The sequence below is a fragment of the Papaver somniferum genome, chromosome 1 (genome assembly GCF_003573695.1).
Source record: "Papaver somniferum cultivar HN1 chromosome 1, ASM357369v1, whole genome shotgun sequence".
Classification (NCBI taxonomy): Eukaryota; Viridiplantae; Streptophyta; class Magnoliopsida; order Ranunculales; family Papaveraceae; genus Papaver; species Papaver somniferum.
In genome coordinates this window covers 70,218,043-70,290,131 of record NC_039358.1, presented here as the reverse complement: position 1 = coordinate 70,290,131, position 72,089 = coordinate 70,218,043, and the positions used below count along the sequence as shown (strand labels likewise).

The 72,089-nt window shown below is 36.2% G+C and overlaps 1 long non-coding RNA gene across 8 annotated transcripts; it reads right to left on the bottom strand.

The window, feature by feature from the left end:
* Nucleotides 1-39,549: 39,549 nt before the first annotated feature.
* LOC113290218 lies at nucleotides 39,550-47,816 on the bottom strand. 8 transcript variants are annotated; one of them, XR_003331508.1, is made up of 10 exons: nucleotides 47,746-47,816; nucleotides 46,707-46,914; nucleotides 45,907-46,061; nucleotides 45,123-45,334; nucleotides 44,744-44,830; nucleotides 42,668-42,779; nucleotides 41,410-41,697; nucleotides 40,674-40,889; nucleotides 40,089-40,507; nucleotides 39,550-39,965 (listed from the first exon to the last, which is right to left on the bottom strand). It is a non-coding gene; the product is annotated as an uncharacterized LOC113290218 (long non-coding RNA). The 8 variants fall into 8 exon arrangements; XR_003331507.1 differs by having other exon boundaries at nucleotides 47,684-47,805; XR_003331506.1 differs by having other exon boundaries at nucleotides 40,089-40,239; nucleotides 40,421-40,507; nucleotides 46,707-47,802.
* Nucleotides 47,817-72,089: the final 24,273 nt, after the last annotated feature.

Genomic DNA, 72,089 nt, shown 5'->3' with positions numbered 1-72,089 from the left:
TGATTTGTTTAATCATTTTCTTAATTTGAACAATCTCAACAACAATCTTCAACTTTCGATCTTCACTTCCCTGTTTCTAGCGCCATTATGTAGTTGCAGGAAATCCTACACTACACCCCTCACAAGATTTTATTAATATTCAACTCATTTTAGATTAACAATCTTAATTTTATTGATCAATCTTTGAACAATCTTACAAGAAAAGATAAAAGAATCAAGAATAACCACTGCTCTAGATTTTCTTTCTCCTGTTTACTTGCTTCTCACTCCGAAAAAGATCTCTCTTCTTTCCTTTACAACTGAACGACTATTTATAGGGAAGTACATAGTGGATGACAACTAATATGCCATTTATTTTCGAATATGGCTTGCGACATTCTCACAACCTTACAAATGTTAATCTCGCAAACTCTCTAATTTTCGCAGGACCATCACATTTTTCTCATGATTTTAGATGACGTCGTTTATTATGTCATTTCTGAAATTGTTCTGTGACACTGTTGTGTTGTGTTGTGTTGTTGATAATTTCGCTGAGACATTATTGCTGCGAGATTCTGATTCTACAAAAAACATGATACATAAGTCAGCATCACATGTGACAAAAACAGAATACACTAACCATTACAACAAAGCTGGAAAATAATGAAAACATGCCACAAAAAAAAGAAAAGGTTTTATATCCCATCTGATCTGATTTGAATTACCACTTGGAACATAAAAACAGGAGAAAAACCGATTAAGTAAAGTTGTAACTTAACATTCTTTAAGATGCAAACCATAACTTTGAAAACCCACCAAATTACTTTCCCAAAACCAAAGTAGTTTTGCTCATTTCGCTCAAAAAAGTTGGTTCGCAAATGGTGGTTCATTTTGCCGCATAATATCATAGTTTTACTTAGTTCACTAAAATAAATTGATGTGCAAATTATGGAATGATAAACATAATAGATCTCAAACATTAATGTGATAAAGCAATGGTTTGAATAAGTTAACGAAAGAGTACCTTGAGAACCTTAATCAGTACCTTTGGTGGTTATTCACACCAGAAACCCACCACACCACCAAATAAATTCAGAAACATCATAAATCATATGTCAAAAAAATAATGGGCACGGAGTAACATGGAAGATGCAAATATCAATGCTTGCTCAATAAGTCTTTGAGGCAGAAGTTCATCCATAGATAGTTGCGCCCTTCTCTGTCCACTCCGGTTACCATATACATTGCCTGCAAAGATCAGTGAGGTTGATTAGATTGCTCAATTTCTAGTGAGGAAAACATGGGATTTACATAAATTTTTGTCATATCTGCACCAATCTTTTTAAAAAGATTTACATAGATTTCTTATGTAAGAGAGCAATTGTAATATTATATTATAGCATAAAGACACTTACCATAGACACAGGGGAGACAAAAAGATAGATGAGAAGCTTCTATCTGTAATGTTCTTAAAGCCATTTTCCCTTCTAATTGACTTGCTGATAACTGCCATTTTCGCTTGTTAAAGCCAATATCCTGCAATTCCACTGCAGATTCTATATTAATTGGAAATCAATATGAACAGTAAAAAGAGATAATCAAATTATTATAAACGCAAGGTAGTTATCTCCTAATAAGACTTTACTCTAAAATATATACAGACAAACTAAAACCTAGAAAAAACAGGTTACAAATAAAGAACTGCCATGTTTAATTCCCCTTAACAAAGTAATGGTAGACATCAATGGTTTTTTTTTGCAAGTACTTCATAGGAACCAAAAACTAAAATTCTTAGGTATTTAAGAACTTGTCATCTGTAGTCATGCTTGTTGAACACCTACATGACATTGAATACAACACCTTATAAATCCAAAGTGAACTTGGTGTTCTTAATAACATTTGGTTAATTCTTAATAACATGTCTTTGTAATTTACAAAATGTATAGCTTATCTTTCTCAAAATCAATTATCTTTCATTTCAACAATCCTTGTTGAGGTTGCAATTATCATATCCTCGTATTCTCCATGATCCTTGATTTCCTGTGTGATTTGATTGGCTAAATAACCACGTAGGATTTTTTTTTCTTGATTGCCTCTTTCATCTTGTATCACAAAATTTTGACTTTAGGTTTCACACCCATTTCTAGCATTTTAGTTATTTTTTTAGATCCGGAAACATTTTTCCTCTTACATCTGCAACAATATGACTTTTGTTATTTCTTTTAAGCCATATCAAAATAAACAATACATGCCAATTATGGTGCAATTACCCGTTAGATATTTTTAAGGTGTTATCTCAAATTTCCTAAAACGGGTCTCTATTCACCATCTAAAGTGGAAATTGTGAAAGTGTGTCATAGTTACATCTTCCTCAGTTTTAATTATATCTAAACCACTAATGTATGATCTCGATGACTCAAAATATTGCTTCACATGAAAAACTCTAGCTCATCTTCTGCAGCTTGTTTTTCTTTTTCTATATGTTTCTTCTACCATATGCAAGTAATTTCTATCTACAGCAAACCTTTCGGTTTCGCTCTACTTTTGTCAACATAATCTCAAATCTCAAAAAGAAAAAAACAAATAATCAAAATCTTACAACGAATTGAAGCTCGAAATAAATCTGGTCGACCAATCTCTGAAAATTCCTGCTGATAAATCTGGGTTCTAAATCTGAACAAACCTATTTTTCAAAATTAGGCAATAATGTAAAACAATATTGATTCTAATTGACGATGAAAATTATGGTTTGAAAAAGGGATAATGGGGAACATACCTCTAAATCTTTGTTGATTATTTGTTTAATGGATGAAATCGTTTCTCATGATAGTGGAATCGTGATCGAGCCGATCTTGTTTCTATGCAGAATCGTGAAAGAGATTTAGGGGAGCAAGTAATCCGCGATCGATAAACACGGAATAAAGTTTCTTTCTTTGGACCATATTGATATTGATAACATTACCGCGAGTCTTTCCAGCCGTCCAAGTCAAACACGATCTTAAAGATCCCGACCGCCGGATGACAATTTTCAGCAAATCCTGTCCACTGAGTGACTCTTTGATCAAGGAGACAAAGAGCACCTTTTTTCATTACAGTGACTAGGTATCATCGGGCCTTACGTACCCGGATCAACCTCTCCTTATAGCCTTAAGTATACATACATGGTACACACGTTAATATTTTGGCAACCGTCCAGAAAACCCTTGAGTATATTTGTGTAATATTATGTATTATTGTGAATGTTTCTTTTTCACCTTAGCAATCAAGATTTGTCGCTGGAGGTATGAACCTTATAGCTTGATTTTAATCATCGAAACTTAACTTTTTTCGCATAGTCAAACGGTAAAAAGTTACTCAATAAATTCCTAAAACAGTTATTTATCAAATCCTAGACATTGTGTTCGTCTCGGGATAAAATAATCTATAGATTTATTTATTTGTGTTGGCTGTGAATAATCTCCTTACGTTTAGTCTGTATAATATTCTTGTCCCCTGAAATTGCCACAATTAAAAAAAGTATTATGGATATGTGATAGGTATTGGTACTGCGCTACCATCTATTCTCTATCCCATAGTTAATTCTCCACATATTAACGCTTGAATTTACATTGCTAAATATCCCAACATCTTGAGAAAACTGTACCTTATTATTGTGAACATTACTTTTCCACCTTAGTAAGTACGATTTGATGTTGGAAGTACTGTCCATGTAGGAAAAACTTAACCTGTAACTTGATCTTGCTCATAGAAATTGAACAAATATTTCACAACCCATAAGATAAGCTGTTACTTAGAGATGAATACCTTGCTACATCTAATATGGAGATATCAACTTGACTACTGATCGAATTTATATAGTGGTAAATAGAGTTGTCGTTCACTCGAACTTGATGAGATTGATTTTAAGAATTAATAAATTAAAATAAAAGAAAAATATATACAAAAAAATGTCACGGGATGAAGAATTTATTGGGATTCAGGATTTCACTATTTTTCATGTTCATGGGATTCAAAAATTAATTGTAGACATTTATAGCTCAACACAAAGGAAATACCAACTTTATTCTTTGCCAAAGTAGATTGCATAAAATGTTACGCGTAGGACATAAGCATGGCGCATCAAAATTACCTAGAACTAAGCATGCTCCATCAAACAAAGTCACGAGTAATTAATAGAAATCATAATTCATTAAAAATCAAATCAAATAGTAAATAAACAATCTATTAACTTACCCCAATGGTGAAATCCAGCTTCCTCCGTTGTCCCAATGTTGGGTTTTAGCTCCTCATATTGTAGACACGCTCAAAGGATAATTTATTGCTCAAAAAGGTGTTTACAAATGATGAAAATGGGAGAAAATGATTAAAACCGGGTTTGTAACAAATATAATTGTTACAACCCAAATTGTTATAGAGAACGATAAATGATAATTGTGACTGTCACTGTAGCACTACGACCCTCCAGTGTTGTGTCGTTGTCACTGTAGATGAACGACAGTTCTTTAGGGTCTTATGTTCTTCGTTCTCTCCTTCAATGGAAGAAACAGAGACAAGCTCTGCAACTCTATTTCTCACCCTTTTTCGTCCCCTAACTCTCCATGAGTCTTCTCTGAATCCCAGCCAACCTTTTTATACTCGACAACGACAAAATATCTTCTCATAACTGCTCCAAATCTTCTCTCTGTCAAGCCATAAACTCGGGAATATTTTCTTCCCTGATTTATCTTCCCATGCACCTGATTGCGGCTAACTCACTCCAAACACGCAGAAAACCTTCTTGCACGCTCCATAGAGTGTCCCAAGTCCTCCAAACTCGAGAAATGCTCATCTCAAACTTACGGCCAGTCATGCTATCCCGTGAATATCTTTTGTTCTCTGTTTTAACCAAATCCATGTATTCAAACGAGCCTTTTTCGAAACTAAAGGACTTACCAGTCCTGTTTGAGTTTAACAGGCCCAAATCATGTTAAATATTCAATCGAGTCTCACCAGGAATTCCCCAAACTGAATCCAGAAAATCTCGTAGTTTCATAACAACTTTCCCGTGAACGCAACTCTGTTTCCTTCTCACCGATTATATGGTCCAACTGGATTGATTTCGAATATCACACCACGTCTGTTAATCTCAAATAAACAAACCCAAAGAGTTTCGGCCCTTGAATCTCTCTAGAACATGATCAAAACTCGAACCCTAAATCTGGCCGTGTGCTGCAATATTTTCCCGCCAAAAGCAAATTCAAATGAAGAAGAAAAGGCCGCCCCCTAACCAGAGTAGGGTGCGAATAGTAGCTGCCTTGAGGGGTGATCTGGGGGTGCCCCTTATCCAAACTGAGGGTGCCTTTAGTACTTTTATTTGGGGGTCCAAATATCAGTTTTTGAGAAACTTTTTCCACACAAGTGTATTTCTCCAAAAACACCTACACAAACATAAAAACACCATAATAAGTACAAAATGGAGTACCAACAATACAGAAAATTAAGGACAATGTAGACACAAAAATGTGTCTATCAAATACCCCCAAACTTATTATTTGCTAGTCCTAGAGCAAAACTAATCTTGAAAATAAAATCCTAACTCACTAGGTGGCCCTAGTGACCGAGTTGTAATCTCGGGAGGGTTTACCAGAGGTGTACCCACAAAACCATGACTTCTAATTGGTCACAAGTATCCAAAGAGCTATGAGGACATACATATTCTCAACCTATCTCCAAGTAACTAGAATGCCATAGAAATTAAAGGTGCCAGCTCTAAAGCTGACTGAAGAAAAGGGGAGACACATCCGCAACACTGCTAGATAAAGAGATATCCGCTACACAGCTAGATAAACATTGTAAGATGCATCTGCTTTACAGCTAGATAAGATTAGGAGAGAGATAAAGATGAGAGGGACATCTGCTACACAGCTGGACTAATTACGTGTGATGAGTTGAACCAGTGCTAGAAAGATCTTGTGCCAGATGGAAAGCGGACTAACAAAGCAACCAATATGCATCTCTCTTCGACTCTCTCATAGTACTCACTAGAAACAACGTCTTCTTTGGCTTCAACTGTTGATGATAAACTCTCGAACCTCGTAGAACCTTGACAATTTAACTTTTCTCCTTAATTTCATGGTTGAAACTTCCTTATAGATTTATACTTCCCTATGGCCTTATTGAACAAAACGTAACGATGATTTTTTCATTTTTCAATTTTTTTTCTTTCATTTTTTTTTTGACACAAAAATAACAAGAAAAAAATTTAACTGGCCATGAGAGAAGGACTTTAGAACTTGGGTATTCGCAACTTGTGATGTCTTGGTATCATGAACTTCAACAACTCATATCATTTGCTCTTATAACTTTTTGTAACTAAGTCTTCATCTTTGATTTTTGAACTATTCTTTTCTATTATTGCTTCTAAACCTTAAACGTCTTCAACTTTCTTCATATATTTTGATGTCACCCCGCTTGTTGATGATGATAAGTTTCTACTGAGAGAGAGTCGTAATCCAGTAACTAAGACTACATTGTGAGGTTGCTTTGTCTTTCTGGCATTTCCTTCTGACCTACTTGCCTTTCCATCATGGATGATTAGGTCCATCACGGTTACCCTATAAAAGGAACAAGTTCTCTCCTGAATTTCAAAGATCTCAATGTCTTTTTCTCTAATGTCTCAATAGAATGTTATCCCTAGCAATTCCAATTTCTATCTTTTCGGCGAGAAACAGTATGTAAACTTAGCTAACCGGATACTATGTGACGCTAGAAGTTTCTCCCTTACCCCCAAACTTAAATCTAACATTGTCCTCAATGTTCTAAATATAAAATTAAAAACATGAACAAGGAGAAACTATTACCACTTGAGGGAAAAGAAATAAGGAAGAATATTACCGTGTCGCATGAAAATGGGTTACCTCCCAAGAAGTGCTAAGCTTAAAGTCTTCAGCCAGACATCGGAAGGAATTAGTCACCCCATAGCATCATATAGAAGTAGCCGGAATAACTGTGGGTCATCTGGATCAAAAAGTGCTAACCACAAGAAGAGGAAACTGCAACATACCAAGATGATACCGAACATACCCTTGTTTAAGACAACTACAACTAGTTGTGGTTCAGGTTCAGGCTCTATGAAAGGGTCTAGATAAAATATTTTCATGGACTGCATTTCCTCATAGCTAAGATCCGATTCAGGTATTAGAGTCTGGAAAAACTCATGTAAGAACTTAGAAGCGCACAACAATAACCTGAATAACTGGGGATCCTCTAAGTCAATTAGATTTGACTCACATATCTGACCACAATGAAAGAGGTGGTCTTCCTTAAGCAAATGTGTCGATCCTATTCTCCTAAAGTAATTAGGTTTAGTCTCAAAACTTAATAACTGACACATATGAAAATCATAAGTTCCCACAATTGGAAGAAAAGTTTTTGGTGGGAAAACAAAGTCAATCTTGGTATCATAGCCTGGGTTAACCACATCAACCAGAGGATGGGTTTCTAACAACTGAGCTTCTTTTTGGACATTATTAGGTTCAGGAAAACGTGTATGGAGATAATCTTGTAAGATGGTTGAGGCACAAATGTCAATTCCTACACGAGGGAACTTTCTAAGAGTTAAAGGTAAAGCACAGGAAGAATGATAATCACCCCCAAACTTAGAGTTTTGGATGTCTCTAGATAGACTAACTACAATTTCCCTAATTTCTAGATCATCAGAATCCTGAAAATGGTCAATTGCTTATTTTAGGTTATACTCAGGTGATGCATCCTCACTCATATTTAAAATCTCTACGAGTTCATCTTCTTCGTCTAAGACTATTGTTTTTTAAATCGCTAGACTCTAAAACATTATTCTCAGAATAAACTCATTCCTATAAATCATTATCGGCTTTGTAAATAGGAAATACTACATCGTCTAAAACGAGGGTATCTCTAGTCAAATCCTCGTCCTTTTGAATAGGTGAATAATTATTAAAATTATTTGGATTTGAACTAGAAATAATATTATTATTGTAAAGCTCAATTGGAGTAACCATTTCCTGATCACTATTCCTACATAAGTATGATTCTCCATCAACAACATCCTCATCATAATAACATGAAAGATATCGAACCTCATCTAAAATAGTGTCTCCAATTCTATCCTCGTCACTTGATTAGGTGAATAGTAACTATCCTCATTTCAAGGGTAAAACTGGGAACATTGTGTTGGAAATTCATATAATTTCGAGTAATTATTTCGTTCGTCTCAGCTATCCGCTTGAGGTGGTCTTCTAAAGAAGGTTCACTCATTATTATAGTTCTTTCGTCTATAATTGTACTATTCATCTCAGCTAACTTCCTGAGGGACTCTTCTAAAGGAGGAATAAGAACAGAGGGATCATAAAAAGGACTACTTTTTAATAGTTTGATTGTATCCTCTAGAGACGACGAACTAGTACTATAATCTTCTTGCTCGTAAGACTGATGCATGTGTGGATAGTAATTGGGCTCACCAGGGTATGACCCATATCCTTCCAAAGGTTGGTGTTCCCGACCACTATTCACACTATGGTAGGAGTAATTTCCATATTGTTCAGTTGGATAATCATATTCATTGTGATGGCTATTATAATACCATTTTGACATCTTAACTGCAAGAGAATTCTACACAAGCACAAACAAGGATGACTTGACCACAACAAACCTATTTTATCTAGCAAACAAAAAGCATGATGGATCCACTTAGATTTTTTTTATACCAGCTTCTATTCTTTCGAAAGGGAATCGTTATAATTTAAGCAAACCCCTCTGGGATCAATCCGAGTCAAAGTAAGTTAAATAGAGGCGAGGGAAGCTCAGTGGAGCTTTGATACCCAAGGCCTCACCGGCATTACAAGGCGGCGCAGTCACGCATTCAACTCACAGAAACCATCATGAACTTCGAAGTATGCTTAAAAGAGTAACCAATATTTTTCGAACGACTTTCTTACTAAGCTCGTTACCTTATAGGTCTCGTTCTATTCCAAATTTTAAAGCTTAGGTTCGCGTTAAGTATCGTTTTCCTAAGGCGGGCAAGAAGAGAACGGTGATGAAATCCGAACTCTTATCTTATATGGCCAGTCCTTTCCCTTTACTAGGAAATTAAAGCATCCGTTTTCAATTCCTCAGCATATATGCAAACGAAGGAAGACAGTAAATCGCTGACAGGGGATTCGCGAGTGTTTCGACAACTTACCTCCCGTTCCATACGGGGGATGAACCGCTGAAGTCGACTCGGGCCACGACTCATATGTCATGTACGAACTCGAGGGGCCGAGGCGATATCGTAATCACCGTCCTTCTCTGCAAACAGTTTTATATTTAAAAATAACCTTCCGTAGGGTTTAAAAAATAATGTCCCAAAGTTTAAAGTCCAAAGTCCAAAAATAAAGTCCAAAAGAAAAGGAAAGTCTAAAAAAAAAATCTAAAAAAAAATGTCTCTCTTTTTTTTTCTCTATTTTTTTTATAAAATAAAAAAAAAAATCTTCTTCTTTCGCTCCTTTCGCTTTGCCTTTTACTCCCAGTCTTTAAGTATTCACCAAAAGCTTTGGCAAAATTTTATTTCGCTCCGAATTTCAAATTCTGTAAGGAAAAGACAAAAACCCAAAAACGTAAAGAAAAACAAATAAAAACCTAAAAACAAATCTATACACAAGTCCACGTCGGCGGCGCCAAAAATTGATCGAATTTTTATAGTGGTAAATAGAGTTGTCGTTCACTCGGACTTGATGAGATTGGTTTTAAGAATTAATAAATTAAAAGAAAAGAAAAATATATACAAAAAAATGTCACGGGATGAAGAATTTATTGGGACTCAGGATTTCACTGTTTTTCATGTTCATGGGGTTCGGAAATTAATTGTAGACATTTATAACTCAACACAAAGGAAATACCAACTCTATTCTTTGCCAAAGTAGATTTCATAAAATGTTACGCGTAGGTCATAAGCATGGCACATCAAAATTACCTAGAACTAAGCATGCTCCATCAAACAAAGTCACGAGTAATTAATAGAAATCATAATTCATTAAAAATCAAAGAAAATAGTAAATAAACAATCAATTAAGTTACCCCAATGGTGAAATTCAGCTTCCTCTGTTGTCCCAATGTTGGGTTTTATCTCCTCATATTGTAGACACGCTCAAAGGATAATTTATTGCTCAAAAAGGTGTTTGAAAAAGATGAAAATGGGAGAAAATGATTAAAACCGGGTTTGTAACAAATATAATTGTTACAAACCAAACTGTTACAGAGAACGATAAATGATAATTGTGACTGTCACTGTAGCACTACGACCCTCCAGTGTTGTGTCGTTGTCATTGTAGATGAACGACGGTTCTTTAGGGTCTTATGTTCTTTGTTCTCTCCTTCAATGGCAGCAGCAGAGAGAAGCTCTGCAACTCTATTTCTCACCCTTTTTCGTCCCCTAACTCTCCATGAGTCTTCTTTGAATCCCAACCAACCTTTTTATACTCGACAGCGACAAAATATCTTCTCATAACTGCTCCAAATCTTCTCTCTGTCAAGCCATAAACTCGGGAATATTTTCTTCCCTGATTTATCTTCCCATGCACCTGATTGCGGCTAACTCACTCCAAACACGCAGAAAACCTTCTTGCACGCTCCATAAAGTGTCCCAAGTCCTCCAAACTCGAGCAATGCTCATCTCAAACTTACGGCAAGTCATGCTATCCCGTGAATATCTTGTGTTCTCTGTTTTAACCAAATCCATGTATTCAACCGAGCCTTTTCGAAACTGAAGGACTTACCAGTCCTATTTTAGTTTAACATGCCCAAATCATGCTAAATATTCAATCGAGTCTCGCCAGGAATTCCCCAAACCGAATCCAGAAAATCTCGTAGTTTCATAACAACTTTCCCGTGAACGCAACTCTGTTTCCTTCCACCGAGTATATGGTCCAACTGGATTGATTTCGAATATCACACCACGTCTGTTAATCTCAAATAAACAAACCCAAAGAGTTTCGGCCCTTGAATCTCTCTAGAACATGATCAAAACTCGAACCCTAAATCTGGCCGTGTGCTGCAATATTTTCCCGCCAAAAGCAAATTCAAATGAAGAAGAAAGGGCCGCCCCCTAACCAGAGTAGGGTGCAAATAGTAGCTGTCTTGAGGGGTGATCTGGGGGTGCCCCTTATCCAAACTGAGGGTGCCTTTAGTACTTTTCTCTGGGGGTCCAAATTGCACTTTTTGAGCAACTTTTTCCATACAAGTGTATTTCTCCAAAAACACCTACACAAACATAAAAGCACCATAATAAGTACAAAATGGAGTACCAACAATACAAAAAATTAAGGACAATGTAGACACAAAAATGTCTCTATCAACTACCCTACCTTATATTAATTAAATATTATATAATATGGAGTATCCAAACAAAGTGTTGGTTGTAATGAGCAATTAGAGCTCGACTGAACTGCGACTGGTGGTCTAAGCTGCTAGGATCACACCTGAACCTAAGTACATAGTTATTAAGCAAAATAATATACCACAGTGTGGTCTAAGCTTTCATCGAGCTATGGACAATATGGTAAACAGTAGAATATTGTCATAAGTTAAATTGTCAAGGAACTGATTTTCCATAAGCATCGTTATTATAAATACTCTAATTCAAGTTTCCATGGAAGAACATTAATAATTCTTAAAAAGGATAAACATGGATTTATTATCCATTGAGTATACCAAAGAAATGCATAAAACAATAACCCAAAACTATCTGACTTACAGAAAGTCTATTGCCATGTGACCACACCTTAATGTAGAAGCTAGCACTGAGTAGGAAAATCAAATTTTCTAAGAATCCTATTTTTAAAAGAAATAAATAATCTTAACCAACCCATTATTTCTCTAGATTAATTTACCAAATGATCATTGGTTGCCTACTCTTCATCATCGGAGTCTACTTTCTTTTTGAGTCCGCGTAGAACCTTTTTGGCTCGTTACTCAATGCATGTTTTCTACCCTCTTAGATGTATCCTTATCCTTATATCTTTGATAGTATGTGTAACATTCTTTTCTCGAAATGTGTGTACCCTATAGACAAAAAAAAAGAGCTTTATATGTAAACAATGATTCATATTTAAGAAAACAAAAAGGTGCTTTATTATGAATCGCTTGCAAATCTACCTACCTAGTATTATGTATTAGCATTTGAATCCTATCATTCGCCTTATGGTTTGAATAGTTTTTGGACCGTAAAAATTGTTAGATTGGTTGTTTATATTGTACTCCTGGTTTACCAATTTGAAGAAAAAAAAAGGTGTGGTGCTTGATTCGGTTGAACAACCCGTGTTCCTTTTGTTCCTTGTTAATCTGCATTTGGAAATAAATAATATGGTGAAAATGAGTTCACGGTACACGTATCTACAATCAAGATAATTGTTGATATTTTAGGTAATCAACATGTTCTTTCACGGTGCATTGCGTCAACTTTTTTGTTGTCTTTCCCATTACTATGAATATCTCAATATCTCTTTATCATCTTGTAGTTCCATGGGTATTACAGTAGAAACTATTTTAATTAATACTCGATTATTTAATAAACTCTCTTAAATAATATTTTTGGCCGGTCCCGAACCGGGGACAACGTGCCAAATTAATAATTCGCTAAAATTATAAGATAATACTTTTTTTGATTACCTATGTAGTTCCCATATGAAATATAAATTAATAATGCATTATATATATATTCAATACATTAATGATTTACGAAGACTTTTTGAAAAATGATTTAATTGTCTTATGTTTTTTTTTGCTAAACTCAATATCCCATTGAATTTTATCTCTAATTATTCTTATCATTGCAAGAATTTTTGGTGTTGTTTGATTATCCTTCTTGTGCTTCAATAATGCTCTACGAATTTCACTGGTCATTGTTGATTTTCTAACACCTTTAAGATGAGAAGCCATATTTCTGTGTATGATTTGTTTGTGTTAGTAGTATGATTTCATATTGTATTTATATCAAAAAAAATTATTTGTTAATAATATGATTTCATATTAAATTTCTATATGAATTTTTTTTTTTGATAAACATTTATTTAGAAAATATGATTTCATATTGTATTTATAAAAAAAATATGATTTGATATTGATATCGTGTTTATATAAGAAATTAAAAATATGATTGGATATTATGTTTATAAAAATATGATTTGATATTGATATTGTATTTATATAGGATATATAAAATATATGATGTGGTATCTTGTTTTTATAGAAAATAATTATTTGATATGAAATTTATCTATAAATTAATAAGTATTAATTTATCGGTTAATTAATATCTCGCTTAATTAATAAATTTTGATCGTCCCGATAGCATTAATTTATAGAGTTTCTACTATATAAGGCGTTAGTAATTTGTACATATGTGTATTATAAGGCGTTAGTAATTGTCGATGTATTGTCTATCCAATTATTAAAAAAACGTCATTTATCCTTATCATGTTGTATCTTCTTCAAAAAAAAAAATTCACTTGCTACACCAAGGTTCTCGTCTCCGTCGTACTCAACCTTTTTACTACATATGCTGCATGCCATGTAGTACCACTTTTTTTCTCAACCAAGATGAGTACTATCCTAGTAGGTTAATGTTTTATCCTTCCCGTTATTTGAAGAGGCATACATTTAAACATGTTTAATTATAGCATCTAATCAAAATCGACCAAATACTCGCTTACCTTATTCTCATCGTATTGCATCATGTCAGTTGCTTCTTGTGTAATATTTTTATTTTCGTTGGGGTCATCAGGTTATGGAGAGCCAATCATTGTGATTCCATTGTCTCCTGATTTAATCTTGTATAAATTAATTTTCCAGTTTTAGTACGTAATAAAATTTGGCTCTCGGCATATCTTCGAAATCTTCAAGAGACTTGTTAGATTCATGTAGTTGTTCTTCCAAAAGGTAAATCCAAAATCAAACACCTGATCATATGTTGGCTTCTAGATATTATACTTTATGTGCAGTTTAAAATGTAGATCGTCACATACGTTTAATCCAAAATTTGTCCATAAAACATCTAGATGAATCAGATTATAGTCAAAAGGAATAATCTTGAAATTTTTCTTAGTTGAACTCTGGTTTTCACTGCTGACTCTTGTACCCACTTAATCTATTCACCGTCATCTCCTGAAATTCCAAGTGCAATGCACACTCCTTTAAATATACGATGAAGTTTCCTAGCATCACCATCCCGACTGTTTTCAAGTTGTTAACTGAATTTGCACTGGCTACAAGCATTGGTAATAAATGAAAATAACTATTTACAAGTATTGGGACTGAAAAAGTACATCCCGGCAATTACAAAACCCTGCTTCCGTACTTTCCATTCTTTCTTTTCTTCCAAAAAATATTGCATAAAATCTTGATAAGTATATGCTCTGGCAGCGAGATTTTGGGATAATGTTCGAAAAATGCTATCAATGTTGACTTACAGTTTTCTGCAGCAGTATTAACTTTATACAATGATTTAATTGCATCATATTCAATTATTAGTTTGCCTGGAATATGAAAAGCTAATCGAACCACATTAGATTCTTCATGGGGTATTTAGTGACTGTATAAACGCCATGCAGCCTCAGGTGGCCTAATCTACGTACCTTGCATCGATGTACTGTTGCACCTCATCGCATTCACCGACTATTAGTGTTGTATGATCGTGACCTTTATAGATATATTTCTGTATCTATTTAACATCCCTTAAACCCACTCAACATTAATGTGACATTTAACATCCTAGATAAATATGGGTTATACAAAATAAAAATTGTGTTGTTCGCTTTGCGTCCCCTTTGGACAATCACCTCCTTCCCATTGTCGCGATATATTGGATATCCACCCTCATACATTGTTGTACTCTCGGTATGTTTCTTTGGATATCCTATGCTGCATTTTCCATTTGTGAGTGGGAAAAACGATTTGCTGATTTTTACGGAATTGAAGAGTCGACCTTGTGGAGACTCCTTGAACCGAGCGAAATGTTGAACCTCACACAGATGCACTGCAAGAAGGGAGTGCTTTAAGTTCAAGGGATCAATTTGTAAGACCCCGGCCTAAACCAAGAACAATGGCCGTTCCAGAGTCAATTCGGTCACAAGAGAGGATGGGTTGATCTGTAGGAGGGAAGCTGAGAAATGCGTGAGATCAATGGTAATCTGAGATTGAAGGTGTGTTGTGAATTCAGCGTGAAAATGCTCTGAATGATTGAATTTTGCTAAATTGAGAGTAATTTATGTGAGTTCGTGTAGACGAAAGATTGTCTGTATGAACTTTTGATGAGAAATCGCTCGTTTTGGCGAATGTTTTTCGAATGTTCGAAAACTTCTGTCTTTTCAATCAGGATTCAGAGACATTTTATAATGCCGTAGTTGAAAACACCATGATCCCATGAAGTGTGACAGTTGCTGGAATCAGAGAGTGGGAAATGGGGAAATCGTGTTAAAACCAATTACTCATCGTGCGGAGACTTGGTTAACTTTCCACCCACTACTTTGCTGACTCTTCCAACTGATTGCACGACTTGATCATATTCTCATCATGGGTGAACACACGTGCCGTAGACCGCCAGACCAAAACCCTAGTTAGTATCCCCCCATGTGACACGATTGAAATATCGTGATTGTGGAGTCATTTGCTGACTTTATGGGACGCTGAGTCCATGTATTGCTGAGTTGAACATGATTAGCAAATGTTTCGAAACTCATGAATTTAATGTGTCTGCTGAGACGAGGTATCATCATAACCTAAGACGAGCAAAACTGTGTTGCTAAATTATTGAATATTGATAGTTGAACCAATATTCTTTGATTTGAGCAAATATTGCTAGTATGAGCGAATATTGCTAATTGAGTAAATATTGTCGGTTCGAGCGAATATTGCTAGTTCGAGCAAATATTGCTAGTTTGAACAAATATTGTTCTTATGATGAATTGTTGGTAGCTGAACCAAATAAAATATTAATTTAAGTTACTGACTGCTGAGTCGAGCAAAATAAATATGAATGTTAATCATGGAATCAACATAAAATTATCGGAGTGTTCGAATCTGCTCAGAATCACGTTTCTGCAGAGTTCTGGATTCAAAACCCTAATTTTACCGAGATGATGATTTACTGCAAATCACATACGACCGACTACATGGGATGACAGTTCACCATATAACGCCCAAATGCTCGAATGAGCAAAAATACCGAAGTCTCTTAAGGACCAGTTGGTGAAAGAATGAATAAATGTTGATTTAATCATTTACTGAAATAATGCTCGTGTGAGCGACAAATCATAAAACCTGATGTAAAAAATATGAGGGACCGACAAAAAGGTCATGAGACCGGCTCTTGGTGGTCGTGGGACCAGTAGATGGTTGTTTGAGTGAACTTCCAATTGTTTGGAAAGAGTTCGAACCTAATATGAGCAACTGAGCAAATTAGGTTAAAATCATTAAAACATGCGGGACCAGCTGTTTGCAAGCCTCAGGGTCACCTTTGGTCGGTCAAAGGGACGTGCCCGTGTCACCATGATGTCTGTGCTTCAGTTCTGAGAATTTTGATATTTTATGGTGCACGTTTGAGCAACATTTGGAGAAAATATGAAAAATCCATGGTTTTGCTGAAACTGGGAAAAATACATGAGATGATGAAAATAATAAATAAAAAAGGAATCACAAGGTGTGGGACCGGCCACGGATAGGGCATGGCCGGCCGGCTGACACGTGGTCCCACATGCTTTTCCCAGTCTTATGTGATTTTATGTATTTTTCTCTAATTTAAGGGAAATTCCATGAAACTGGAGAGTTTGGCGAAATTAGGGAACTTCCATGAGATGAGAGACATAAATTAAAATATAAAATAGGGAATGAGAGTGTGGGACCGGCAATGGTCGTGGCATGGCCGGCCGGCCAATGGGCGCGGGTCCCAAGGCACTCTTCCCAATTTTATGTAATTTTGATGATTTTAGATAATTTTCATAAAATCAAAGGGATTTGTTGAAAACCAAGATATTTTGTTGAAATCAGGGAGTTTACATGAAATCAGAAAACAAAACACCAAATAATAATAAAATAATGGGCGTGTGGGACCGGCTAGGGCATGGCCGGCCGGTTAGAGCTCGGTCCCGCAAGTTTTCCTAATTTTTTAATATTTTCCATGATTTTAGAGAAAATACATGAAATTAGGTAATTTTAGGGAAAATTCACAAAATCAAGGAATTTTCATAATTCGAGAAGGAATAATAAATTAATAGGACGTGAGGTGTGGGACCGGCCACGACCAAGGCATGACCGGCCAACCGGCGGTCCCGCGACACCTTTCCCTAATTTTATTATTTTTGATAAAATCATGTGATTTAGATAAAAATACATGAAATTAGGTAATTTTCATGATTTTAGGGAAAATTCATAAAATCAAGGAATTTTCATAATTTGGGAAGGAATAATAAAATAATGGGACGTGAGGTGTGGGACTGGCCATGGCCAAGACATGGCCGGCTGGTGCTCGGTCCCGCGACACCTTTCCCTAATTTTATTATTTTTGATAAAATCATGTGATTTAGATAATTTCTTTGAAATAAAGGAAATTTGCTTGAACAAGAGGATTTTCATGAGATCGTGAAGATAGTACAAATATGATAAAAATTAAAATTAGGCGCGGGACTAGTCACGGCATGACTGGTCGGCTAGTGAGCCTAATCCCCTGGCGCTTTTGCTTAATTTTTTATTATTATTATTTTCCCTTCCTATTTTGCATAGGTTCCTCGTTCGTTCGTATTTTTGAAATGCTCGTTCGTGCATTCAAAATGCTGGTCTGTGCGTTATCCGCTAATTACACTTGCACCATTTTTGTCAGGGCTTATTCGATGCTCAGATGCCTATTTCGTTGAATATTTATTACTAACCTGTGGAATTCTGCTGGGAAGAACCACATATTGAAGTAACGAAATATAACAAGGAATCGTATAATATTGCTGGATATTCAGGCGATTGATTGACGACTCGTAGAATATTGCTGGATATTCAGGCGATGGCTCGTAGAATATTGCTGGATATTCAGACGATTTAAGATAATTAATTGTTGGCTCTATACTAGAAGGGCTTCCTGTCTAGGAGCATTAATTATCTAAGGGTTGAGCAATATGAACTTGCTGGAGTGTCATATTCATCTTGCATAGTCGGGGAAAACTTGGTTACATCCCGAAGACATTGTCGCTCTATACTAGCAGACATGTTGTCTAGGAGCCGCCCAATCTTTCGATTATATACAATATGAGATGTGTCGTGGCCTCATCTGAGAGACTACACATCTACATCTTCTCTGAGAGACTTTATCCATAAGAGGTGGCATGAGCTTTCATGCATAGAGACATGAGTCTCGGTACTCATCCGATTGTCGGATCCAGAGTAATTACTGAAATTGCTCAATATTCATGAGATGTGTCGTGGCCTCAGCTGAGAGACTACACATCTACATGTACTCTGAGAGACATCCTTCTCAGTCAGAGATTTTATGGCATGAGCTTTCATGCTTTGATGAGAGACATGAGCCTCAATACTCATCCGGTTGCCGAATCTGGAGTATAGTTTTATAATTCTACCCTTTGTCGAAAATCCACCATCTACATTAAGTCCCCTGCTTACTGAGGAATAGTCATGTTCCTCAGTCAGCATTGAATGGTGATTTTCCAGGTACAGACAAGAATAATTAATTGAACTTAGTCATAAGATAAGATATTACCGGATTTCGACTAAATGAGCAAACCATGGTTTGAGCGGAAACCTCTGTGGCATAATAGAACATCATCCAGTGAACATAAATTGATGTAGAACCGCTGATTCGATGGTGGAACCTTGGTTGGTTTAGGATTCACGGGTCGGGCCCAAAAGGAAATCCTTACGGAATTAGGTTTTGGAAATAAAATTAGGTATAAAAGGGAATTAATCCTATTTTTTTTCTCTCACGTCTACCACCTCCTTCATCTTCCTCACGTCCGTGCATCAGGAGCATCAGGAGATTTTCTGCCGGAGTTGCCGTCGTCCGATCACCGTCCGACCAGTTTCCGGCCGACGTCGTCATGTGAGTCGATTTTTTTCAGAGTTTGCTGATTTCATGAGTTTTTCATGCTTTCACCCTGTCAAAATTCTATACATGTGTATATGTTGATGTGAGTTTTGTAGAAAAACCCTTGTTTTATCAAACGTATGTTCGTTCGATCGTTAGTTTTGAAAACTAATAAAAATCCCTGATTTATGAGAGATTTCTTTATATATGTGGACTTAGGTCCAGTGATAAAACTTAGTGTATGAGCTTTCATGTGAACCAAGATTTTACCTTAATAGATGTGAGCTTTCACAAAACCGAAATAAACCCCGTTTTAGAGGATAATGCTCATTCGAGGAAAATAGACATATATATTTTTATGTATGTAAATTTATGTCCAGTGATAAAACTTTATTTATGAGCTTTCATGAGAATTAGTATTTTATCACAATAGGTGTGAGCTTTCACAAAACTAGCATAAACCTTCGTTTTTTAATAAAACGCTAATACGAAGGAAAATAGATTTTTTTTTAATATATATGTAGCCGTGACATATTTTATGTGAAACATGATGACATATTTTATTCACATGGATTTGTTCTTATTAGATAAATTCTGAAAATTTATATGAACAAATTGCATTAATTATTAATTTGTAAAATCAAGACATGGGTTTTGAGTAACCTTCAAACTAGACAACTTATTTATGATGAAGTCGTGTCTTATTGTAAATTTCATAGTTCAGTTGTGTGAGTGTTCACGTTATGAAAATTATGTATATGATTTTATGAGAAAATCAATTTTGAAGGTTAATAAAGTTTTGTTCGTTACTGCAGGTTTCAAGGAACGAACTAATTTCATGTGTTAACTCTTGTATTGCAATCACTATTGTTAGTGAAATTGAAAGAGGTAAGAGTTCAAGATTTACCATTTGTAGACACCGGCGTTTTAATTTGCATGATTCCATCATCTTATTGAATTCGCGGATGACTGAAACATTGTGTGGATTTCACAGCAGCTTTGCGAGGATGTCTGATTCTCCAGCCAATGATGCTTCCAGATATGAAGGTGTGCAGATGATGATATCTCTATAGAGGAAACATGCACGGATGAGACTTCCGTTGGTGAGGAAGACGAAACACCTGGAGTTAAGAATGTCCCAAACATAGATGACGCATTCTTTGAAGTTCCGGAGCCCGAAAATCGTCTCAAGTCCCCGGTATATCTCCTTCTGATCAATCCCAGGACGGTCACTCAAAAAAAATTGGTGACTCCTCGTTCTGCTATTCGGTTCTGTCTTGAAAGAGGACTATTCCAGGCTTAAATGATTGAATTCAAGCTTTCTCGACGCCCCTTAGAGAAGTTCTCGGGATGGTCTAGACACATGCTAGGATTTCCACGTGTTAGAGCTATGCTGGATAGAGCACAAATTACCAGGGCCGTTCAAACATCTGGAGATTTGTATATCTTTCATGACGCACGAGGTATTGTAGCTCTTCTTGCTCGCTGGTACATCCCAACTCACACGTTTATATGCATCTGGGGAGAGTTCACTATTACCTTGGAAGATGTAGTTGATTTATTGCATCTTCCAATTACAGGTAACTTTCCTGGAGAACTTTGGACAGCGAAAGAGAAAGCAGTTTCCAAAACTTTAACAGCTGAGATGGAGAGAATCAACAAGGTTTTTGGTAAAGTTTTTTATGCTCATTGGTTGACACATTGGTGGCCACGAGACGTCCTTCTTGATGAACCCGATGGTATGTTGTATATTGCTGCTTTCTTGTGCTTATGGCTGTCTAGGGATGTGTTTGAAGATGTTGGTACCTTGCTGAAGACGTTTGTAATTCCTTTCGCTATTAAGCTGGCTCAAGGTGAACAACTTCCGCTAGGTAGCTTATTCTTGGGTTGTTTATATTCTAATCTGGACTCTTTAGTCGTAGACTCCAGTATTTCAAACGGCTTCATGAAGATTGAATCCTACGCCAACACGATGTTTCTCCAAGTTCTGATGTGGGAGCGTTTCGGAAACTATGCACCCATTCCTCGTAGTGTCTTACAAAGTCTGAAATCTGCTGATGCTCGACGTATCTTCCATGAGAAAGAAAATGCTAGGATTATGCGCTGGTCTACGAAGAAAATTCAGTACAAGACACGCTTCATTGACGTATTAGATGACGAGTCTGAGTTCAACTTCCGTCCTTGGGTGGTGGTTCCTCCTCACGTTTCTCAATTGACGACTTTCCATGCTGGAGAAAGTAAGTATTTGAAATCTGGTGATGATTTGAGCGATGGCGAAATATCTTTCATGCTGAGTTGCACTCCCGGTCATCTAATATCAGCAACGTATGGAGATTTTTCGGTGGAGGAGTATAACATTGACAGAGCCGCCCGTCAGATGGGTATGGACCAATGTGTTCCAACCTTCAGAAGGAGAAGACCATCAGTGGAACAACTTAAGACTTGCTTAGATCACACACATGATGAAGGGAGCTCTTATTGGTTCCCTTGTGCTGATCGAACTACGTTTGTGACTCCAGGATACATGGAATTCTGGGATTAGCAGCTTGAGCGTCTTAATGATTATGTGACGTCCGTCCAACCTTTAGTGAAAGATCCTCCTTCTTATGAGATGAGTGCCTCTCGTCCCAGACTAAGGAATATTTCTGGTGGTGACAAGCGAAAGACATCTCTAGGAGGTTCACCGGTATGTATTCTTTTGCATATTCCTTATACAACTCGTATAATCGTCTTTAATTATCACATCAATTTCTTTTGCAGGAGGGTTGTGCTGTGAGACCTAGAATTGAAGTGAATTTCTCAGAGGCGGAGGCAATTGCCCACGGTGGAGAAGGCATGAGCAAGAATTGCAAGTTGTTGCCCAACACCATAAAGTCCCCAGTCGCCTTTTTGGTGAGTTATTGATATTTTTCCGCTGTGACTTCTTCTATCCGCATTATCAGGATCTCAAAACCAATATTTGTTATTTTGTCACATGACTTTGCTCCGTGTATTATTGATGGTCTTTGATTCTTTGCTGCTGGGCAGACGACTTCTGATTTGAACGTTGAAGAAGAAGTCGCCGTGAGTAATTTCCTTTACCATCAGACATAAATGTTTCATGTGAAAATGCTAACTACTTGATAATATTTCCAGGAGGATGTCGTCATGGAGGTGGAAAGTGCTGATGTTCGATCTTCCTCTGAGAATATAGACGAATGCACTTCCAAAGATTCGGAGCCAAATAGAAGTAATGAGCCCCTTGTCGTTAATACGGACAATCATAATTCCTTGAGTACTTCGGAGACCCCCAAAGTGAGTATATACCCTGCATCCTCTTCATAGAAGTATGAAAGTGATGATTTGTGAATGAATGAATGAGAATCCATGTGTATATACGAAAAACTTGGTCGAACTTCGTCGTCAGAAAATTCAGAACCCACTTTTTTACCAAAAACGCCGTAAAATCTTCATCTGGAGTCGGATTTTCATGATCTGCATAAGCATATTCAATCCCGGAAAATTTCCAAGCTTTAACAATGAAGATTTTTAAGTTTTGAGCACGTTTAGGGCCTGAAAAATACGAAATAGTAAACTTCCAGAGACTTTCAGAACTTTTTCAGATTGTATGTTGCCAGATGTTTTGATCACACCTCCTAGCTCGTTCGCCCAATTGCCATGAAATTTTGACATGTTGTAGAGGACTTCCATACGAAGAGAATGGTATAGAACCCAACTCTAGACACCACAAAAATTGCTCCCAGTTCGTCATTGAACACAGGGCAGTGTAAAATTTCTTCAGCTGAGTTTCTTTGAAAACGTGTTTCATGACTTTGATGCTACTTGTACACATCTTAGATGTATTATAAGGAACTTAGAGTATGTTAGTTCACTTACTCTCTTAATTTTATGATTTTATTGGATTTCTCCCCTTGAATCATTCTAATCCCATGTAATCTTCGCATTAGGTGCCTAACAACGAAGTTGGGAATCATGAATCCAATAATGATGGTTTGGGAAATCCAGGAGTTGTTGATGAAAATACTTCCATATCTGTGCCTCAAGATGATGAATTTCTGGTTGTTGATGCCGTGGAGGTAGAAAAAACTCCAATTGTGCCTCAGACGGTGGAACCCAAACCCGAAATAGCAGAAGCTACTTCCTCTGAAATCGTCTCTATGATTATCGATGTTGCTCCAGTGGATGAGAACCAGATGATAGTACACGAGTATCCTACTGCAGGGATTTCCTTTGATCCTCAATTGGTGAGTTACTCCCATATCACCATCTTGTTGGAGGATTTAGCGTTCCCATCGGATATGCTGTTATGTACAAGGAACTGTGGGAAATGTATGGACACATTGTTGTTACTCAGGGTCCAGGACGCAGTTATTTCTTGACGAGACAAGTAGAAGTCATCTTGCGTATTATAAATGATATCCGTATTACAGCCAGAAATGATGTTACCCAAGACGTACTCTTTGATTGGGAGTACAACTTGAAGAATGTTGAAGATCTTGGCTTCAATCTGAAGTAGCTCCGTCAAAGACTTGAAGTTATCAGGAAAGCAGTAAAGGGTGATGTTCCCTTCCCTACCAGTGATGCCGTGTTGAAGAAGATGAATGAAGTTGTCGAACTAACCAGGAAGCTGGAGGAGGAAAAGGCAGCCTTGAAAGTCTTGGAGGAGGCAGAAGAGCAGAAATCTTTCTTTGATGGCTTTCTTTAGTTTCCTTTCCATAATATCAAGAACATTGAACTCTGTGATAGATGTGATATTTTATTTGGGTTTTGATTCTTTGATAGGTGTCGAGTCTGTGACTGAGAAGTTTCTTTGATTTTGGATTTGATAGAGATTTTCTTTAAGTAAAGTGAATTGAATTTCTGATAAATTGCTGAAATCAAATACTGATTGCAAGTATTGCAAACGTTTTGGAGGGATTGAAATACAATGAAAGAAAATCCTAAATGCCAAATCCAGACGTCATGAGTGCTCAAACGCCCAGTACCTCAATGCCTAATAATTTCAGATAAACTCCTTAAGCCAATTCTCGTGAATTACTGGCAGGGTTCCACCATCTGTGTTGATCAATTTGTAGTATCCTCCAGTTATGGGCTTAGCAACCATAAATGGTCCTTCCCAATTGGAGCTCCTTGTAGAGTGGAGATCTCGTTTAGCCGCCTTGAAAATCAAATCCCCTTCCTTGAATTTGTTTGGTTTAGTAGTTCGCGCCTGGAATATCTTATGTTGATTCCATGGTTGTGGCACGTATGGACATTCATGTAGAGGAGAGTACCCAGCATACTGTCTGTCGTGCTTAGCCAGGTCCTCAGCAATAAACCTCTTGATAGAATAACCGACTTGGAGAAGCTCTAAACCCAACCATTGGGTATAATATTGGCGAGGTGAAGTTATCCATTCATAACTTTTGGTAATTGCTAAATCGTTTGTAGGGAGAAGTCCTTGAATCAAAGTATCTTATTTGAACATCGGTAATATTGGAGCATGAAGAGGAATAATACTTGCCTGAGATCGAAAAATTTTGACAAAGGTATGTGGATTTTCCCAAGGTTCTTGCGTAAGTCCCATCAAGGTTTTTACTTCCTCCAGATGCTCAAACGGTGGGGCGTCCTCTACTTCTTCTTCTGACTTGGAGTCTTTGTCGGCGACAAAGTGTGTTGAAAGCTTTGAAGTTACGCTTCCAGCATGAATCCAAGTTCTTCCAAGGATCATGTCATATCCAGGATCTTCTCAAATTATGTAAAACTTGGTCTCAGTGCAGACCAAATTCTCCGTGACTTTGAGAATGATGAAGCCGCATGCATCTCTGGAGATTCCTTCGTGGTCTCTGATTGCTATGGGAGCATGAGTATCCTCTTGTCGAGTAATGCCAGCAGCTCTGAGAGTTTTCAAAGGGATGATGTTGACGGCGGTGCCGACATCAACAAATGCTCTTTTGAATTCATTTCCTTTAATATGCACGGTGGTGAGCAGTCCCCAGTCATACATTTCTTTGTCGGTGGATGATGGTTCAGGAGGTACTTCTGGAATCAGTAGGCGTTTCCCAGACACTATGTGGTTCAAATCTGTGAACATGTCTCCTCTTTGTGCTTTTGATAGATAGAGCAATTCGCAAACATGCTCTATCAATGACTGAACTGCTTCCTTGACTGGTGCTTCAGAAATAGAGAAAGTCCTGACAGGAAGAGGATCTATGTGTACTCCTTCGGCTCTAAGGTTAAGTTCTCCTGACTCAAACTTTTCTCTGAATATGCGTTTCAAAACTTTGCAGCTACTTGTGGGGTGATTGACGAACCTGTGGAATCCGCAGTAACGAGAATTTTCCATATCTTCCTCAGTTGAGTCTCTCCTGACGTATGGCAATTTGATTGCAGCATCTTGGATCCAGGCGTCTAATAGTTCGAGCACTTCTCCAATGGGGAGAGGAAAATCAGGTGCATCATCAGGAGCATTTGTGCGTTGGCCAGGATCATGTATCTCTGGTTTGTCCTTCTTTTGCGTCTTTGGAGGAGCTGCAGCATGCTTGTTCGAGGATTCAGCCTTGCGCATGCTCCCTTATGCAACAGCGTTTGTAGAGGATTGCAGGTTGTAATGCTTGTTGATCAGATGTCTGCTTCCTCGAGTGTCACGTGATTCCTCAGTCTTTGTGGACTTTGCCCTTTCTAGCAGAGCAGTTGCAGTGGTTGCTGATCTCTTCGCGGATTCGTGAAGTTCTGAGAAAGTCTGGAATCGAAGATTCTCCAGTAGAGCTCTGTAGACCGGGAGCATGTCGTTGATACAAAAATCTACCAACTGCTGCTCTGTGATATTTGGGTCATGACAGTCCAGGGCCTGGACTCTGAATCTTTTCACGTAATCATTGGGATTCTCACTGACCCTCTGGAACATTCTTCCAAGATCAGAGAGAGTGACTTGTTATGGAACGAAAAAGTACTTCCTGTAGAAGTCGTTGATCATTTCTCCCCAATTGTTGATAGTCCCCGGTGCGATATTGTTGTACCAGGTGTACGCTCTGCCTTTCAAGGATTTTTTAAAAATCTTTGAGACGAACACCATGGTTATGTTCATGCTCTCCCAAGGCTTCGAGAAAATGAGAGACATGTTCTCGAGCATTGCCAGTTCCGTCATACAGAGTGAAAGTTGTAGAAATGTAACCCTTTGGAAGGGAATCCTCTACGTAGCGGCAGGATAAGGAGGTTGGTGACGATGTACATGTGATGTCTTGTATTTTCCACGGTTCTCCAGAAGGCGCTCCACGTCTTCCCGAGTAATGAAATTTGATGGTTCCTTTCCTGATGAATATGCATCTTTGCCAGTTTCATCATCATCCATTTTATGGATTGGGATTACTTCAGGATCAGCAACATCTGAGGATTTCTCCTTCTCTTTTCCCTTTTCTTGAGTCTTCTCTGTCATCTTATCAATAAGAGTTTTGAGATAATTACACAGCTCCTTCTGTGTAGCAGCCATGTCAGTCTGATTCTTTGCGAGAGTCTCCTGCACTTTCATAAGATCAGCAATGGTAGGTGGTGGTTTTCCTCGGACTTCTTCAGGGTATCGACCGAACAGGGGATTACCTTCAACGTGAGGAGGAGTAATGTCACCACCGTCAGTGTTGGAGGCCGGAATCGTTTCCGGGATATTCTGATTGTCATTGTTGTTGTTTTTGCTAGTACTAGCATTGTTTGTGTTGGAACCTGTAACTAACCCAGACCTAAGACCATCCATCTTGTGAAACCGTGAGATTGCAACGGAGAAATTAATCTCCCACTGTGGTCGCCAATCTGTGAGTGGGGAAAAACGATTTGCTGGTTTTTACGGAATTGAAGAGTCGACCGTGTGGAGACACCTTGAACCGAGCGAAATGTTGAACCTCACACAGATGCACTGCAAGAAGGGGGTGCTTTAAGTTCAAGGGATCAATTTGTAAGACCCAGGCCTAAACCAAGAACAATGGCCGTTCCAGAGTCAATTCGGTCACAAGAGAGGATGGGTTGATCTGTAGGAGGGAAGCTGAGAAATGCATGAGATCAATGGTGATCTGAGATTGTAGGTGTGTTGTGAATTCAGCGTGAAAATGCTCTGAATGATTGAAACTTTCTCAATTGAAAGTAATTTCTGTGAGTTCGCATAGACGAAATATTGTCTGTATGAACTTTTAATGAGAAATTGCTCGTTTGGCGAATGTTGTTCGAATGTTCGAAAACTCCTGTCTTTTCAATCAGGATTCAGAGACATTTTATAATGTCGTAGTTGAAAACACCATGATCCCATGAAGTGTGACAGTTGCTGGAATCAGAGAGTGGGAAATAGGGAAATCGTGTTTAAACCAATTACTCATCGTGCGGAGACTTGGTTAACTTTCCACCCACTACTTTGCTGACTCTTCCAACTGATTGCACGACTTGCTCACATTCTCATCGTGGGTGAACACACGTGCCGTAGACCGCCAGACCAAAACCCTAGTTGGTATCCCCCCATGTGACACGATTGAAATCTCATGATTGTGGATTCAGTTGCTGACTGTATGGGACAATGAGTCCATGTATTGCTGAGTTGAACATGATTAGCAAATGTTTCGAAACTCATGAATTTAATGTGTCTGCTGAGACGAGGTATCATCATAACCTAAGACGAGCAAAACTGTGTTGCTAAATTGTTGAATATTGATAGTTGAACCAATATTCTTTGATTTGAGCAAATATTGCTAGTCTGAGCGAATATTGCTAATTGAGTAAATATTGCCGGTTCGAGCGAATATTGCTAGTTCGAGCAAATATTGCTATTTTGAACAAATATTGTTCTTATGATGAATTGTTGGTAGCTGAACCAAATAAAATATTAATTTAAGTTACTGACTGCTGAGTCGAGCAAAATAAATATGAATGTTAATCATGGAATCAACATAAAATTATCAGAGTGTTCGAATCTGCTCAGATTCACGTTTCTGCAGAGTTCTGGATTCAAAACCCTAATTTTACCGCGATGATGATTTACTGCAAATCACATAGGACCGGCTACATGGGATGATAGTTCACCATATAACGCCCAAATGCTCGAATGAGCAAAAATACCAAAGTCTCTTGAGGACCAGTTGGTGAAAGAATGATTAAATGTTGATTTAATCATTTACTGAAATAATGCTCGTGTGAGCGACAAATCATAAAACCTGATGTAGAAAATATGAGGGACCGACCAAAAGGTCATGAGACCGGCTCTTGGTGGTCGTGGGACCAGTAGATGGTCGTTTGAGTGAACTTCCAATTATTTGGAAAGAGTTCGAACCTAATATGAGCAACTGAGCAAATAAGGTTAAAATCATCAAAACATGCGGGACCAGCTGTTTGCAAGCCTCAGGGTCACCCTTGGTCGGTCAAGGGGACGTGCCCGTGTCACCAAGATGTTCGTGCTTCATTCCTGAGAATTTTGATATTTTCTGGTGCACGTTTGAGCAACATTTGGAGAAAATATGAAAAATCCATGATTTTGCTGAAACTGGGAAAAATACATGAGATGATGAAAATAATAAATAAAAAAGGAATCACAAGGTGTGGGACCGGCCACGGATAGGCCATGGCCGGCCGGCTGACACGTGGTCCCACATGCTTTTCCCAGTCTTATGTGATTTTATGTATTTTTCTCTGATTTAAGGGAAATTCCATGAAACTGGAGAGTTTGGCGAAATTAGGGAACTTCCATGAGATGAGAGACATAAATTAAAATATAAAATAGGGAATGGGAGTGTGGGACCGGCAATGGTCGTGGCATGGCCGGCCGCCCAATGGGCGCGGGTCCCAAGGCACTCTTCCCAATTTTATGTAATTTTGATGATTTTAGATAATTTTCATAAAATCAAAGGGATATGTTGAAAACCAAGATATTTTGTTGAAATCAAGGAGTTTACATGAAATCAGGAAACAAAATACCAAATAAAAATAAAATAATGGGCGTGTGGGACCGGCTAGGGCATGGCATGGCCGGTTGGCCAGCAGTCCCGCGACACCTTTCCCTAATTTTATTATTTTGTATAAAATCATGTGATTTAGATAAAAATACATGAAATTAGGTAATTTTCATGATTATAGGGAAAATTCATAAAATCAAGGAATTTTCATAATTTAAGAAGGAATAATAAAATAATGGGACGCGAGGTGTGGGACCGGCCACGGCCAAGACATGGCCGGCTGGTGCTCGGTCCCGCGACACATTTCCATAATTTTATTATTTTTGATAAAATCATGTGATTTAGATAATTTCTTTGAAATAAAGGAAATTTTCTCGGACAAGAGGATTTTCATGAGATCGTGAAGATAGTAAAAATATGATAAAGTATAAAATTGGGCGCGGGACTAGTCACGGCATGACTGGCCGGCTAGTGAGCCTAGTCCCCTGGCGCTTTTGCTTAATATTTTATTGTTATTATTTTCCCTTCCTATTTTGCATAGGTTCCTCGTTAGTTCGTATTTTTGAAATGTTCGTTCGTGCATTCAAAATGCTGGTCTGTGCGTTATCCGCTAATTACACTTGCACCATTTTTTTCAGGGCTTATTCGATGCTCAGATGCCTGTTTCGTTGAATATTTATTACTAACCTGTGGAATTCTGCTGGGAAGAACCACAAATTGAAGTAACGAAATATAACGAGGAATCGTAGAATATTGCTGGATGTTCAGGCGATTGATTGACGACTCGTAGAATATTGATGGATATTCAGGCGATGGCTCGTAGAATATTGCTGGATATTCAGATGATTTAAGATAATCAATTGCTGACTCTATACTAGAAGGGCTTCCTGTCTAGGAGCATTAATTATCTGAGGGTTGAGCAATATGAACTTGCTGGAGTGTCATATTCCTCTTGCATAGTCAGGAAAAACTTGGTTACATCCCGAAGACGTTGTCGCTCTATACTAGCGGACATGCTGTCTAGGAACCGCCCAATCTTTTGATTCCATACAGTATGAGATGTGTCGTGGCCTCAGCTGAGAGACTACACATCTACATCTTCTCTGAGAGACTTTCTCCATCAGAGGTGGCATGAGCTTTCATGCATAGAGACATGAGTCTCGATACTCATCCGATTGCCGGATCCGGAGTAAATACTGAAATTGCTCAATATTCATGAGATGTGTCGTGGCCTCATCTGAGAGACTACACATCTACATGTACTCTGAGAGACAGCCTTCTTAGTCAGAGATTTTATGGCATGAGCTTTCATGCTTTGATGAGAGACATGAGCCTCAATACTCATCCGGTTACCGAATCTGGAGTATAGTTTTACAATTCTACCCTTTGTCGAAAATCCACCATCTACACCATTCTTCATACACATGGAGTTCACACCACATGCCATGCATTTCCTAACAGTATCAAAAATAAAACTGGATCGGTTTTTTCTCCCGAAAATCTAGCACACACAAATTTATTAACCTGTTCAATTATCTTAATTTTTTTCAAAGATCATCTAAGAATATAAGAGCATGTATATCAGGTAAACCACGTTTCTGAAATTGATTCGTGAACACATGAGAAACTATATTTCCAAACACATTCCCTTCTTTATTTCTCGCATCAACTCAGCTATCTTCAACTCGAAGACACGGGCTATGGAATCAGGATGATTCGAAGCATATTGATCATCTTGAATTTCTGGCCAACACGGATTAGAAGTATTGTTAAGAAGATATATCTCCTAAGTCTCAAATAACTCCCAGTCTCCCAGAGAGTTCTGGAAAATTCTAGTAAATGTTAAAAACACCATCCTAAGTCTCCCATTTTAGTCGATTTTAAATGAATCATTTAAAACGCCTTGGTAGCGTACCACCTAAATATGAAGAAGAGATACTACAAAGTTACAAATTTTTTGTAAAGCATATGAAACTAAGATAAGAGAAGAAAAAGGCAATGACCCGTTTTTCTTCCGTTCTAGGACATAATTAATGAGAGAAATTACACGAAAGAACTATGACATGCCTAAGAATCCTTCTTATTCTTGTCAACCTAGAGACACTTAAACTCTTCTACACATACTCAATTTTGTAGGTGAAATGATTTGAAGCACGATTTTATAATATAGCAGGACAGAAAGAAACTAAATTGCCTCAAAATTACACAATGAAGAGGTCATAAATCCAACAAAAGGAAGTATATGAATACCAGGAATATATTCCACCGTCCCTGGTAGCTATCTTTCATTTGATGATCTTTTTTATACACACTAACCCAACCCACAAAAGCCTCCTCACAATTTTCCCGTTATTACCCAAGAAAATCGATACCTTCTCCGAAACACCCTTGGTCAACATATCTGAAATCACCTTCCGATGTTCATGATTTCCATTCACCTATATGAAACAAAAGAATTTGAAAAAGGCCAACGCAAAAAAGGTAATCCTATGAACGGGTACTAAAGTCTAAAAATTCTAAACACATAAGATAAATGGGGGATAGCTGTCATTGATCTTTGTTTCATAAAATGAACCAACTCTTGTTCAAAGTCGAAAAACCAAATTTGTTACGATTTGGTTAATCACAATACGGGTTATGGACTTATGAGTGGGAGGAACCCGATAGGCCGATACATATATGAAATATTAACTGCAACGAAAACACCACCTAGAACCAACTTGGAATCCTGAATTATGAAAAGGACATTGTTTAGTTGCAACTATAAGAGTCTCACTTTCACCTCTAAATGTAGTCTACTTTTCAAAACAAAAATTCTTGTTACTGAAGATGCATAAAATAAAACATTCATTTCTTCAAGGCATAAATAATGTATCATCCCACTTCGTAGGAGATTTACTAAAAGCGCCAATAGACATAGAAAAATAAAAAATCAGCAAGGAAATAAATAACACACCAACTTGTCATCCTTGTAGATTAGCCATTAATATTTTGAAGAAAGTACTCACAACACAACAAATGCTTTTGTTTTCACAATAAATTCAAGGCGTCTATCTGAGTAACTTGAACACGGAATAATTAGGTCAATAATTAGGTGAATGGAGGAATAATATTAACAGATGAGAGTCATTTCTTAGAAATTTATTCCCATTCCAAAGGTCTTGAGCAAATAGTATGACCCTATTTATCACCCAATTTGTATTTGCATAAACAAACTCGGCAAATTAAGCAACAAAAACAGAATCGTCATTTACTTGTATATCTTGAAAAATCAGCATTAACATGTAGTCATGTACTATCAAACTGATGCTCGCCTTTGTGTACATTGAACTCCAAATGGTTTTGAATTCCATGATTTCCATCGTATAATGCAAAACCAACAAAATATACTAATTAGAATGAAATACACAGATCAGTAACATCTTTTGAATAATATTGTAACTTAGAGTGGCCTCTAGAGAATCAAATCAAACAAAATAATTAATAAGAAAGCGAGAAAATATCAGATAAAGCAGCATACTAAAAGAAGTTTCTTTCTCAGCGACTAAGATACACACCTCCTAGTTGTGAATATAATGGAAGATTTACAGCAGGTAAGAAAACAAAATGTGCATCTCCAACCTGAATTATTGCTGCTAGAAGACTTTTAGCAACTGCTCTTCTTGAAGTACTTATTTTGTCCTTGTTGGTCAAATTGTATAGTTTCCACTCATTCAGATTTGTTCATCAATTATATTTGCTTCACCTCATACCGAGTCACCATTGCGAAGATGTACTATCGCCAAAGAATTACTGTGCGTTGCTGCGAGATTAAATCACGGATCTTTCGACAACGAATACTGTCTACCCTGAAGTTTTACTGCAGAGCTGTTGAAACCGTTTTTTCTGCAAAGAAAAGAAGTGCATGGTGTGATTTGATCACTCCATTATTGTCTGGAGCTTGTAATCTTCTCTTATTGAATTTTTTCTTATTAAATGTTGTTTTCTTATTGTATTTATGATATTTATGCCTGAGATGACCGAAACATTGGATCCTGGAATCAATGTTGTTAAGATTCTACAGAATGATTCACTAAGCTAAATATCAGCATCTGTACCTTCATAAGGTCTCAAGAGACTTGAACAAAGGATTTCACTTGCTAAATACAGCTCCACCCCATCACTCAGTTCTGCACAGGTAATGGCTGCTAAGTTGTCTTGCCCTGGATACTTCTGCTAACCCCAGTAACCAAAAAGTTCGAGAGAAAGTTCGAGAGAACATGTTTAGCAGTAGTAGCCAGGATAAGGCAACTCGGCTGAATATACACACCAAGATCGACCTGATTGAATCTCGAACACTACAAACAATGCGAAATAAAATGTCATCAGTTCATACCCGAACACAGATTTCTTTATATCAAAAACTCAAGATGCTAATATTGAATTTCTAGCTAGAAGAGGCTACTTAGATAAGCTATATATATTATGCAGAAATCATGTAACGAATCAACCACATAAGGTGTATAATTTAACAAAAGACAAATATCAGTCAGTATTTTGGCCCAACATTCTTACACCCAGTGTCCAAGAACATACATCAAGCCATAAGCAGTAACTGAGTGTTTCAACAAATGCAATAAAAATCCAGTCTTGGCACCATCAGAACTACTTTTCATAATAATCACTAGGTTAGTTATATGGGTCATGTAATCTTCGTCATCGGACATAGGGTTTCTAGATTGGTAAGATTCGTGAAAATATTTTGAAATATCATTGATATGCTTTTGTTATCCAGATATCTCCACCTACATAGTCCGGTTTATGTTATCCAGGTATCACGATCAGTGATTTCCTATAAAAAGAAATTAAAAAAAAAATCCTTGGTGCCCTTTTCATTTGTTGATTCCAAGGTTATTAAATGGTGATGATAGATTAAATGTAAACATCACCTGTAATGACAAAAGATGACAATCAAAGTATAATATGACTTAGACGAACGATTATTGGGAGTTTTTATTTAACAAATTAGAACATGCAAGCTTAAGCGTGGTCTGAAACCACTAAGTCTAAAATAAAGCAATCCAGGAAATTTATTACGAAGAATATAACGTCCTAATCTAAATACGAATTTAAATTACCAAAATAATAATAAGGTAAATGATGATAATGTCATTGTAGTATATTAGTATAGTATTAAAGTCGTAGGGTGATGGTACTAGTTATCTGAGTTCAAAACTCGTCAACATCAGATTCTTTATCGATAAAAAGAAAAGGTTGAATAATGCAAAAGATATTGGAGATGTTCAAGCAATTATTAGTACCTTTTGATTCAACCAAAAACCTGGTGAACCATACGATAGTATGACAAAAATAAACTGGAGTTATAGCATACCTTTCTAGAAATATAAATTTACTAAGATAACGAAAGAATTTTGATCCATCAAAAATTACTCCTAAAAGTGAATGGGTATGTTTTTGATCCGTCCATGAATTTCTTGGCATTCAATTGTTCTTAAGTAGTTGTTTACTCTCTCGAGTTTAGATTTTTTCTACGCCGGTTCAGAATATTTGTTGTTCGAATTGTCGCAGTTTGTATTTTGTTTTTATTTTAACTTCTTCACATTTTTGTGGACGGATACCATATATTTGTAAAATTCATGTTCAGACTCAGTTTGAGCAAAAAGACCGATGCATGCTCGTTATTTACACACCGTTTTTATATCCCAATTTCTTGTAAACGCAATCATCTCCTTGTTGATTTCCTTGAGTGTTAAATGACTCTGTTCTTCCTCATCTTTAATGAAATTTTAATTTTTCAAATAATCCTCGAGCATCTTAATGTAATACCATTCTATCTTCTTCTTTTTTCTTTAGTATTTCGCATTGATTAAATGTTAGTTACTCATACTCTTTTTTCTCTTTCTTTTTTTTGCATAATCTTTCGTACAGTTTTTCGTTTCACATATATGTTTAAACAATAATCTTTTTTACGTTCCCAACTCTCGATGTTTTTTTGTTGATCTAGATACTCCAATAAGTTTTCCAATTTATCTTCGTGATCTGAATATTTGGTCTCTTGATTAAGGACACGTAAGAATCATACAAGAAATATTTGGTTTTTATTTTATTGTCAACAGCGGTATCAGTCTTACCTTCCATGACCTCTTGATCCTTTACAAAGTTTAATTTCATTGTTGTCAAGCGATGATTTTCTTTTCCTCCGTCTCAATGCATCACCCGGCCTATGTCCATGGATCAAACTTTCATCATGGTATATTTCCTTTTATCCATGTTATTTAATATAAGGTTTGTTAATTCAATAATGGATAATGCCTAAATTCAGATTTACACAATAGTTTAGTCCATATTCAATATGCTATCACTTATTACATTCTCAACGTTTGATTTTGGTATTTTGATACATGTTTCTAGTTATCCAACATAAGTTTTTTAATTTTAGATTTTTCAAATGTATACTTGATCTTTAATTCTAATTTCTTCACTGATAGGTAAATGCTCAGTATATAGGGGCTAAGTAAAATACTTGATTATGGTAAAGTAAACTGACAATCAAAATATAATGACATTCAACGCTCAAAGACAGTCTAGTCATTGTATATAGTGTTTTTGGTTTTCAATGAGAATCAATTATCCATGCCTTGACCAATGCTAAACCAAGTTACTTTGACTCAATTGAACAAACATGGGGATGCATCAGTTGTTCATACCTGTGAAATAAAATTGCAAAATTTAAAGACTTGGTTTTCCTAAATATAAAAATACGATGAAGTTACATTCAACAGTGCCTTATCGAATTTACCATACTCATAATTTGTTGTTTAAATTGCAAATTCATGAGTTTAAATTTTCTTAATAAGCAAATATTGTCCATTCTACAATGCAACAATTGTTATCGGAATAAAATGTTGTGGTTGTATTGCATTGAATTAAATTTTTAGAATGCGAGAATTTCGTAAAAAAATATATTAAAGAGTAATAGATAGTTTGATAATGACCACACATTATCATAAGCATTAGCGTGAATGAAATAAAATTATTAATAATTAATTAATCTAAATATTGTGTCGTCGAATTACCAACTCCATGTTGTTTTTTATTGTTACCTCCTTTGTAAAGTTATGATGGTGAAATCAATTCATCAATTATGGCTTTGTACGTTTTTTCCCGTTTGGGGTTATGCACATTTTTGTTGCATACACGTTCAACTTATATAGTTTTTTTCTCTATGCCTTGTTATTTCAGTTAAAATATGATATGTCACTCATGGTACGCGCCATGTATTTATAATTTACAAAATGTATAGCTTATCTTTCTCAAAATCAATTATCTTTCATTTCAACAACCCTTGTTGAGGTAGCAATTATCATATCCTCGTATTCTCCATGATCCTTGATTTCCTGTGTGATTTGATTGGCTAAATAACCACGTAGGATTTTTTTTTCTTGATTTCCTCTTTCATCTTGTATCACAACATTTTGACTTTAGGTTTCACACCCATTTCTAGCATTTTAGTTATTTTTTTAGATCCGGAAACATTTTTCCTTTCACATCTGCAACAATATGACTTTTGTCATTTCTTTTAAGCCATATCAAAATAAACAATACATGCCAACCTTTAGATACAATTATGGTGCAATTACCTGTCAGATATTTTTAAGGTGTAATCTCAAATTTCCTGAAACCGGTCTCCATTCACCATCTAAAGTGGAAATTGTGAAAGTGTATCATAGTTACATCTTCCTCAGTTTTAATTATATCTAACTTTCTTCTAAGATCTTGTCACCTTTTGTTAGGGCTTATTCAATTTTGTTATATCTGTATTATTATTGTATGAAACATAAAAAAGAAGTAACATCAAACAATAAATTATCGTCGAATTCAAAGAATAATATGTGGTTATACCATAAATGTTGTAAATCACATGGGTAAACTATCAAGCATAATACGTCCAACTCTTACTCTGATGTTTTGTTGATACACCTTAAAATAAATAATTCTATATTTAAAGAACTCCAAATATATTAGTTAATTTATGGTTCATTCTATCAAAGATCGTTGGAAAATCAAGTTTATTTTTACTGGAAGATATATAATTTTTTGGCTTAGAGGTTTTTTCATATATTCGTATATACGTAGAGCATATGAAGTATCTCCACGATATTTCTCGTATTCGAGTTAATACCAAGTTTATTCATTTTTAAAATTTATGCCCCAACCTAAATGTTGGTCCTAACCTTGATTTTTTTTTCCTATACGCCAACCTTACTGATAAATTTTTGGTCAATAATCAACTTTGTCCTTGTACTAATAACTTTATGTTCTTACAACTTTGCATCATTATTTGGATGCGAGGATGTCTGTAGACATTCTGTGTTATCCTAAAAAATATTTATTTTTCGTTAAGTTTCATATTAGTTAAAACATGCCACGCTTTGCTTCAACATTTTGATCCCTATTTTTAGAATGTTAAAACTTCGACTTCAGATCCTAAATTACGCTTTTGATATATCTCTGATTTCATAATTCAATATGACCTGCTTCTCGTGACTTGCTTTAATAGAAGCCTTTATATGTCGTAACTATTTGGAATACTCACTCAGTCGTTTCTTTTAGCATGTTAGTGTTTTCCATATTATTAACTGGTTATTTAGTTTCAAGTCAGTCTCTGACAACAACTTATATTTTCTAACCCAACCTACAGCGAGACTCAACCTTTTAGATGTATCTGGGTACATTTTCATGTCCATCACAATATGGTTGTTATGGGTAATCTTGTGTACATTTTCAAGTCAATGTATATACATATTTGCAGACATGTTTTCCAAAGAAGCCATATTAATCTTGTGTACATTTTCATTGCGTGTTGACAGTATAATCGGCTCTATAAAACGTATTTGGCGTGCTCTCTTATCTTTAGCAATCTAGGGATAAATGACGACTATTAATTTAGGCATTTTTTACACCTACCCATTGACGCGGAAAGATCAACAACTTCCTTCGAATTATCACCAACCTATAATAATATCCAGAATATGAATATTCGAAATATTATGACATGTGTAAATATGAATCAAAATAGTAAATATAATATTATCCACATTTGTATCTTTACTCAGAATTTTGCAAACGATACATTTTTCCGCTCTAGCCTATCTAGGCACATATATTGACTAAGAGTCAGCAGAATGATGTCTTTCTAAAGCAATGATATTCGGACATGCTTCCACGATTTCTTCTCCAATATCATCCAGAGATATCAGGCAATTTTTTCCTAAAAAACCTCTGCCCATAATATTTGTACTACACGAAATGGTCTTTTAGGATCCCACAATTACAAAATGCTTAATCAACTGCTTCGACGCAAAGTCTGGGATGCAATAGAACTTCGTCCTACATAATTAGTTTAATCTGTCTCAGGAATTTAGCATGTGGATCCTTTTGATCAATTCCACAAACACTGGTTTCAATTATTTCTTTGATAGCCTTGTACGTATAATATGCGGCATGACGACCTCTCAAGAAAAGAAGCAAAACAATTCAAGAAGAATCAGCAGTGAGAAAAATGTATTCAGCTACGTGCAAACTTGCGAATGATGTTTAGCACTACCATTTAGAAAGAGAAAAATCCCATCACCTATCCGCATGAAACCAATTACTTTCTTGTGAGGTTGGTATCCAACTTCTCTTGCAAAAGTTATTGTGTCTTCACGGCAAAAACGATATAAATAATTTTTTTAGGATTTGGCGACCCTTGAAGTATGAAACCAACAATATTTTCCTAACTTATAAAGAGGTTTGGTAACCATGATGAACCTGGGAAAAGTTCAATATCTTCATTGACTTCAGAATTTCATACTTCAAGTTGCAGCAACTGATACTCCTAAATATACCAGCGACATCACTCCAATTTTATATTGGTTTTGGCATATCTTAGAAATCGTCAAGAAACTTTCCAGATTCGTGTAGTTGTTCATCAAGGAGATATAATCTCTAATCAAGTACTTTAATAAATAGAAAGCCTATCATACATGTTTCAGAATATATAATGTAGCATTTCGTGTTTGACACTGACAAAAAGACAGGTTCTTATGCAAGCATGTATAAGCGAACTTGACTACTTGAGGAAGGAGAACCAAAGATATTTCTTTTAGAACAACCACCACATAGCTCATCAACAAATTAACCCCTAAATCCTGATCCATCCATTTTTCACTGAGAAACCGTTAGAATTTATCAAATCCAACATTTTCCTTACATCACCATCTTTCTTACGCCTTTCAACATCACCCGTGCACGGGTCAGTTCTACTCTAAGTTCTCATCTCATGTCTAAATACTCAGAGATTTCCAATTTTCATCTCATCTCATAAGAAAGTGAAACACCTAATGGGTATAGCAGTTAAAAGTAACAGTATCCCCATTATCACCCCTCCTCAACATCCATGGTCCAATTTCTATAATATCACAAAACATTTCGCTCTTCAAGCTTCTTATCTAATAAAACAGAAATGTGATTAAATAATCCCAAAAATAAGTTTGCCATTTCATCAGATTGTTCTACAATAAAGAAAATGGGTAAAAAAAATCAACTCGGAGTACTGTAACGATTAATGATGTCCGACTATCAACATATTCTCCTCTAAAGGAAAGTGCTGAGAAAACAGTATTAGTATGTGATTGATAGAAAACAATGTATAGAGATAAAATGTTTTTTTTACATGTACACCTATGTCGCACTATATACTGGTATCTGAAGCATGTACAGTTCTGGTTTATTCAAATAACTACGTCATCTGCGGGAGTCGAACCCACAACTACATGGTTAAAACCATGCGCTCTGCCATTTGAGCTAAGACAGCAAGAAGAGCTAAGACAGCAAGAAGAGAATGTACCTGACACCCTGCTTTATACACATCTAACCCCAACATTATGATCTTAAGTTTGCTTCTGTCTTCCTCTCTGAACCTCCATCATCCTCTCTGCAGCCATCCTCTAGCTCCTTAGTGAAACCTATGTTATGCATTGATATCATACACAAAAACCCTTCAGCTGCTAACAAAACCGTAACCCTTCTCGTGCTTCAGAATTGTTTTGTGGGATTATAGGTAGTTATATTAGACTGATGCAACTAACCTGCTGGCAGTCTTGGACATGTTCTGCAATCAGGCCAGTGAGCGATTTTCCCATTAAGCAAAGATGCCAAATATAGGTAACATCCACTGTTGTCATATACAGAGACGATGCCAGCAACTCAGCTACCAATACCCATAATTTTATGGTAGAACTGAACTCATTCACCGCGACAAAGATGTCAGAATCTTTGATGCTAACAAAATCATTCTTATAAACCATGGAAAAAAAGAATATGCCATCCCCACAAAGTTGAAATAGATCGGACAAAAAGAGACTCAAAAAACTCGATAAGATAAAGTCAACGGAAATATCTAGGGATAAAATTATCTTACTTTAACTGCATCAACCTTTGTAGTACCATAGAAATGCTATTGGGCTACTAATTATATCATTTGTCTAAGATAACCACCTCCGGCCATCTGTTTGCAATGTGACATCAGGTTAGTATACCTCCACAAAGTTAAGCAGTCAACACACCCTGTTATGTTTTATATGCCGACAAACTATATATGCATTGAAAACTTGCTTTGGTAGTAAAATATCATCAATAACCTCAAGCAAAACAAACAGTAAAACAATAGATACCTTCTGCAATACTATCCAGAAGCTGTTGCAAGTTTGTTGCAGTTTTAACTATTTTCATTTGTTTCACCAAGTTCTCTTTCATGCTCAGTAAGCATAATCTGATTAAGATACTTGATCAGAATACCCTAAGTAAGATTGTCAACTGTTGTTAGGGGAACAATGTAATGTTTTTTCTCTTCCCTGGGTGCAACAGTTGTTTACTTTGCTCTTCTTCATCTACACAGAAAATAAGCCAAACGAAGAAGAAAAAAGGATGTCAAGAACATTCGATGTAGGATAGATGATAACAATGCATAAACCATTTATTATTACATAATTAACATAAATGAAGGCAAGAAGCGTTGTAGTCTAACCTAAAACCAAGGCCTTAACACCATAGTAATTCAAATGTATATAAATGACACAACATCAGTCCTACAAAGAAATTTAACATTAAAAAGAAAGGACTCCAGAATTTTGAGAATACAATCCTGATCGTCTGCATCCTGGGTCTTATATTATCACATTAGTTTTTAGAAACAAAATAACCAAGGATACCACTTAAAATCATGATTACAGGTAGTGTAAAAACCCACTATTCATCATATAATTTGGCTCTATGCTTATGCTTATGTTAAAGTATGCTCCGGTCTTATAATAACCATCTAACATTTTCATTCATATCCCATTTCACTGATGTCGTTATTATCACTGCTTCTTATTCTCTTTGTGTAAAGCGTAAATTACTATGTCATACCTTAGGTTGGTCGTCTGTCCAGAACTGAGATGCTTTTGGTTGAGATTCTGACGAATCAAGCAACTCTACTTTTTTCATGATGCGAAAGGAAGACTGAATATATTCCAACATGAGTATTACAATGTAATTGTGAGTTGCATTTGTCCGCAGTAGAAATAACCATCATCACCATCTTCAAACTCCATAGAGCCGCACACAATGTTTTTACCATACAACATTTTTGGCAGCAAAATTAACCATCATCATTAATGAGGCGGGAAGATCCCAAGTTGCAGGATCTCAACACCCCTGAAATTATGTAAAGTATAGAATGAGAAAAACATCAGGACCAACAAAATTAGTTGGATAAAAACGGCAAGTCAAGAAAATACTTGTAGCCATGAAGTTACTTCAAACATTGCCAACATAAAACCTATATTCTACACATAAGATGAACACCTAATTGTGTGTAAGGAATATTACAGTAGTCCAACTCAACAACAAACTTTATGGACCGTTAAGTTTAAGTGGGTTAGATAGGCAAATATGTTTTCCTTGGTAAAAGACCAAGAGTGGAGAAAAAAAATCATATTGCATTAGTGCAAGAAAAACAAATGACTGAATTTCAAATCACATAAGTCACATACCAGGATAGCCCTCTTCATAAATTTTAACCGTAATAGACATCAAATCTCATTTTCTATGTTAACTATTAACTATTTCTTCGTAATACACATCTCATTGACAACTATTAACCATTTTCTATGTTGGGAAAAAAACATCTCATTTTCTTTCCAAACAATCCAATTCACAAAGAACTCAATAAGATACCTATTGAGTTCAATAAATTAGATATAAACCTGAGTCAATTTATATCCATTCATACATTCCGTGAAAGTCTAGCCTGATCCACACAAACACATAAACAACAACCCAAGTGAGTGAACCGATCACATAAATAATCCATACATATAATTTGAAATGACAACTGAAAGAACAATCTGCATATCCAACAACAACTGAAAAAACAATCTGCATGGATACGCGAATGAAAATGAAAGAAAACTAAATATGAGTTACTGGTTAGTAAATAACATTAGCATGGAATTAGCAAATCAGTATTGCAATGAGTATCAGCATCATGACTGGGATGTTGTGCCAGTGAATAAACATTAATCTCCTAAAACATATGTATACAAATTCCAATTATTCATTTTCTTTCCGAAGAAAACACATTTGTGAATGATCAGGATAAAGGTGTGCAGGAAAGTGAAGCTACCTTCAACCTGAAGCTTATGCCAGCAAAGATTTGTGCCCATCCTTGACTATGGAAAATAGTAATCCTTCCATTGTCCTCCTGTTACATGACCACCTTGCTCCAGAGTGTTAACCTGAAATATTCAGGCCAAAAACTCATACAATCATACTACCCAACTGAATCCCAACTAATATAAGGAACATATCCCACTGCTAGAAATATATTCGATTTTTAAGGGTTCTTCAAAGATTATAGTTGTGTGATTGATCATTTATTCGCTAATATACATTCTAAACAAAAACCAACTCAAATGATGCATAATTTATCAAACCATTGTATGAGTATGACCCACTTACTCCACCCACTGCACCACTAACTTTTATATTCTCCATTAGCCACTAAAAAGATTAAAGCATTCAAATAGTATACCCAAACTCCATATCAAAGTTAATTACACAAATATGAAATAACCTTGGTACTTCTACCAACGAACCTTAAACTTATTCTGAATAAGTTTACACTAAATGCGGAACATTGCCATGTAGACTATTTATTGCTCAAATAAATTTCTTCTCCTAAGTTAGATTACACTAAAAGCAGCATCTTCCCCTACTAAATTAGAAATAAGTCAAAGAACTTAACTGAACCATTGCACATATTCTGAACCACAACACAGATTCTACATCCAAAGCATCCAAATTTATAACCATCTAAATTGTAAAGTTTAATTTCATCCGACTTGCCAAATAGACATGGAAATTAAAAAGCTTGAGTACAGAGATTTCTTAGCTCATTTTCAAGTCTTTAAAGAGCACTAAAAGATGTAAAATTTGTATTTTCGATGGGAAAAGATGGGTAATCCACAGATCTGAGAACAAAAGGTGTAATCCAGACCGAATCAACAAAAGATCTGGCGAAAAGGATTGAAAAAGTAGTGGATTTGAAACAAACTGTGTTGACTCAATTTTCGCCCGATTTACGGAGCGTTGACTGAGGAGTGTGGAGTGATGGATTGATTGATTAACTGCTCTCCTTCCATGACTGATTGTTGGACAGTGAAATAACTGTAGTCAGAGAGGGAGAGAAGTAGGATCTTAATGAAGGAGACTATTGATTGCCGTTCAGCTTGTATTCATCAAGGGGAACATGTTGGAAATTAACTTCATCAATTATCTTCCTTCTCTCTTTATGGCATTTATCAGTTGTCCTAACCATACCACATTCATAAAATTAGGGCAAAAATAAAAATCCCTGATAACTAATTTAAACCGGAAAAAAAATGGATGATTTTTTTCCATCATAAATCTGTTGGGTTATAGTCTTAGCAATTTCTGAAAATCTACTGCCCATGTCAGCTAGCAATGCAAATCCACCATGCAAAATATTCAGCCATCATAGCACTGCAGTACTTAACTGAATGATATATACAACTGAAAAATCAAGCAGAAAAGACCAAGAGTATGACATCACAAAATTCTACTCACTTAAAACCTACAAAGAGTTATGTTCATCAAGCTGAAGACCCCAAACAAACACCTCCAATTGTGTGAAGACAACCTTGTTGTCTTCTGCTTCCTAGTAGAGGGGGATTGGCTTTCTGTAACCTTGGGAGCTATAAGACAAACCCGTGTGAGTGATTTGCTAAGTTAGGTAAATTCTCTATGTAAAGGTTTCTTATTAACATGATTAGCCAAGTTAGGTAAATTTTTATTAAGATTTATGAACTCCAAAATCTTGTACTAAGGATTTCAATAAATATCTTCATAAGATTTGCAGAATCTAGGTCTAGAAATCATGATTAAGATGCAATCTACTGCTATTCAAACAATAAGAACTCTGAAAAGTAAAAACAATTTTGCTCTGAAAAACTATCCTTCAAATATTAAACAGGATTTGGAATAAAGGACCGAGTTTTATTTCTCAAATGATGAATATGAAACATTGAGCAACGGTTTCGATCTATTACTTGATCTAAATATTTTATTTTTTTTGTTTGTCTGTTATTTGTTTTTCTGAAGTTGAAGAACACTTTTTATTTTTATTTTTAGGATAATGGAGCTTTGTTAATGGCAAAAAATGAATCCATATTTTTGTTACCTGGATATATATTGAGACACATAGACCATCAAACCAATGAATCTGTCAGAGCTCACAGCTATTATACGTAGCTGCTTCCTACAACTCCTGCATAAAGAAAAGTGATTAAGAACACAGGTGAGATGAATGGGAATAAGTTTAAGAATTGAACCTCCCAGTATGTTGTACTCATTTACGACTTTTTGTGCCTCATTTAATTACTATGAAAAATCACTTTCTGTTAATGTGATGGGGGAAAAGTCATTACCAATTTTTCGCAGGGGTGGTACTCAATTGACTATCTCATTGATATTATGAAGCGGAGCTATAGCAGCTTTACGAACAAAATGGACAAAATATACCCAGTATTAACAGCAGAGTACAGCAAACATGAACTTACCTATCAGTCAAGTCTCATATTTTCTTCATACTTAGTCTTGTTATCTCAGATGTCCGTTCGTGAATGAACCTTCAAATCAATCAACTCTTTGTCATGAGTTTTAAGAACTAAGTCATGCCTGGTTTAACAATACTTCAATGTAATAGCTAACCAAATCTTGTAAACTGCTCCCAATCACATTATGAACTTCCTTTCCTCCGGTAAGATAGAATCTGTAGTAAAACCAAATGGAACTTTAAATTGAACTCTATTTGAGCCTTAAGTATTGAAACCATAATCAGATTACATACTAAAACGACATCCACCAAGACAAAGAACTTGCCGATTCTTGTAAGAGAAAATAAAAGACAAAGGAGAACCAATACCCATAGCAACATAAATAAATAATCAGAGTTAAAAGGGCATACCAATTTCTTTCACACTTCTTTGAGAAGATGTTCCAGAAATTTCCTTATGGTACCATAATCATGTATGTATCTTATATTGATTCCCATCAATGGACGAAGAGTTCCTTTTCTTATTTAGAAGAGAGAAGTTTTCTCTTCTTTTGTTTGCTTAATCATGGTACACGGATTAGAGGTATGCCCTTCTTTTAACCCATCTCTTCATATGCAATTCAAATCACTAAGAAGATAAAGCAATTGCATAAATAGCATTTATAGCAGAAAACAATAAAGCAAATGCATGAAAAGAGGAAAGCAAATGACCTAAACAATGGAGCCTGAACTTATAGAGTTATGACTCTACAGAATATGATTCCCAAGCCAGATAACATCATATGTACCTAAATAAGGATTTTGCCGACAACAACTTAGACGCCAGGTGTCTCCTAGAACGACAGTAGATGTGATCTCAATGCTGAGAGGACTTCCCTAGTGAAAGAGTTCTTGCCTTCTCGGACTGAACTTGTTGACAACAACGTCGTGTTAACCTGTTAACCTGTTAGAAAATGAACAACGTCGTGTTGTTATATGGGCTTATAAAATCTTTAACACATACTACTTAATCATAGAAGGATCATACACTACTAAATCATTTGTAAACTAAGTTTATCCAAAATATTGCAAATAACCTCAAGTAACATATAATACTGAAGAAATTAATCTGCGAACAACCACCTCATGAATCAAATGTTAAACAGCTTACAACTGTAGCGCTGGTATAAGAATATCCACAAAGCTAAAACATAATGAAATATATGACACTTCTAAGAGAAGAGATATCAACAAACAAATTCGGGTAGCATTGTCTCCTGGTCCACTAAAAACGGATAGAAATGCCAGAGGATAAGATGTAAGGAAAATATGATTCATAAATTTGAACTAATTATGGATATGAGGGTTCGGAGTAGAAAAACTAAACCTGGTACTTTTAGCTCATACGAAGATATTTAAGCTTAAGCTGGGTGATATTTGATACTCGTGGCCATTCGTCTAATAATTAGCTATGCAATAATAAAAAACCATACATAAGGGGGAAACATCATAGATCTAAATATATAAGTTCTCAAAGTTATCATGGTCTGATTTAGTTCAATATCGATGAAAGCATAATCACTGTAGAAGATAAGATGTAATCATTTACCTGTTGATGACAGCATCAACAATAACTTGAATTGGTTTTTAGTCTCTGAGGAGATGGATCATGTCCATGGCATGCTTAATTACTATGCGAACTCCCATGGTCTTCTTCCTGTTGTTTCACCCAGGTGATTGGTCAGCCTCTTCGTAATGGACATTGGGCCTTCCCAAAGCTTTTTTTTTACCAGGAGACTATATTGCAGATGTATCACCTGGTTGATCCACAATAAGTTAAAAAAAGTTAAATTTGCGAACAACACATAGTCATGTATGCTCCTTATACGTTGTTAACATAAAGTGAATGTCACAGACCTGTAAATAACATATGAGTACAGGGATGAGAATGAAGGTTGGAAGACAACAATTCTCTAGAAACAGAACTGAACCACACAAACGTACGATTACTTGATCAATGATTAAATTCATACAAACAAATACGCCATGACTCAATTAATAAATAGAGAAAATAATTTACACTAACCCTAATTCAAAACCCAAATCAATTTACTGACATTCGAGACGTGAAATAATCATGATATCAAACTCATAAAGAACTTAATTAAAAACCTCTAAATAGTACATTAACATTGTAAGAAAAACCCCAACTAAAGGGATGTTGGTTAAGAGATAAACACCATACTTACAAAATAAAAAACTCTACTTTACCCATGATAGGAAATAATCCTTACTAATACACAACCTTAACAGGGATGGACTGTAATTAAGCAAAATATCTGACAAACAAAAGCAATGTGAGGAAAACCTAGTTTTCTCAATACCATTGCGCAGTGAGACAGAGACTGACACATCAAAGAATCATAGTATCCAAACTATAGAGGAAATTCTAAACCAAAGTTAATAATCAATCGGTAGCTTCGGTCGGGCCGTGACATAGTAACAAATTTCGACAGAATAAAAACTTTTCCGTCAATCGGTTTATCCCAGCTGACAGGAGAGATAAAATAAAATCTAGGGCATTACCAATTTGACAGAGAGAGAAAGTTACTTCGACCAGAATCAAATGGAAGAGGAGTTGATCTTACAGTTGAAATTACAGTTGCAGCTATAGGTACAGATGTCCATCCATCGATGACAGGAAGGAGAAGAGAGGAAGGAAAATAGAAGGACCGAAGGAATTAGTCGGTTCCATAAAAGGCATTCCTCGTAAATTCCCAACCGTCCAAGTCAAACATCATCCGGATGATCCCGACCGCAGGATGATCCTCTCCGGTGAATCCTGTCCACCAATTGACTCTTTGATCAAGGAGACAAAGACCACCTTTTTTTATTTACAGTGATTTACTAATATAGCGAACCACACGACACAGGGTTTAGGTGGTATACACTTGTTTCATAGTGATTTGATGCAATTGAGCTAACTGTAATGAAGATTAAAGAAAACTGTCTAAAGTGTAGCCGCATATTAGTTCAAGGGGTCTACACTGTTAGTTATTGGTGGCCTCTGAAGGGTTCATGGTCTTAACATCAAGAGACGACAAATCAAACTCCACCCTTCCTCCTACGTCCTAATGTACATAACAGAAGACAAATCAAAACTGCAAGTATGCCAGAAGAGTATGAAAAGCAAGATAGAATCAGAAAAGAAGGAAGTCAGTTCAGGACTCTAAGGTGCCCATATAGGTTAAGATTTTACAGAGACGGTCCATACGGATTCCAATATCAAATGGACAGTAGTGGGTTCATAAAGCAGGCCAATAATAGTAACTATTAAGTTAACACGAAACTATAAACGTTATCAATTACAACTACAACAATCCAGTGGCAATCGTTCTGTATCAAGTCTATTCAAAAAGCTGAAATGCATAAGATGAGTATCACAGTCTTGGAACAAACTATCCAAGGAATTTAAAGTACCTCATCAAGAAGTTCTGCCGGTCTCTAACCTGCCTCAACCGCAGCCAACGCTTCCACTTGATTCCCGTGTTGAAGAAGCCAAGCCAATACGATCTTCCGCATCCCTACGAAGAATAAGAAGCACCGAGTAATTGAAATGAAGTACTTCAACAAAAATGACCATAAAAAGGATAATCTTATGCCATCCAAACAATAATAACAATAATATGCCATCATTGTCCTTAGCAGATTAGAAAATCCTTTTTATCGAACACCAACGTTTCACATTGGTACCTTCGACTCACCTAGGCTTTGCAATGATGACATCCTCTGGAGACACAGCGGAGTACATCGGTGCATCCCCAGCAGCCCACTGACCATCTACATAGTTGTTACCTGCATTTTCATGCGATCGTTACAACTGCTAGCGTAAGGACCATATACCCATTTAGACAATGATAACTCAAAATATTTTTAATATATAAAGCTTAATACCTAGGAAAGAAGCATGACCAAGAGCATGGTCCTTTGGTAATGCTCAAAACCATGAACTAAGAGGATCAGTTGCAAGCTCATCATCTGTAGATGTGGCCATACGTACTTCTTGTCTCTGTACCCCTTATAAGCATGTGAAGAACAGCATATCAATGTTGGTATATTGCTTGTGCTTCAGTATTTATCTCTGTTAGGCGTTAGCACATGAATGTGGTGTGGTGCTACTAAATTCCTTTCCCCATCTTTTTAAATATAAGCAAGGACAACCGTAGCATCACTGGTGTAATTCCTGAAATGGAATGATTGGTTTTTAAAGACGCACAATATCAACCTGCTTCGTACTGGAAAAGACCACATGCCTATTATACAGCCACTGTCTCGTGGAACCTAGGCACGCTAGATTTTCCTTCTGCACTGAGCAGTAGCTCTTAAACATTCAAAGAACTTCAAAATCAAGACCTGTCTAAACTCCCAAGCGAATCTAAATAAACCATGCATAAATTCTGTGAAAGTCTAACCTGATTCCAGCTGCCATATAAACAAATAAGCAAAAACCCAAATGAGTGAACCAATTCAGAATATATCTTTTCCGTTCCAGTGGTAAGGCTACTGTGTGAGAACTGAGAAATGGAAATGTTATTATTAGTATAACATCAATCTTACTCAACGTTATGAAAATGTTCAAATAAATACATATGCCTCTGAGTAGTCAAGATTCTACTGTTTCAGGAAGCTCGACAATATTTTGGCATGAGAATATTTTTGGAAACCTCGGAATGGGCAATCGAGGTTGAGTGCTCAGGCAATGTAGCATCTTAATCGTCAGCCAAAGGTTAGCTTTGGACAAAGATCACACCACGAATCTATATTAATCTCTGGAACAAATACAACAATTAATCAGATCATGGTGCAATACTGCAATTGAAACAGAGAGAAGGAGAATAGGGAGTGAAAAAGGGCAGCTTGTTATCTTTCTAACATCTTTCTTGAGTGTTTTATTGTTACAGACGCAACAGTTATGCATTCGTACATGTATCAAGTCAGTTTTTCCTAAAAAGAAAGTAATAAGCAAAAAAAACATATACACAGATTCATAATGAGTAGTGGATAATTATTACGTTCGGTAAAAGAATTTCTTTCCTTCGATCATAATTCAGTGAGCCAAAGGATTTGGTACGGTGTTTGATCTTTTTTTTCTTTTGAGGTTATGTGTGCTTTGCACATGGGAAAATGAGGTGAGATACTTAGTTTTACAACACCACCAACACGTGGTTTCATTTTCTTATGACAACAAAACAGCATATTTCGTGATTAGGCTGAAACACCTAACTCGGGAAACATCTCAAATTCTCCATCTTCTCTGAATCTCCGCCCACCTTCTGTTCGATTCCACCACCACCGTGCATCTTACCACTATCACCACCACTGTTCTCTTCAATTAACCCCAAATCGTTTGTACCCGGATATAGATTTCTGTCGTATCTGTTGTATGTATTTGAAACCGAAATTAGTATCAATTGACCAATTTTTCCAATTCATCCCATTTCTATTTTGAACTAAAAAAGATTCTTGGTGTTGTCATGAATTCAAGAATTACTCCCAAAAGAAAAAGAATGAATTGAAAGATGATAGTGGTCGTGATGTATTGGTGATGGTCATGATGATGGTGAATCAAAGGAACGACAGTGGTGGTGCTGTATGTGGATGGATTAATCCACTTCCCAACTCACTCAATCAGGATATCATGTGAAATTTATGAATATAAAAAGAAAATGAGCTGAATTACTGATTAGCGAATTTCCGTTGGTGTTTGACCAACGGGTATTTGAGATTTTCCTTTGTGATGCCTTTAATCTCGAAAAAAAAAAATTTAATTTTGATTTTCATGAAATTTGGTGACGGAATGGTGATGGTGCTGGTTATCGTGTCATGGTGGCGCTGATGGCATTGCTGGGGAACAGAAAACGAAAGTGGTTATTCGAAATTTGAAAGAATTATAGAGGTGATGCTGGTTATAGAAGTGGTTATGGTTTTGGTGTTGGTGATTGTGTTGCTGGAATTGATGGAGTTGCAGGAGGAGGGTGGTGGTGGTGGTAGAGGAGGTGGAGAATCGGTGGAGAAGGGTGATTGGACTAGATCTCCTCCAATTTTCAATTTCATCTGCTAGTTTTATCGAATTTGAATTGGATTATTCAATTAACTGTAATTTGATCTCAAAAATCAGAATTGGTGTATGAATTAAACTGTTTTGTGTATGAAACTAAAGGGGGTGGAGGAGGATAGTGAGTGTGAGTTGAAATTCAGAATTGGCGAAACTGAAAACTGTGATCGAAATTGGTTGCTGGTGCTGGTGGTGATGATAGTGGTGGTGGAGGGTGTTGTTGTGACAGAATCAGAAATTGCTGATTAAGAAAGTACTGTATAAATTGGTGATGGGACTGGTGGTGAAAGAGGTGGTGGTGGAGGTGCTATCCGTAGAGGTGGTTCCGATGTGTGCTATGGTGGCGGCGTGGTGATGGCGCGGAGGCAGTAATGTTGTGGTTGTGATGGTGGCAGAGGTGGTGTTAGTGTGGATCTGGTGATGGCGGTGGTGGTGGAGGTTTGTTGTTCCAGTGATTATGTTGCTGGTGGTGATCTTGTCGGTAGTGGTCCCGGATGGTCCTTAAAGTCATCTTATCCAACGAACCATATCGATTCTACACAGGGAAATCAAGATTCGAAATCCTTATTAGATGAACGGCTAACATTGACTTCCGTGTTTTAAAGACATCTCATCGGACGAACCGTATTGAAATTGCACACGGAAAATTTTAAAATCTTTTTATCAAATTTGAGATTTGCGTTAGTGGTGATAAAAGGGACTCCCTCCCTACGGGCCTTCCGATCGGTCGGCCCAATTAATTATAAACATCACCTGTAATGACAAGACATGACAATCAAAGTATAATATGACTTAGACGGACGATTGTTGGGAGTTTTTATTTAATAAATTAGAACATGCAAGCTTAAGCGTGGTCCGAAAACACTAAATCTAAAATAAAATAATCCAGGAAATTTATTACGAAGAATATAACGCCCTAATAGATATGAATTTGAATTACCAAAATAATAATAAGGTAAATGATGATAACGTCATTGTAGTATATTAGTATAGTAATAAAATCGTAGGGTGATGGTACCAGTTATCTGTCATTGTAGTATATTAGTATAGTAATAAAGTCGTAGAGTGATGGTACCAGTTATCTGAGTTCAAATCTCGTCAACATCAGATTCTTTATCGATAAAAAAAAAAGGTTGAATAATGCAAAAGATATTGGAGATGTTCAAGCAATTATTAGTGCCTTTTGATTCAACCAAAAACCTGATGAACCATACGATAGTATGACAAAAATAACTGGAATTATAGCATGCCTTTCTAGAAATATAAATTTACTAAGATAACGAAAGAATTTTGATCCATCAAAAATTACTCCTAAAAGTGAATGGGTATGTTTTTGATCCGTCTATGAATTTCTTGGCGTTCAATTGTTCTTAAGTAGTTGTTTACTCTCTCGAGTTTAGATTTTTTTCTACGCCGGTTCAGAATATTTGTTGTTTGAATTGTCACGGTTTGTATTTTTTTTTTATTTTAACTTCTCCAGATTTTTGTGGACGGACACCATATATTTATAAAATTCATGTTCAGACTCAGATTGAGCAAAAAGACCGATGCATGCTCGTTATTTACATACCGTTTTTATATTCCAATTTCCTGTAAGCGCAATCATCTCCTTGTTGACTTCCTTGAGTGTTAAACGACTGTTGTCTTCCTCATCTTGAATGAAATTTTAATTTTTCAAATAATCCTCGAGCATCTTAATGTAATACCATTCTCTCTTCTTCTTTTTTTCTTTAGTATTTCACATTGATTAAATGTTAGTTACTCATACTCTTTTTTTCTTTCTTTTTTCGCATAATCTTTCATACAGTTTTTCGTTTCATATACGTTTAAACAATAATCTTTGTTACGTTCCCAACTCTCGATGTTTTTTTGTTGATCTAGATACTCCAATAAGTTTTCCTATTTATCTTTGTGATCCGAATATTTGAGATCTTGATTAAGGACACGTAAGAATCATGCAAGAAATATTTGGTTTTTATTTTATTGTCAACAGCGGTATCAGTCTTACCTTCCATGACCTCTTGATCCTTTACAAAGTTTAGTTTCATTGTTGTCAAGCGATGATTGTCTTTTCCTCCGTCTCAATGCATCACCCGACCTATGTCCCTAGATCAAACTTTCATCATGGTATATTTACTTTTATCCATGTTATTTAATATAAGATTTGTTAATTCAATAATGGATAATGCCTAAATTCATATTTACACAATAATTTAGTCCATATTCAATATGTTATCACTTATTATATTCTCAACCTTTGATTTTGGTATTTTGATACATGTTTCTTGTTATCCAACATAAGTTTTTTAATTTTATATTTTCCAAATGTTTACTTGATCTTTAATTCTAATTTCTCCACTGCTAGGTAAATGCTCGGTATATAGGGGCTAAGTAAAATACTTGATTATGGTAAAGTAAACTGACATTCAACGCTCAAAGACAGTCTAGTCATTGTATATTGTGTTTTTGGTTTTCAATGAGAATTAATTATCCATGCCTTGACCAATGCTAAACCAAGTTACTTTAACTCAATTGAACAAACATGGCGATGCATCAGTTGTTCATACCTGTGAAATAAAATTGCAAAATTTAAAGACTTGGTTTCCTAAATATAAAAATACGATAAAGTACATTCAACAGTGCCTTATCGAATTTACCACGACCCATAATTTGTAGTTTAAATTGCAAATTCATGAGTTTAAATTTTCTTAATAAGCAGATATTGTCCATTCTATAATGAAACAATTGTTATCGGAATAAAATGTTGTGGTTGTATTGCATTGAATTAAATTTTTAGAATGCGAGAATTTCGTAAAAAATATATTAAAGAGTAATAGATAGTTTGATATTGACCACAAATAATCATAAGCATTATCGTGAATGAAATAAAATCCTTAATAATTAATTAATCTAAATATTGTGTCGTCGAATTACCAACTCAGTGTTGTTTTTTATTGTTACCTCCTTTGTAAAGTTATGATGGTGAAATCAATTCATCAATTATGGCTTTGTAATTTTTTTCCCGTTTTTAATATATATGTATTCCTTTATTATTTCGAGTAGTTTGGAGTTATGCACAATTTTGGTGCATACACGTTCAACTAATATAGTTTTTTTCTCTATGCCTTGTTATTTCAGTTGAAATATGATATGTTACTCATGGTACGCGCCATGTCTCTGTAATTTACAAAGTGTATAGCTTATCTTTATCAAAATCAATTATCTTTCATTTCAACAACCCTTGTTGAGGTTGTAATCATCATGTCCTCGTATTCTCCATGATCCTTGATTTCCTGTGTGATTTGATTGGCTAAATAACCACGTAGGGTTTTTTCTTGATTTCCTCTTTCATCTTGTATCACAATATTTTGACTTTAGGTTTCACACCCATTTCTAGCATTTTAGTTATTTTTTAGATCCGGAAACATTTTTCCTCTCACATCTGCAACAATATGACTTTTGTTATTTCTTTTAAGCCATACCAAAATAAACAATACATGCCAAACTTTATATACAATTATGGTGCAACTACCCGTTAGATATTTTTAAGGTGTAATCTCAAATTTCCTGAAACAGGTCTCTATTCACCATCTAAAGTGGAAATTGTGAAAGTGTGTCAAAGTTACATCTTCCTCGGTTTTAATTATATCTAACTTTCTTCTAAGATCTTGTCACCTTTTGTTAGGGCTTATTCAATTTTGTTTTATCCGTATTATTATGGTATGAAACATAAAAAAGAAGTAACATCAAACAATAAATTATTGTCGAATTCAAAGAATAAGATGTGGTTATAGCATAAATGTTGTAGATCACATGAGTAATATGCTCAACTCTTACTCTGATGTTTTGTTGATACAACTTAAAATAAATAATTTTATATTTAAAGAACTCCAAATAGATTAGTTAATTTATGGTTCATTCTATCAAAGATCGTTGGAAAATCAATTTTATTTTTACTGAAAGATATATAATTTTTTGGCTTAGCGGTTTTTTCATATATTCGGATATACGCAGAGCATATGAAGTATCTCCACGATATTTCTTGTATTCGAGTTAATACCAAGTTTATTCATTTGTAAAATTTATGCCCCAACCTAAATGTTGGTCCTAATTAACCTTGATAAATTTTGGTCAATAATCAACTTTGTCCTTTGTACAAATAACTTTATGTTCTTACAACTTTGCATCATCATTTGGATGTGAGGATGTCTCTAGACATTCTGTGTTATTCTAAAAACTATTTATTTTTCGTTAAGTTTCATATTAGTTATAACATGCTACGCTTTGCTTCAACATTTTGATCCCTATTTTTAAGATGTTAAAACTTCGACTTCAGATCCTAAATTACGCTTTTGATATATCTCTGATTTCAGAATTCAACATGACCTGCTTCTCGTGACTTGCTTTAATGGAAGCCTTTATATGTCGTAACCAGTGGCGAATCTAGAACAAAATTTCTAAGAGGGCACACTTTAACATAGTGATTATTAAGACAAAGATTCACTTAATAACATGATAATTATTTAGCCATGAAACAACAATTGTAAGTTAATTTTCTTACCACATCAAAACCAAGCAATGACATATATATGCTATTTGTAAAATTGCAGTATCACTTTTCGTCTTAAAATTGATTAATTTCTTACAATCTGAAAAAAATAATCCAAAACCGACCATAATAATAAACCTAAGTTTTATCAATCAGTAAGAAAATATACATAATCAAGTGATTGAAGAGAAAAAAAAATCAAAATTAGAGTATTTAGGAGGTAGGAAACCTTTACTTGGAAATTGAATTGAAAGAGATGGAGACTGATTGATATTTAATTAGTTGTTCATATAAATCATATATGAACCTAAACCTAAGGAAAATCATTGTGATCTCGGTAGAACAAGGATTTTCTCCAAACTATCCTTAATTTTAGGCAGTTTCAGTTTGTGGAAGTGGGTTATGCGCACGAATAAGGCTGAATTTTAGATATATCGGCGTTAACATTGCGGGGACACGAAGTTATTTCTTCTAGGAATCACACGAGATTATTTGTTACCGGAAATTTTAAGGGGGGGCAGTGATCCCACTGGCCCTAATGTAGATTCGCCACTGGTCGCAGCTATTTGGAATACTCACTCAGGCGTTTCTTTTAGCATGTTATTGTTTTCCATATTATTAACTCGTTATTAAGTTTCAAGTCAGTCTCTGACAACAACTTATATTTTCTAACCCAACCTACAGCGAGACTCAACCTTTTAGATGTATCTGGGTACATTTTCATGTCCATCACAATATGGCTGTTATGGGTAATCTTGTGTACATTTTCAAGTCAATGTATATATACATATTTGCGGACATGTTTTCCAAAGCATCCTGATGTATTTTCAAATGGTTGTAGTGATAGTGGTAAAAATGGGTTCTTTTCAGATTTGTGAAGGGATTAAAAATTTTAGATTTTTTTTCTTTTAAAATTTAAGAATGTACCAAAATTAAATAGCAAAGTGATGTGGAATTTTACGGACAAATAGGGGTTTAAGATTCCACCATTCAACAATACTTATATGATCTAATATTTTTTTTTACTATGCAATTTAAATAATTGGTTTGATTCAAAATATTGCCAAAAGCAGATTTCCAAAATATCAAATGTTAATCACAAGTATAATGCATCAAGAGTCTAAAATTAAGAATGCATTATCAAGGGAAAACACAGTTGATTAATAAAAATCATTTAATTCATTTTTATCAATGCAATTAATCACATAAAAATATTGCATAAAAAAAATAGAGATTACCACATAATTATTGTGAGAATGGCTTCCTCTGTCACCCCTGGGATTGGGTTTAGCTATTCATGATGAAAAACCTCTCAAAATATTTCATTGATGCTCAAAAGTGTTTTACAATGAAGAGAAAGACAAGAAAATGATATAAAACAGGATTCTGCGACCCACAGAAGGCATCCAGAATCAACGATAGAGATGAAGTGTTGTTGTCGTTGGAAAACTATGACCCACAAACGACAGTCGTTGTCTTTGTTGGTAAACGACTGCCTTTGGTAGTCTGTTCTTCCTCTTCTTCTTCCTCCTCGAGCAGCAGCAGCAGCAGAACCAGAATTCTGCAACTTCAATTTTCTTTCTCTGTAGTGCTCTAAACCTCTCCCAATTCTCTCTCTCCTCTTCTATGAGTCCCCATCACTCTATATATACTCCACGGGATCAAGAAGTCTCGCTATAACTCGAGATAATTCTCTCTTAACTCGGTTTGATGAAAAAATATTCTGGGAATATTTTCTTCCCTGATTTAGCTTCTCACGCGTAGATTTCCATCCTGATCACTCTAGAAATGTTTATACACGACCCACAATGTTTCTAGAGCCCTCATGCATGAGCAGAACACGCTAAAATCTTCTCCAATCCCGTGTCCAACCCGTGTTTCCCTGTTTTCAATTCCGTGAATTATCCAGCTAATTCTGGCCAAATTTGATCGAACCAAAAGCCCAAAACGTGTTTGCTAGGACATATCACAACTTCCTACCAAAAATCAGCCATTGAATCGCCCTAGAACACGTTCAAAAATTCCAACAAAACATCTGCCAGTTGATAGTATTTTTTTCCCGCTAATTTTTGGTTTTTGAATTTGGGAAGAAGATGTCCACCCCCCTAACCAGAACTGGGGGTGCGAATAGAAGCTTCCTTGGGGGTGACCTAGGGGTGCTCCGTGCAACTTTTCGAGCCGAATTTTCCAAAAATACCTACAAACACACAAAACAGCATAATAAGGACGAAAACAAGTACTAACAATACGAAACATTGAGGACGAATTAGACACATAAATGCGTCTATCAAATACCCCCAAACTTATTATTTGCTAGTCCTCGAGCAAAAATAAAAAATAAAACCGAGTTAATCTCGGGAGGGTTTACCAGAGGTGTACCCACAAAACCATTACTCCAGACCCTAGCTATCTATGTCGAACCTTGGAAGGCACTAAAGAATCTCCTTGGTTGGCTTACAATCACTGACTAAAGGAGGAAGTACCCTGATGCGAAATTCCAATTGTTGTACACGAGTTTACACTTAAGCATACTAAAATTCATATAAAGTGACAGAGCTCTACTCAGATAGTTGCACTATGGACATCATATTCGGAGTCAAACTAATCATATGGATAGAAAAAAGAGATGGAAATAGAAAAATGTAGATGGTTTTGATGTTAACCAAATGATCGATGTTTCACATATCTGTCTGAAGGCCACTGCCAGAATGAACCTATCCTAATGGACTGAGATACCGGTCTGACTAATATCAACACAACTGGCATATACAAGGGAACCAGTGCTCAATAACTTAAATCTAGATCAACAAACTGGCAAATACAAGGGAACCAGCAGTTGACTACACAGAACAATAACCATTTTTTTTTAACTTAACGGCATGAATAGATCTTTTTGATCCAAGCGCATGCTTATTGTCAGCAGATTACACGATAGTTCCCACGGGTCCTGCATTCCACGCTTGCTTAGGCGACGGAAACAGGGAGAACACACGCATATTGCTATCCAAGTGTTAATACTTATTCCGATTAGTCTAACTGGTACGGTCTCTCTCTCTTTTTTTAGTAACTCAGTCACTCTAATTCACCCTAGCAGTGGTAACAACTTGAATCGTGTGCCCCACCTAATCACTTAGAGAAACATAGTTTAAAATGAAAAAAAAAATAAAAAAAAAATGAAAAGGACTCAACGAGATATGGTGCAACTATCATGTTATTTCTAACACCTGAGCTCTGTGCTTTTATGAATAGACTCTATAGATGTTTCCATCTAATCAGATTGGTTCCTCAACTCCTACAACCAAGATGCTTCCATCCACTTAGATTAGTTAGTGTCATACTGAATACGCATAAATTTCTAGGCCCTGGAGTTTATTTATTGCAATTAAATCTAACAAAAAGTTTCTTCCCCAACCCCAAATTTATATCTAACATTGTCCTCAATGTTTCTAATTAAAGAGCAGTACCAAAAGTAAAATAACACGAGGAGAAGTTGGAAAGATAGTACCTGGGTGAAGAAAATTAAAAACTAATATACAACATACAACTGCCTCGATGGTCAATCAAGGGTAAACAGGGTCCTCCAGAGGGACTTCCTCAACATCACCTGTAGGAAAGGGCTCTAAAAAGGGTTTCAATCTCTGACAGTTAACCTTCGAAGAACTACTACCATCCGGTGTATCGATCTCAACAACTCCATGAGGAAAAACAATGCGAACAATAAAAGGACCCGTCCACCGAGAACGTAACTTCCCAGGGAAAAGATGCAAGCGTGTATCATACAGAAGAACTTTTTGACCTGGAGAAAATGACTTCCGTAAAATGTTTCTATCATGCACAAGTTTCATTTTGTTCTTATACTCCTTCGCACTATCGTAAGCATCTATACGAATCTCGTCCAACTCATTGAGCTGGAGTTTCCTATGGGCTCCTGCCTCGTCAACTGAAAAATTTAGCTGCTTAACAGCCCAATAAGCTCTATGTTCTAACTCAACAGGTAAGTGACATGCCTTTCCATAAACAAGCCGATAAGGCGACATTCCAATGGGGATCTTAAACGCAGTACGGTAAGCCCATAAGGCATCAGTAAGCCTAGACGACCAGTCTTTCCGATTAGGATTAACCGTTTCTCTAATATATGTTTTATCTCCCTATTGGAAACCTCTACCTGAGCACTAGTCTGTGGATGATACGGGGTAGCTATCTTATGTGTAATACCATATTTCTTCATCAGAAGCTTAAAAGGCCCATTACAAAAGTGCGACCCTCCATCACTAATTATAGCTCGTGGTGTACCAAAACGTGTAAGTATATTATTTTTCAAGAACTCAATCACAACCCTATGGTCATTGGTTTTACACGCAACCACCTCAATCTACTTAGAGACATAGTCTACGGCGACAAGGATGTATAGGTTACCAAAAGAATTAGGAAACGGACCCATAAAGTCAATACCCCACACATCAAAGACCTCAACAATTAAAATAGGGTTCAAGGGAATCATGTTCCTACGAGAAATGGTTCCTAATTTCTGGCATCTTTCACAAGTAACGCAGTAACTGTGAGAGTATTTAAACAACGAAAGCCAATAGAATCCAAACTGCAATATCTTAGCAGCAGTTTTCTTAGCACTAAAGTGACCCCCACAAGCATGATCATGACAAAAGGAAATAATACTGGACTGGTCACTCTCAGGTATACATCTCCTAATAATCTGGTCTGGACAATACTTAAACAAATAAGGATCATCCCAAAAGAAGTGCTTAACCTCAGCTAAAAATCTAGAACGATCTTGTTTACCCCAATGTTGGGGCATTCGACCAGTAACAAGATAGTTCACTATATTCGCATACCAAGGTAATTGGGTAACAAAGAACAATTTTTCATCAGGAAAGCTATCCCTTATAGGAATGGAATCATCTGGGGAACTAATAACTAGCCTAGACAAGTGATCTGCTACAACATTTTCGGCACCCTTTTTGTCTCTAATGTCTGGAGAAAACTCTTGCAACAACAGAATCCACCTAATCAATCTAGGTTTAGTATCCTTCTTAGACAAAAGATATTTTAAAGCAGCATGATCAGTATATATTATGATCTTAGAACCTAAGAGATAGGGTCTAAACTTGTCTAAGGCAAACACAATGGCTAATAGTTCCTTCTCGGTAGTGGTATAGTTCAACTGGGCATCATTCAGAGTTTTGCTAGCATAGTAAATCACATGAAGTAACTTATTTTCTCGCTGACCTAGCACAACACCAATAGCATAATCTGAAGCATCACACATGATCTCAAAGGGTAGGTTCCAGTTGGGTGCCTGGACTATGGGTGCGGTAGTGAGTAATGACTTAAGATTCTCAAAAGCCTCTATACAAGCATCATCAAAGACAAACTTAACATCTTTTGCACGCAAATTGCAAAGAGGTCTAGACATGAAGCTAAAATCCTTAATGAAACGACGATAAAACCAGCATGCCCTAAGAATGACCTAATATCTCTTACGGTTTTTGGGACCGGTAAAGTTATAATAAGGTCAACTTTGGCTCAATCTACCTCTATACCCTTTGAAGATACAATATGCCCTAGAACAATTCTTGAACGAGCCATAAAGTGACATTTCTCCCAATTAAGCACTAAATTCTTTTCCTTACACCTAGTCAAAACTAATGACAAATGATGCAAGCACTCATCGAAAGACGAACCAAACACTGAAAAATCATCCATAAAGACCTCTAAGAACCGTTCTACCATGTCAGAAAATATACTCATCATGCAACGCTGAAAAGTCGCAGGGGCATTACATAGCCCGAAAGGCATGCGTCTATACGCAAAGGTACCAAAGGGACAGGTAAAAGTGGTTTTCTCCTGGTCTTATGGGGCAATAACGATCTGATTATATCCAGAGTAGCCATCTAAAAAGCAGTAGTGACTATGTCCAGCTAATCTCTCTAGCATCTGGTCGATGAAGGGAAGAGGAAAGTGGTCCTTCCTAGTGACCTTGTTCAATTTCCTATAGTCAATACAAACACGCCAACCCGTGGTCACTCGGGTCGGGATTAACTCATTGTTATCATTCTGGACTACAGTAATACCAGATTTCTTGGGAACAACCTGAACGGGGCTGACCCACTTACTGTCTGAAATAGGGTAGATAATGCCTGCATCTTATATCTTAAGAACCTCAGTTCGAACTACTTCTTTCATATTGGGGTTTAGTCGACGTTGCATCTCCCTAGAAGGTTTGGTATCTTCCTCTAAATAGATCTGATGCATACAAACAGTAGGACTTATACCCTTAATGTCTGCTATGGTCCACCCTAAAGCTTCCTTGTTGTTTTGAAGGACGGTTACTATCCTACTTTCCTGATCTCTATCCAAGTCGGAAGAAACAATCATAGGTAAAGTCTCAGACAGGCCTAAAAACACATACTTCAGGGTATCTGGCAATGGTTTTAGGTTCAACTTAGGAGGCTATTCTAAAGAAGGAACTAGGGTAGACTTAGAAACTGGTAGTGGTTCGAACTTAGGTTTCCATCCATTACTAGTATCTAACAAAGGGGTTGAATCTAACAAACCATTCACCTCATTAATCACCTTATCATCATCAAAATCAATCCCAAAGTGAGCTAGGCATTTCTCTAATGGATCTTCTAACAAAGTGTTTGGTAATGACTCCTCGACTAATGTTCCTATCATGTTCACCTCTTCTATATTCGAGTCATCTAGTTCAGAGGGTAGCTTACTAATATTAAAAATGTTCAGCTCAATAGTCATATTACCAAAAGACAAATTCATAATACCATTTCGACAGTTAATGATCGCATTGGATGTAGCTAAAAACGGGCGACCTAAAATCACTGGTATTTGGTTCTCTGGGTCAGGGACAGGTTGGGTATCTAGGATAACAAAATCCACCGGATATATAAACTTTTCGACCTCTATGAGAACATCCTTGATCACACCACGAGGAATTTTAACGGACCTATCAGCTAACTGAAGTGTCATCTGTGTAGGTTTCATCTCACCAAGTCCTAGCTTAAGGTACACATGGTATGGCAGTAAGTTCACACTGGCTCCTAAGTCTAGCAACGCTTTCTCAACACGGTACTTACCTATTGTACAAGCAATGGTAGGGGACCCTGGGTCTTTATACTTAGGAGTAGTGGTATTCTGAATAATAGAACTCACATGACTAGCTATGAAGGCTTTCTTCTGGACACTGAGCTTACGCTTTCGCGTACACAAGTCCTTAAGGAACTTGGCATAAGAGGGAATCTGCCTAATTGCATCTAATAATGGAAGGTTGATATTAACCTGCTTAAAAACCTCCAATATATCATTAAAGTTTGACTCCCTCTTAGTCGGAACTAGCAGCTGGGGGAACGGGGCTCTGGGAACAAAGTCGGGCTCATCAGGACCCTCATTGGTCTCTTTGGAGACTCTATCAGTCTCCTCATTTTCTGGCTCATAAGGGTGAACTACAACATGTTCACTTTCAGGTATGTCGACCTTATTATCAACTTTCTTTCCACTCCTAAGGGTTGTAACAGAGTTCACATGATTGTACGATTTCTCTCCTCTAGGGTTAGGATCAGTATGACTAGGGAACCTTCCTTCTTCTCTGTCATTGATAAACTTAGCTATTTGGCCGACTTGAAGCTCTAATTTAGCAAAAGACTGGGCACTATTCTTAAAATTCTGTTTGGTTTCCTCTTGAAAATTACCCTGGCTTTTTACTAACATTTCCTGGCTTTGTGATAGCATTTCCTGGCTCTTCTTTAATATACTAAGGATTTCCTCTAAGCTAGTTATTCTATTCTCAGATGGGTTCTGGGTCTGACCTGAAGAGTTCTTAGTATAACCAAACCTGGGGGAGGCTGAGAATTACTAGAATGGCCTTGATTCTTTCCCTTAGACCAAGAGAAATTAGGATGGTTTCTCCAACCAGGGTTGTAGGTCTCTGAGTAGGGGTCAAACTTCTGACAGTTTCAAACCTAGCATTGTTATAGAAAGCATGAGCTTGCTCTTCACTAACCTGACCTTCCCAGAATGAGTTATCGGGATCTGTTCCACAACCAGAGACTTGAGAGGCTCTATTAGGTTCAACAAGGGACTTATTTTTAGATTGACCCATTTCCAATGCTTCTAACCTTCTAGATAAAGCAGCAAACTTAGCATCTGACGCAAAACTCGTATCTACCATATTGGTGCTACTTCTATTGACCAAGAGTCTTTTAGGGGGTTCAACACAAGACTCCCACTGTTGGGATTTTTTCAGCGATAGCTCCTAAGAAGGTAAAAGCATCATCAACATTTTTACTAGTGAACTCACCAGCGCACATAGACTCGACCATGTCTTTGGTCGAATAGTCTAAACCATTATAAATAATCTCTACAAGTTTCATCTTATCAAATCCATGGTGAGGACACTGGGATAGGAGATCATTGAATCTCTCTAAAAACCTATAAAGAGATTCTCCCTCTTGTTGCATACTAGCACTAATTTTCTGCCTAACAGCTGCAGTTTTATGCTTAGGGTAGAATTTCATATAGAAAGCAGCAATAAGTTCCTGCCATGTTTCAATGGATTCATATGGTAGGTTGTTTAGCCAGGTCTTGGCTTTATCTCTCAAGTAAAAGGGAAACATCTTAAGTTTCAAGACCTCATCAGTAAGGTATTTTATTCTAATTGTACCACAAATTTCCTCAAAGTCTCTAATATGAAAATAAGGGTTCTCATCATCCTTTCCTAAGTATATAGGGATCATCTGAAGAATACTAGGTTTTATCTCGAAATTAGCCGTAGTGGCTGGAAATTTAATGCACGAATCTCGGTTGGACCTAGTTGGGAACATGTAATATTTCAAAGTTTCCATCAGTGACACAGCAGAAGTACTAGGGTACTTTCCTCACGAAGAGATAGGTTCTCAAAACTGAAGTTTCCAAAAACGGGGCTCTCAAAAGAAGAGTCTTCGAGCTCCCCGCTTCCACAAGAAGATCTTTTAGGATCGTCACTAATCAAACGTCCAAAATTATCTCTTTTCCAAGCACGCTCTGTAAAGGAATCGAGCGCTCTTGGAATACACAAACAAAAATCCTAAGGAAGGGAGGTTCTAAGCAAACACACAGCCGGCCGACTCCACCAAATCAAACCTAAAAATTTCTAGCAAACAAAAAGCATGATGGCTCCACTTAGATTGTTTCTAGACCAGCTTCTAATCCTTAGAAAAGGAATTCGTTACAATCTGAGCAAATTCTCTGGAATCAGTACGAGTCAAAGTGAGTTGAATAGAGGCGAGGGAAGCTCAATGGAGCTTTGATACCCAAGGCCTCACCGGTATTCAAGGCGGCGCAGTCACGCATTCAACTCACAGAAACCATCCTGAATTTCGAAGTATGCTCAAAAGAGTAACCAATATTTTTCGAATGACTGTCCTATTAAGCTCGTTACCCTATAGATCTCATTCTATTCAAAATCTTAGGCTTAGGTTCGCGTTTGGTTTCGTTTTTCCTAAGGCAGGCAAGAAGAGAACGGTGATGAAATCCGAACCCTTATCTTGTATGGCTAGTCCTTGCCCTTTACTAGGAATTTAAAGCAACTGGTTCAGTCCTCAACATATAATCACCTTAAGGCATACAGTAAACCCGCTTGCAGGAGATTCGCGGGCGTTTCGAAGTTTACCTCCCGTACCAGACGGGCGAAGAACCGCTGTAGTCGACTCAGGCCACTGACTCCGGTGTCAGTGTGCGAACCCGAGGGGCCGAGACGATATTGTAATCGTCGTCCTTCCATGCAAACAGTTTATATTTAATTTTTTTTTATATAACCCTTCCGTAGGGTTTAAAATTAAAATAAATTGTCCAAAGTTCAGTCCAATGAAAAGAAATAAAAAAAATAATAATAATAATTACAAAAAAAAAATGGAAAGTCTCTTAAAAATAATTAAAAAAAAATAATTCTCTCTCTTTTTTCTTTATTTTTTTCCTTTGTCTTTTTTCCTTCTCTTTTAGCTTTAAGCTTTGATTCCAAGGTCTTTAGTATCCAACTTCAAACCTGTAATACAAAGACACAACCAAAGAGACGTAAAAAGAACAAATGGAATAATAAAAAATAATAAAAACCTAAAAATTCTACCTAAGCACAAATTCGCGTCGGCGTTGCCAAAAATTTTGATGTATTTTCAAATGGTTGTAGTGATAGTGGTAAAAATGGGTTCTTTTCAGATTTGTGAAGGGATTAAAATTTTTAGATTTTTTTTATTTAAAACTTAAGAATGTAGCAAAATTAAATAGCAAAGTGATATGAAATTTTATGGACAAATAGGAGTTTAAGATTCCACCATTCAACAATACTTATATGATCTAATATTTTTTTTACTATGCAATTTAAATAATTGGTTTGATTCAAAATATTGCCAAAAGCAGGTTTCCAAAATATCAAATGTTAATCACAAGTATAATGCATCAAGAGTCTAAAAGTAAGCATGCATTATCAAGGGAAAACACAGTTGATTAATAAAAATCATTTAATTCATTCTTATCAATGCATTTAATCACATAAAAATATTGCATAAAAAAATAGAGATTACCACATAATTATTGTGAGAATGGCTTCCTATGTCACCCCTTGGATTGGGTTTAGCTACTCATGATGAAAAACCTCTCGAAATATTTCATTGATGCTCAAAAGTGTTTTACAATGAAGAGAAAGACAAGAAAATGATATAAAACAGGATTCTGCGACCCACAGAAGGCGTCCAGAATCAACGATAGAGATGAAGTGTTGTTGTCGTTGGAAAACTATGACCCACAAACGACAGTCTTTGTCTTTGTTGTTAAACGACTGCCTTTGGTAGTCTGTTCTTCCTCTTCTTCTTCCTCCTCGAGCAGCAGCAGCAGCAGAACCAGAATCTCTGCAACTTCAATTTTCTTGCTCTGTAGTGCTCTAAACCTCTCCCAATTCTCTCTTTCCTCTTCTATGAGTCCCCAACACTCTATATATACTCCACAGGATCAAGAAGTCTTGTTATAACTCGAGATAATTCTCTCTTAACTCGGTTTGATGAAAAAATATTCTGGGAATATTTTCTTCACTGATTTAGCTTCTCACGCGTATATTTCCATCCTGGTCACTCTAGAAATGTTTACACACGACCCACAATGTTGCTAGAGCCCTCATGCATGAGCAGAACACGCTCAAATCTTCTCCAATCCCGTGTCCAACCCGTGTTTCCCTGTTTTGCATTCCGTGAATTATCCAGCTAATTCTGGCCAAATTTGGTCGAACCAAAAGCCCAAAACGTGTTTGCTAGGACATATCACAACTTCCTACCAAAAATCAGCCATTGAATCGCCCTAGAACACGTTCAAAAATTCCAACAAAACATCTGCCAGTTGATATTATTTTTTCCCGCCAATTTTTGGTTTTTGAATTTGGGAAGAAGATGTCCTCCCCCTAACAAGAACTGGGGTGCGAATAGCAGCTGCCTTGGGGGTGACCTGGGGGTGCTCCGTGCAACTTTTCGAGCCGAATTTTCCAACAATAATTATTTTCCAAAAATACCTACAAACGCACAAAACACCATAATAAGGACGAAAACAAGTACTAAAAATACGAAACATTGAGGACAAATTAGACACATAAATGCGTCTATCACATCCATATTAATCTTGTGTACATTTTCATTGCGTGTTGACAGTATGATCGGCTCTATAAAACGTATTTGCGTGCTCTCCTATCTTTAGAAATCTAGGGATAACTGACGACTATTAATTTAGGCATTTTTTACACCTACCCACTGACACAGAAAGATCAACAACTTCCTTCGAATTATCACCAACCTATAATATCCAGAATATGAATATTCGAAATATTATGGCATGTGTAAATATGAATCAGTAAATATAAAATTATCCACATTTGTATCTTTACTCAGAATTTTGCAAACGGTACATTTTTCCGCTCTCGCCTATCTAGGCACATATATTGATTAAGAGTCAGTAAAATGATGTCTTTCTAAAGCAATGATATTCGGACATGCTTCCACGATTTCTTCTCCAATATCATCCAGAGATATCAGGCAATTTTTCCTAAAAAAACTCTGCCCATAATATTTGTACTACACGAAATGGTCTTTTAGGATCCAACAATTACAAAGTGTTTAATCAATTGCTTCAACGCAAAGTCTATGATGCAATAGAACTTCGTCCCACATAATTAGTTTAATCAATCTCAGAAATTTAGCATGTGGATCCTTTTGATCAATTCCACAAACACTGGTTTCAATTATTTCTTTGATAGCCTTGTACGTATAATATGTGGCATGACGACCTCTCAAGAAAAGAAGCAAAACAATTTAAGAAGAATCAGCAGTGAGAAACATGTATTCAGCTACGTGCAAACTTGCGACTTATGTTAGCACTACCAGAGAGAAAAATCCCATCACCTATCCGCATGAAACCAAGTACTTTCTTGTGAGCTTGGTATTCAACTTCTCTTGCAAAAGTTATTGTGTCTTCACGACAAAAACAACAAAAATAATTTTTGTAAGATTTGGCGACCCTTGAAGTATGAAACCAATAATATTTTCCTAACTTTAAAGAAGTTTGGTAACCATGATGAACCTGGGAAAAGTTCAATATCTTCATTGACTTCAGAATCTCATACTTCAAGTTGCAGCAACCGATACTCCTAAATATACCAGCGACATCACTCCAATTTTATATTGGTTTTGGCAATATCTTAGAAATCGTCAAGAAACTTTCCAGATTCGTGTAGTTGTTCATCAAGGAGATATAATCCCTAATAAAGTACTTTAATAAATAGAAAGCCTATCACACATGTTTCAGAATGTGCAATGTAGCATTTCGTGTTTGACACTGACAAAAAGACAGGTTCTTATGCAAGTATGTATAAGCGAACTTGATTACTTAAGGAAGGAGAACCAAAGATATTTCTTTTAGAACAACCACCACATAGCTCATCAACAGATTAACCCCTAAATCCTGAACCCTCCATTTTTCACTGAGAAACCGTTAGAATTTACCAAATCCAACCTTTTCCTTAGTCGCCATCTTTCTTACGCCTTTCAACATCACCCGTGCATGGGTCGGTTCTACTCTCAGTTCTCATCTCATGTCTAAATACTCAGAGATTTCCAATTTTCATCTCATCTCATAAGAAAGTGAAACACCTAATGGGTATAGCAGTTAAAAGTAACAGTATCCCCATTATCACCCCTCCTCAACATCCATGGTCCAATTTCTATAATATCACAAAACATTTCGCTCTTCAAGCTTCTTATCTAATAAAACAGAAATGTGATTAAATAATCCCAAAAATAAGTTTGCCGTTTCATCAGATTGTTCTACAATAAAGAAAATGGGTAAAAAAAAATCAACTCGGAGTACTGTAACGATTAATGATGTCCGACTATCAACATATTCTCCTCTAAAGGAAAGTGCTGAGAAAACAGTATTAGTATGTGATTGATAGAAAACAATGTATAGAGATAAAATGTTTTTTTTACATGTACACCTATGTCGCACTATATACTGGTATCTGAAGCATGTACACTTCTGGTTTATTCAAATAACTACGCCATCTGCGGGAGTCGAACCCCATAACTACATGGTTAAAACCACGCGCTCTGCCATTTGAGCTAAGACAGCAAGAAGAGCTAAGTCAGCCAGAAGAGAATGTACCTGACACCCTGCTTTATACACATATAACCCCAACAGTATGATCTTAAGTTTGCTTTAGTCTTCCTTTCTGAACCTCCATCATCCTCTCTGCAGCCATCCTCTAGCTCCTTAGTGAAACCTATGTTACACATTGATATCATACACATAAACCCTTTAACTGCTAACAAAACTGTAACCCTTCTCGTGCTTCAGAATTGTTTTGTGGGATTATAGGTAGTTATATTAAACTGATGCAACTAACCTGCTGGCATTCTTGGACATGTTCTGCAATCAGGCCAGTGAGCGATTTTTCCATTAAGATATAGGTAGCATCCACTGTTGTCATATACAGAGACGATGCCAGCAACTCAGCTACCAATACCCATAATTTTATGGTAGAATTGAATTCATTCACCACGACAAAGATGTCAGAATCTTTGATGCTAACAAAATCATTCTTATAAACCATGGAAAAAAAGAATATGCCACCCCCACAAAGATGAAATAGATCGGACAAAAACAGATTCACAAAACTCGATAAGATAAAGTCAACGGAAATATCTAGGGATAAAATTATCTTACTTTAACTGCATCAACCTTTGTAGCACCATAGAAATGCTACTGGGTTACTAATTATATCATTTGGCTAAGATAACCACCTCCGGCGATCTGTCTGCAATGTGGCATCAGGTTAGTAAACCTCCACAAAGTTAAGCAGTCAACATAACCTGTTATGTTTTATATGCCGACAAACTATATATGCATTGAAAACTTGCTTTGGTAGTAAAATATCATCAATAACCTCAAGCGGAACAAACAGTAAAACAATAGATACCTTCTGCAATACTACCCAGAAACTGTTGCAAGTTCGTTGTAGTTTTTAACTATTTTCATTTGTTTCACCAAGTTCTCTTTCATGCTCAGTAAGAAAAATATGATTAAGATACTTGATCAGAATACCCTAGGTAAGATTGTCAACTGTTGTTAGGGGAACAATGCAATGCTTTTTCTCTTCCCTGGGTGCAACAATTGTTTACTTTGCTCTTCTTCATCTACACAGAAAATAATCCAAACGAAGAAGAAAAAAGGAAGTCAAGATCATCCGATGTAGGATAGATGATAACAACGCATAGACCATTTATTATTACATAATTAACATAAATGAAGGTAAGAAGCGTTGTAGTCTAACCTAAAACCAAGGATTTAATTCCATAGTAATTCAAATGTATATAAATGACACAACATCAGTCCTACAAATAAGCCCGGAAGAAATTTAACATTGAACTCAAAGGACTCCAGAACTTTGAGAATACAATCCTGATCGTCTGCATCCTGGGTCTTATATTATCACATTAGTTTTTAGAAACAAAATAACCAAGGATACCACTTAAAATCATGATTACAGGTAGTGTAAAAACCCATTATTCATCATATAATATGGCTCTATGCTTATGCTTATGTTAAAGTATGCTCCGATCTTATAATAACCATCTAACATATTCATTCATATCCCATTTCACTGCAGACGTTATTAACACTGCTTCTTATTCTCTTTGTATAAAGGTTAAATTACTATGTCATACCTTACTTAGGTTGGTCGTCTGTCCAGAACTGAGATGCTTTTGGTTGAGATTCTGACGAATCAAGCAACTCTTCTTTTTTCATGATGCGAAAGGAAGACTGAATATATTCCAACATGAGTATTACTTTCACCTTCATGCCTGCATCAGGCAATGTACTTGTGAGTTGCATTTTTCCGCAGTAGAAATAACCATCATCACCATCTTCAAACTCCATAGATCCACACACAATGTTTTTACCATACACAATTTTTGGCAGAAAAATTAACCATCATCATTAATGAGGCGGGAAGATCCCAAGTTGCAAGATCTCAACACCCCTGAAATTATATAAAGTATAGAATGAGAAAAACATCAGGACCAAAAAAATTAGTTGGATAAAAACGGCAAGTCAAGAAAATACTTGTATCCATGAAGTTACTTCAAACATTTCCAACATAAAACATGTATTCTACACATAAGATGAACACCTAATTGTAACTTTATGTAAGGAGTATTACAGTAGTCCAACTCAACAACAAACTTTATGGACCGTTAAGTTTAAGTGGGTTAGATAGGCCAATAGGTTTTCCTTGGTAAAAGACCAAGAGTGGAGAAAAAAAATCATATTGCATTAGTGCAAGAAAAACAAATGACTGAATTTCAAAGTCACATAAGTCATATACCAACATAGGCGTCTTCATAAATTTTAGCCGTAATAGGCATCAAATCTCATTTTCTATGTGACAACTATTAACTATTTCTTCGTAATACACATCTCATTGACAACTATTAACCATTATGTTGGGGAAAAACATCTCATTTTCTTTCCAAACAATCCAATTCACAAAGAACTCAATAAGATACCTATTGAGTTCAATAAATTAGATATAAACCTGAGTGAATTTATATCCATTCATGCATTCCGTGAAAGTCTAGCCTGATCCACACAAACACATAAACAACAACCCAAGTGAGTGAACCGATCACATAAACAATCCATACATATAATTTGAAATGACAACTGAAAGAACAATCTGCGTATCCAACAACAACTAAAAGAACAATCTGTATGGATATGCGAATGAA